We start from the raw sequence: 70,477 nt of genomic DNA on the forward strand, positions 1-70,477 counted from the left end.
TAGGTAAAATTCTTATAAAAATATTTCATGTATTTTGTTCGAATAATAATATATTGTGTAATTTCAAACAGATATGCCTCCTAAACGCAAAAGAACACGTGAGCCATCCCCACCACTTAGCGAATCCCCCTGTGCTTCACCTGCCAACAATGGTGGGCCACCGTCAACAGAACCAGAACAAGGTATTTTTTCAATGTATATCTTTCAAATAAGATTAATTTAATTAAAATATATTCTAAGCCATTTGTATATATAGCTGTTGTAAACCAGCGCCGAGTTAGAGGCATTACGAGGGGTGTCTGCATAGAAAAAGTAAGGAAAGTGGGTAAAATTAAAGTTGATATATCTGATGATCACACCGGTGGCTCTGGGGATTCGGCAGCTTGGCTTGCTTCTTATGTTGGTACACTTACTCGCACGTATGCACCGATGGCTACATCATCCTGGGCTAAAGTTCCCCAAGATGTGAAAGACCACATCAAAAATCGTTGTCTGGTAATAAGTTACTTTGTATAACATTTTTACTTAAATGCGAATGTTTGAAATTATACTAATTGTTTATAATTCTTTGAAGGACGAGTTTGAACTAAATTTTGGTCGGCGGGAGGATCGACTAACGATTGAAGAACTCATGTCGAATGCATTTCGGAGGTACAAAGGTCGATGCCATGCACACTACCAGAAGTTCAGTACTACGATAGAGGCGCGTCAAAATCCATTCCAAGCAATGCCACCAAACGAATGGGAGAAAGTTTGTGATCTGTTTGAAGATCCTGCTTATCAGGTAATTTCGCTACCATCTTTTTTTTAATAATATATAATAGATGTATTAAATAAAAATTATAATTCTTTTTTTTAGAAACGGAGTACAGTGAACAAAACAAATAGATCAAATTTAACGATACACCATCACGCGGGTTCTCGATCTTTTCATCGCTTGGCAAAAAAAATGGTTAGTTCTTATTGTCTCCAATAAATCTTAATATATACACTTTTTTCGTATAAATTATGATATTAATTTTCATTTTGCAGCAAGAAGAAAATCCTACTGATTATGATCTGACCCAATTGTATGCTAAAGCACATAAAAATCGTGATGGTGTTTGGAGCAATCCTGAAGCAGAGGCAAATTATGTAAGTTTAAGTTTATTTAATTTCATTGTCTAAATATATTTTTGTTACATATACTAATTTTATTGTTTTTCTTTTTCCAGGACAAGATGATATCTCTTAAAGACACTGTTGCGGATCCATCTGATGAATCATCTGTCAACGATGCTCAAATCTTTTCTCAAGTTCTTGGATCACGTTCTGGATATTTGAGGGGCTTAGGACGTTGCGTGAAGCCATCCTCAACATCTTCATCATCTTCTAAAGCCAGATCGAATGACGACAACACTAAAAAATTAGAGGAAGCTGCACTTGAGATAGAACGATTGAGATCGAAGGAAAAAGAGTTGTTGACCCGATTAGATCAAGCAGCAGATTTAGAAGCAAGATTATAAGAGAGGCTACAATTAAATAACCAAAAAATGTTTGAACAATTTCAATTAATGATGTCCCAAAACCCTATACCACCACCACCACCACAATCATAATTCATTTGTTTTTTTTTTAATAGCCTTTTATATTTACGATGTTTGTAAACATTTGAACAATTGATGTATATAGATTACAATTTGTATTAGTATCAATTTCATTTTGTTTGATCAATGCCGTTTGAATGGTAAATTACCATTTATGCATACATTCGAACAAAAACATATCCATTCGAACCAATAAATTCCCATTCGAACAAAAATATACCCATTCGAACTTACCGGAAAATACAATCCATGCGTTCGTTCGAACAACTAAATACTCGTTCGAATAAATTCATTTCTAAAAGTCCGTTCGAACAGAAGATTTCTGTAAATAGATTATTTGTTCGAACAGTTAATATTTTTCTTCGAACAAACTTGGTCAGATATGGTTATTGGTTCGAATTAACATTTCATGTTGTTCGAACAAAAATATTTCCGTTCGAACTAGATTCTGAGACGACATTCTTTTGTCTCAGAAAAAATTTCCCGTTCGAACGGTTTCGACCGGTTCCGCCCAATTTCGTCCCTAAAAATACTTTTCGGAGATGAAAATCAATTTTCGTCTCCGAAAACTTTCTGAGACAGCCTTTTTGAGACAAAATAGAGACGAAATTTTTTCGTCTCCCAAAACTTTTAGGGACGAAATTTCCATTTTTTGAGACAAAATTTTTTGTCTCAAAAAATCATATCTCTTGTAGTGCAGTTACCTTATTCACTTTTACAAAACATCTCATCCATCCCATCTTACTTAATTATTATAATTTTTTCAAATTTTCATATAAAATAAAATAAACAATTCAACTTTTTTAAATCTCAATACAAAATAATATTAAAATAATATATTTTAATAATATTTTATTCAACTTTTAACTTTAATATCAATTTACCTCATCTTAACTCTGAAAACAGACGAGGTTTATCTTTTACCTATCTTATGTTTGTATTTTTAATTTTTTTTTTTAATAAGTCACGTAATACTATCACGTCAACGAGATAAAATGAACAGTATAACTAGAGTGGCATATATAGTAACATTTCTCTTTAATTACTATTATTGTGAAGCATGATTTAAGGAGATCTGGCGGTGGCTTAAGCCATAGCTAACTTTAGATCACGTCCCACATGATCAATGGTCATCATGAAATTTCTTCACGAAAGTTGGGACATCATGATGATGGATAGAACTTCCCGATCATGGTTGGGATATGGCAGTAGTTCTATCATCTTAAGCTAGCTTGATTGCAGGGTTTTAACTTTTAACAATATTAATCATGAGGTACGTTGTAGCCTAATTATAATAATCCAAATATATATGGGTACTTCGAGATTATTAGTTCGTGCGTTTATTTATTTATTTATGATTCTGATGGGTCATATGAGATCGTGTACGTGTTCAAGGTTTATTCCTCAAGAATGAAATACATATACCCTCATTTTGAAGAAGTTGCATACAAGGTTGTGCGACTACTTATCATATATATGATTACTTTATAGAGTGGGTTTCAAGGTAGAATGGTTTTTTTTTTTTCCCCTTCATTTGGTTTGAGGGGTATATATATATATACTATAAGAAAAATTCGTATTTGTGATTAATCTTTTGCAATAAAAAGATCATTTGCGACTCATTTTAATTGAAAATAATCATTTCGTTAGAAATAATTCGTCACAAATAAGCAGTTTTCTTGTAGATATTCATTTTCTTTTCTCTTTAATTATCTGTTGTTTTCATATATTTTTTTTTTCAAGGATAAGTAATGCTACTAGATATAATCTTAGAATATACAAACCTTGTGCACTTCTTTTGAAAAAAAAAAAAAAAAAAAGTAGGGTAACCACCATTAAAAATATAATTTTTTATATATGAGTGTTAGATTTATATATTTTTTTAAAAGGAGTGTACGAAATTTACACATTATAGGACTATAATTATCATTTTTCTTACTTCCTTATTCATCTAGATACTTCTAACGTTTTAAAAATAGCCGAGATAATGAGAAATCTCAATAATGCTATTACGATATCAGTCTCATTCTATCTTTATTGCAAAAATGACTTTCGTATAAGGTCAAATGAATGAATCCTAAAGCTTGTATGAGAACTTGTTTAACCACTAATCTATCTATGAAAAGATATTTTCGGAAATGTAAATGAACAAAACGTAGTATACTTCTATTTGTCGGTCCATAATATCCATTGATTAAAGATTTATACTTACGCTACCTCCATATCATCATTTAGGAAATAAACAAACATCATAGAAAAATTACAAACATATTGTAATGATATCAGGAACACCATGCAGGAGAATGCATGAGTACTCTAGGCCTATTTTAAAAGATACAAAATTAAATGAAATTGAGACAATGGTCCGATGATCTCTTCTCGATGATTTGCAATTGGAAGGAGCACTTGTCTATGAAGTTTTCAGTTGGTTTGGGTACAAGAGCATCCAAACCATGCATGTGGGAGTTGGGTACCTAAAAAAGATGAGTAGTTGAATTAAGGTTTGTTGCCAACTCAGGGTTGGGTAATTTTGGAAGAATTTGTGGCTTAGTGAGCTTTGTTTTTGTACGTTCATCCACCTCAAATCACTCCTCTTCCTCTTCCATAATCTAGGATTAAATTATCTGAACTTTGTAATAAAATTTGTTAAGAGTATCCAACCCCATGTTTACTTCTATTATTAATCCGTGCATTTTTAGTTTTGTAATTGATAGATTCATATAGGTTATTCATGAACTTGATGAGAAAGTTCAAGATCAGTTTAAAATGATTATTAGTTCCTTTTTTTGCTGAAAAAAAGCTTGTTACATTTCTTTATGTTTGATATAAATGAACTAAAGTCAAATTCATTGTCAAGAATAAAAGAAAGAGATAAGGTTAAAAAGAGATAAAAAGATGAAAGAGTGGACCACTACTCTTCAGGTTTCAGAATATGAAGATGGGCTAAAGGTGGAGAAGAAAGGTGTAGGTAGTCATATCCATGTTTGGGCAATATTGAACATGGTGGGGGTAGAGCGAGGGGAAGGGTTGTACGATTGAGAGCGGGTGGGCACTCCTATCCCTTGATAGCCCACCCGAGTGGCTCGTGGTGAGAGGTTTGGAACCCTATATCGTCCTCAGTTGCATCTCTGGTAGCAGCATATTGTTGACCGTAAAATGATAAAATAACTACTCATTTATAATTTCTCTACAACCTTTTGAAAAAATATTTTTTTTTTAAATATTTATTTGAATTTTGATTTTGATTTGATGTGTTTGAAATTTAAAAAAATATTATTTTTATTGATACGTTGTAAATGAATTGTAGATAAATTGTAAGGCTATCATCTCTGATCTTCGTCACTATAACTACCATAATTTGGACATCGCATTCGCTCAATCAAAGTGGATGAATACCTTCTTGACTCCTAAGTCAAAGAGGGAGCTTATGCACCTCTTTCTAAGAGATACGATTCGATATCTAAATCGGATGAAGGAGAGCGAAGGGGCGATCATCTACAATTCTCTAAGGAACCACATCTTTACACTATCTTATGACTCTTCTTTCCAGATCTCTACAGAGACAACATCTTCAACTTCTTTCCAAACATATTTTTTCCATTGTATTGAAAGTTGTGTAAGATCATGAGAAATTGTACAATTACCAAATATAGTAAATTTGCAACATGAATTTCGTCTCTTTGTTTATATTTTATGTGCTTTATTTATTATTTACTTCATGGATTAGCATCCGAGTACCGTATCAACGTCCAGGCTATCATCATGGGCTATTTAACTGTATTATTGAGCTTCAACCACGTCAAAAAATTGCATCAACAATCATGATTCATGATCACTAACATACAAATTGTTGAAGATCAAAATACAATTTGAGATTTAACCTTTTGTGCTACTATTATGAATTTATCAACAAACCATCTCTTGGGTTACCATCAAAGCATGATGAAATGTCGATGACATTTTAGATGAGATGGGAGAAAGATCTTCTCAACCATTTTTCTTTTTTAAAAAAAAAAATCAAGATCTAAGTTTTAAAAGAGATAAATGCAAAGTGAGCTTTTAATAATTAATTATAGTTGTGCTTACAATTTTTTTAATAATATCAAATATAATTACTTTAAAAAACATTTGTTTTGATATGATATATAAAAAAAGTATTGCTATTTGAAGGGTTTTATTCTGCATATTATCTATGTGACATAATTTACCTTGATTTATCTCAATTATCTCCTTTTTTTTTTTCCTCTCTCTCGATCATTATGATCGATAAAATACATTCATTTCTGTGTGGATTATTTGCATGCTCCCTTCCAAATGTTTTAAAATTCTTCCTTTTGCTCTCCGAAAGCTCTTGAAAAAATGATTGCATTGGCTGTTGGCTGGCCCCCTGTTTATTCGACCCTCTCACCAACCTCACCCAAAACCAAAACAAAAAAAAGAAAAAAGACAAAAAAATCAATCAAATCATTATTATCTTGGTGAGGTAGAGTGTTGTAAAGTTTACTGATGTAAATGTTTGATTAATTTAGTTTTCTTTTGAAGGGTCAATTATATCTAGTTAAAGCTACGTCCCTCCATATCATATATGTCAATTTCATTTACTATATTGTATCTTAATCCGTATGACACTTTCATAAATTGTTTTAAATTAAATTAAATTAATATATATATATATATATAATCGGTATTAATTTATCTTTATATATGTTTTCACTTTCGTTTATATTGTTGTTTTTAAAAGAAATGATATGAAATTTTGATTTACAATTCGGGATGTATTAACTTATTAAGTAAACTTTCTTGAGTGTAATTAAGAATAAAATGATAAATATTTAATATTATATTTATTTTTATAAGAAATAATTTATAATTTTTAGAGTATGTAAATCTCACTTATTTTTTTTGAAAAAAGTAAGTAAATCTAAAATTTACATGAAAAAATTTACATTTTACTGGTGAGTCCAAGTTTTTTTAAAGGAGCTGCTCGAGACTTATACACTAGATCACTAAGTTGCAGTTTGGATTGTAAATTAAGATAAGATGAGTTGCGATGAAAGTTAAATAAAATATTGTTAAAATTTTATTTTTTTTAATATTATTATTACATTTTTAGATTTAAAAATTTTGAATTATTTATTATATTTTATATAAAAATTTTAAAAAATTATAATAATGAAATAAAACCAAACTATTTTATTTTCTAAACCGGTGCTAAAATATACGGAAGTCTGAACATTACCCTCTTTTTATATAAAATTTATTTATAAATATTAAATAATTCAATTTAAAATCAAGGAATCGATGCTCGTAATGATCATGTGTCCGAAGGACGAAATGAGAACGTCGTAAACGCAACAGCCTGCTGTTTTGTCCATCTGCGTTAAGCTCAAGCTCCATCATAGGATTAAGTGCCTTTCTTGTTGCTCTCAACTCTGCAGCCTGCCAGGATCCCTCCCTCCTTCTCTCTTTCTCTCTCTATCCTCCTTTATTCGTCTTTACTCTTCGTCATCTCTTTACCTTTTCCTCCTTTTATGCATATATCTCCTCTCTCTCCGACAAAAAAGTCCTCGGAATATTTACTTTGAAAAAGAGTTTTTTCTTCCTTTCGAAACCGTTGCTGCAGAAATTCAGAATGCTTTCGCGGGTATCGGACCAAATCCTGAACTTCCATGAGCTGTTTGAGTTACTTTTGTGTGTAGCCGAGCTAACCCATATGAGTGTTCCTGGTAATTGGATCTGATAGCTGAGACTGACGCTGAAGCTGAAACTGAAACACCGATCGATTCTTGCGCAAATGCCGCCATCAGTGTTGGGTCTCTTTGGACCTCGAACAGCAGCTTCTGAGCTCTGCAAATCTCGAAACCTTTATGGGATGAAAAGCTAGTCAAATTCTCTGCTTCTACGCCATGTTTTCAGGTTCGCGTCTATTTGGCTTTGGCCATTTTGTTGGCTAGTCGATGATAATTGCTGCATGCATTTCCGCCCTGATTAGCTTTTCCTAGATCTGGACAATGGTTGTGAATCCCTCACGTTATGTGGATATTCCTTCATCTGTACATGTCGATGCTCTCATTCGGCGAGCGCTTTTATCATCTCATGCGATTGTCTTCTCTGAAGCCTCTTATTGGTTCACATTGTTGATTTTAGTCGAATGTTGTTTGAGAACACCTGTGTTTCTTATTGCATTATGTTTCAAGTAGGTTGGTTTTTGTCTGTAAGTTCGACAAACTAGTTTTTCTTTGACAAAACCTTGATTGTTGAACGAATCCAACTATCCATAATCTAGAATTGCTTCACAGTTGAGACAAAAACCCAATGAAAAATCAACGATTTAAGTGCTTTGTACTAGAATGTTTATCCGCGGACTGCATCCCAATCCAATCCTCTTTCCCCAACTTTCTGATACATTTTTTTGGTAAAGTTATAAAATGTAGAATATGAATTTGCTGTTTGTACTATACACTGGACAAACACTTGTTTTATGTGCCTCGTCATCTCTTTGTTTCTCATGCTAGTCTGCGGTGAGATGGTAATTTAGAATAACTCTTTTTTTTTCCCCTTATTTTAGACTGATATTGGAATCCTATGGGAAAAGGTTCCTTTGCTTTAATCACTAAATGTCTTTTCCTGCTGCTTTTTGGTGTTGTTTACTTTTTGCAATTACTTTTAAACTTTGGTTTTGGGTGCTGGATGTAGAGAAATGAAGAAATGGATTGCTATTGTATTAAAATTTCCCACATTTCCTTGTGGGAAATTTGAGAAGATTCCGAACTGATAATTTTTCTAGTAGGATTGTTCCAAGCTCCTGGAGCTCTTCAATGATCGTACGTACCTCGTGTAAGTGCCCATTGTTCAAAGGCAAGTTATGGTTGTCATTATTTTAACATTGAAAAAAAAAAATCTTGCCTACCTTCTGTTGTGGATTAGCGCTTCTGTTAACCTCTAGGCTCAGTTTTCCTGGCTCTTAAATTACACAGAACCATATCAAGGTCTTTATGTAAAATAGATTTTCTCTGATCTCTAAGCATATCCGGGTGTGATGAAAAAGACACAGGCAGAGCCAAAAAGTTTTCAGGAATATAATAAGATTGAAGTGGGATTCTTCTTTATCCTTCTAGTTGTTCATCAATATTTGCATTTTGCAAATAGAGTAGATCATCTTTATTAGAGGTTGCAGTAGTTATTTCCTCCCCCTCCCCTCCCACCTTTCCTTTTGTTTTGTGCAATTCCATGAATGCATGATATATGCTCAGTTTACCCTTTCAATTGTGAACTTTGCAGTACCATCTGCAAAAGTTTCATGCTTGGGTGGGAACAAGGTTCTCCCTTTTTGCTTTTTGGCTGGCTGCCTAATCTTGTTCTGTTGGTTTTTTGCTGAACCAGGAAATCATCAAGGTCTGCCGAAGTTACATATTTGTACTGGTCATCCCTTTCAGCAATCCTTCGCCAAAAAATTGCCTATGAGGATGTGCTGTACTTCAGCACTTACTTATCTTTTCATACTAATCACTCTTCTACCCCCCGCCATTGCTGACCTGAACTCAGATAAGCAAGCACTTCTTGACTTTGCTGCTGCTGTTCCCCACCGACGCAACCTCAGCTGGAACCCTACCAGCTCTGTCTGCAAATCTTGGTTTGGTGTCACTTGCACGCCAGATGGAACCCGTATTCGTGCCCTCCGGCTTCCTGGGGTTGGACTTGTGGGCCATATCCCACCAAATACCCTTGGTAAGCTTGATGCTCTCAAGATTCTGAGTCTTCGATCTAACCTTCTCACCGGTAATCTGTCCTCTGAGATTACCTCCCTCCCTTCACTGCAGTACCTCTACCTGCAACATAATAATTTCTCAGATGACATTCCTACCTCCTTTTCCCTTCAACTCAACGTACTGGATCTGTCATTTAATTCCTTTTCTGGAAGCATTCCACAAGCAATACAAAATTTAACGCAACTTACTAGTTTGAACCTCCAAAACAATAGCCTTTCTGGATCCATACCCGAACTTGATCTACCTAAACTCAAGCATTTGAACATAAGCTTCAACCACCTTAATGGCTCTGTTCCATCTTCCCTTCAAAAATTTCCAAATTCATCCTTCTTAGGAAACTCTCACTTATGCGGACTACCTCTAATAGCCTGCTCCATCTTCCCAGCACCTTCTCCAGCTCCTACTTTGTCTTCAACAATGGTTCATTCAAATCAAAGTTCTAAAAAGAAACTGTCAATGGGAGCCATAATTGCAATTGCAGTCGGAGGATTTGCGTTGCTGTTTCTGTCAGCTCTAGTTATTGTTCTCTGCTGTCTGAAGAAAAAAGGTAGTGAAAGTAATGGTGTATCGAAAGGGAAAGTTTCAAGTAGCGGGAGGAGTGAGAAGCCCAAAGAAGACTTTGGAAGTGGGGTACAGGAACCTGAAAAAAACAAGCTTGTTTTCTTTGAAGGTTGTTCTTATAATTTTGATCTTGAAGATCTATTGAGGGCTTCGGCTGAAGTGCTGGGAAAAGGTAGTTACGGCACAGCATATAAGGCTGTTTTGGAGGAGGCAACAACGGTAGTGGTAAAAAGGTTGAAGGAAGTGGTGGTCGGGAAGAGGGAGTTTGAACAGCAACTGGAAATTGTGGGTAGGGTTGGACAGCACCCAAATATTCTGCCACTCCGAGCTTATTACTACTCGAAAGATGAGAAGCTCCTTGTCTATGACCATGTCCCTGGTGGCAGCTTATATACACTATTGCATGGTATGGATATCCCCCTCTTTATTTCTTTCTGCTTTGGGGGGTTTTTAAAGATTATCTTGTTCCAAATATTATGATTAATGATTTTTAATATGGCATTGTGAAATCATGGAATTATGACTGCTGCATTTCCAAAAGAATATTCTTTCCTGTGCAGTTGGGCCAGTTCTTCCTCTATAGTGTTACTTCTCTTTGATCACAAGTTACAACTCCCATTGGAAACATGTAATTAAAATAAAGAAGAACATTATGGTCGATAAAGTTCACTTACAGGAAACAATAGCATTGAGAGAGTAGAAAATCATGAATATTTTGAAACTTCGGCAAGATATATGGCGAGGTTGTTGTCTGTTAGACTGATAGCCAGGTTTGCTTGGGACATATAATTTGATGACAGGAAACAGGGACGCTGGACGAACTCCATTGGACTGGAATGCCAGAGTGAAGATCTCCCTAGGAATTGCAAGGGGAATTGCCCACCTCCATTCTGCAGGTGGTCCGAAGTTCTCTCATGGAAACATCAAGTCCACAAATGTCCTCCTCAACCAAGATTTCGAAGGACGCATTTCCGACTACGGTTTAACCCCTCTTATGAATGTTCCCGCCACTCCTTCCCGCGGTACCGGCTATCGTGCTCCAGAGGTGATCGAATCCCGAAAGCACACCCACAAATCAGACGTGTACGGCGTCGGTGTTCTCCTCCTTGAGATGCTGACCGGAAAAGCTCCACTCCAATCGCCAGGGCGTGACGACTTGGTTGATCTTCCGAGGTGGGTCCAGTCTGTTGTTAGGGAAGAATGGACAGCGGAGGTCTTTGACGTCGAGTTGATGAGGTTTCAAAACATCGAAGAAGAAATGGTGCAGATGTTGCAGATTGCCATGGCCTGTGTGGCAAGGTTGCCCGACTTGCGACCCAGCATGGATGAAGTTGTTAGAATGATTGAAGAAATCCGGCTATCGGACTCGGAGAACCGGCCATCTTCTGAAGAGAACAAATCCAAGGGCTCAAATGGGCCGACTCCATGATTGCCTAAACCTTGGCCCAGTTTGCTTGCAGGAAGCAGCAACGTTGGACATTTTCATTTGGACGAAGTGAGGATTTCCCAAGTAGAATAAATACCTCCTCGGCCTCCATGTTTGACTCTCGGTAGTCGGTAGCGCGTGAACGTTTCCATTTGTGCTATTTTTATTTTTATTTTTTTAATTTTTTTGGGGTAAATCAGTACCTGGATTATTACGTAATTCGAGATTTTAATTTTTAATTTTTAAAAAATATTTAAATTTTAGAAAATTTGTAATTCAGTACATTTATTAATTTACTGTTAGAAAATTAAGGATAAGATTAATACGTGGTTTTGATAATCACGTGTCAACTTTTAATTAGCTAATATGGATATTAATATCTCGTATCAATTAATAAAATATAAAGATAAAAAATTATATTTATATCATGTCAAGATATAAATATTTGATTATAAATATTAATTTAAACTAATTTATTAAATTAAAGGTGCGAAACTTTCAAATCCTACTCAATCCATCTCAAAAGGGAGTCTGCACATTGTAATCCTTGGATTCGTTCTGTTCAAAAGACAACCACTTGTCTCTGTCTGATTGCTGGATGCCTAGATTTCTTCAAACATCTCAGACGACTTGGTCCCTACTAGATCGCAAGTAGTGTGGCAGTGAGGCACCTTTGCCACACAGGCCACGGCCATCTGCAGATTCTGGACTATTTCTTCTTACAAGAGCATCATCATCCGCTTTTTCATCTTCATTTTTATAATTTAACATAAAATTACATTTTTTTTTAAATTTATTTTTAAATTTTATTCATCTTCTAAAAACCTCATACATCTCATTCCTCATCCATATCTCTATTCTATTAAATAATATTTATCCATTATTTTTTTATTACATTTTTCTCTTTATTCCATTTACAATCTTAACTGTTAACTCTTTTATCTTATTATCTTTTTTCCAAATATTACTTTATACTAAATATTTAAATAATTTTGATTATCCAATACAGTATTTTTTTTTAAACCAAAATTTATATTATAAAAATAGTAATTTTTTATTTTTAGTTAGTACATTTTCTAATGTGATGGGGCATTTTTTTTTATTTAGTACTCTTTATCAGTTTCGCTAATGGGGATCCGTAGTCATATATTGATGATAAAATTTTCTGTCATTTTTTTAACGGTAATATTTTTTATCTTTTCTCCAACGATAACTTTTTTTTGTCTTCTCTCAAATGGTAACATTTTTTATCTTATATGTAACGGTAACTTTTTCCTCTATAAATACGCATATTGCTAGCATTCACATTCTCACAAATTCAAGTGTCATTTAATCTATAGAACTGAAATTCTATTGTATCTTCTGATCTCCCACTCCCTTCATTAAATGGCTCGTACCTTCTTTTGAAAATTGTTAACATACATATCCTCTGAAGATGATAGCGATATTCTTAATGAGGAGGACAATGGACAGTCATCGAGGTATTGTGGCAATTGCCAACGTTGTAAGTTTATTCAGCGTGATCATATTTAGGGGTACGAGCGCCTATTTTGCGATTATTTCACAAAAAATCTAGTATATCCCTCGAATCTATTTCGAATGAGATTTCGGATAAACCATCCCCTATTTCTCTGTATTATAAATGAGGTAGAGTCTTACGAGCCGTTCTTCGTCCAGAGAAGAGATAATGCCGAAGATTCGGTTTATCTTCTATGCAAAAAATAACCGCAGCACTTAGAATGCTAGCGTATAGGGTTACTGGAGATTTTATGAATGAACACATACGTATTGGTAAACACACCGCAATGGAGAGCCTCAAAAAATTCTTTGAGACAATAGTAAATGTTTTTTCAGATAAATATCTGCGGTCTCCAAATGCCAATGATATTGCCCGATTGCTTGTGGTTGGTAAACAATGGGGATTCTCAGGAATGTTGGGAAGCATTGATTGCATGCATTGAAAGTGAAAAAATTGTCCTGCAGCCTGGAAATGTATGTACTTCGGCCACATCTGTGAACCAACTATTATTTTAGAAGTAATTGATTTGTGAAGTTTGCACCCCTGACTGATTTTCTAATGCCGATAGGCTCGTTAGGGGGTAAGGGTGGAGAGTCATCAAGGGTCATAGGAGAGGTTCCACTTTGCCCACCATAAATGGGATCGAGTTGAGGATCTTGACTAAAGAGGTTGGTGAAGTACATATGTCTAGGGTCTTGTAAATCCATCTCTAAAATATTAATAAAATGTTAGAATAAGAAACTTTGAAATTTGGGGTTTAGTCGGGGTCGCCGGCTCAGGAACCGAATGGTGACATATTGGAAATTTGGCCACTCACCCATGACTGCAACAATCGGTTGCCAGTACTTGTTGGCCGTCCAGTTACCTAGCCATCGAGAAAATGACTAACAATTAACGCTATCCCCACATGCGGTTGTCATCATCACAACCGAGGGGGTTTAGTTTACACATTATTTCTCTATCACAACATAATACAAAACACCAATCAAACAATATGCAAATCACAATAATGCTAAATAAGAGCATCTCCATCCGATTTACTAATATATAGAATATATTAATAAGTAAAAAAATTCAGAATAGTGATGACTTTGACAGCATGCGTAAGTAAGGAGCCGAACAGTGAATGGCTACAAAACCCCACCCGAACCCCCAATTGCCTTTTGTGGAAAGTACCACAAACTGCAATATAGTCATCCGGGTGAGGATTACCCCGCCATATCAATAGGGTCCTATTAACACTTGTGACTTACCCTACACTAAAACACCATTATCACAGCCTAACAACAGCCCCCCACTCTCGAGAGATACGAAACATTGCAAATGACCCAACAATATAGAATAAATTATTCTCTAGAAAGACCCAAACTGTGACGCCCCCAAATTCCGTTTGGGATCGGACGGACATTTGAAGCGTCGAGACATGCAACACAAGGTTACCTGCCCCCGTTCATGACATATAAGATGCAATGTTCCTAACATGCATCTAACATTATGCAATATTCGCAGCGGATAATTTTTTTTTTTTAGCAATACTATGCACCAAATTGAAAATATCCCAAATGCTTAAAACATACTTCATACATACAGACCCATTGAGTAGATCACAACACTAGTCCAAAATGGTTATGATCCAAAAAATACTAAAGATGCAACTCTATTGTACAAGTAGTAATTTACGTTAACTACTATATTAACATTGACGTCGCACCATCACTTAGTCAACTGTGTCTAGTTGATCAGCTCCTGATTCTCCTTCAGGTCCTGTAACAAGATCTACCATTCGGGGGGAATGGTAGTTAGGACTACCAAAGTGAGATTTGATTACAAATCTCAGTAAGTTAACAAAAAACTTCCACACAAGCTAATGATGCATGCATGACAGTAAAAGCATAAATGCATAATCAAATTCATAAGTAATTAAAGCATAACTTGGCGTACAACATAGCATAATTGACATAACTTAAATTGAAACATAAACTGAACTTGACTTGACATGAACTTGATCTGAAACTTGACTTAACATGAAAAATACATACTCCACAGTTGTTGTGGCTCCATGTATTCTACGTGTAAATACATACTCCACAGTTATTGTGGCCTCATGTATTCTACACATACTGAATGTACTCAAGATGAAACGTCACTGGAAAACGAAAGGACTGGAGCCCTGACGTAACATAACGTGATTTGAACATAACTTGAAATACATGACCAACTTGAGATAGAAACATTTCGTAACATGACATAACATATAATAGACAACATATTTAACATGACATACTTGTAATGTACAGTAATACATGACAGAATATATTATGTAACAGATAAAAATTGATGACAGAATAAATTCTGTATAATAGACAATTACGTGATAACTTGGCATGGCATGACATATATGATAACATACATACATACATTGTAATTCCTTTACTTAGCACACATACACAGTAGACTGCTAGTAAGTTAAAAGCTAACTTACCTCGATCTCCGCGTTTCTTATCAAACTTCAAGTGCGACCACGAGAAACTGTAATTAGTGATTCTAAAAGTTAGAACTAAATCACTAAATATTTGAAATATGAAAAATACTAACTTAAAGAGTAAAATTTTCATTTTACTCTCTACATGTGGAAAAATGACCGTTTTACCTATAATTTAAGGATTTTGCATACTAACTCCAAAAGTTTCTAAAATTTACATTCCTCATGTAAATTTTGTCCTAAACTTAAATATCAACTCAGAAAAATTTAAAACAAAACACAACTATGAAGAACACACTATGGTCGAAACATCCATAGGCCATTTCCCTTTATTTTTGTTGCAATTCCTTCCAACTTCAAAACTCATGCTTAAACCAAAATTTTGCAACAAACATCTTCCAATCCTAAGTTCAAAACCATACTTAAAACATCCATTTAGAAAAAGCTAATAATCAACACCAAACTTTTTTGTAAAAAGATCCAAGCACTTGAATCACAAGTTTTGACCTTAAATCAAAACATCTCCAAGAATTTCAAAAATCAAATCTTACTTCTAACATATTCATAATATCATCCTAACATCAACAATGCTTTAAATCATCAAACTAAAGTCACCAAAATCACAAAATAACATTTGGAGTTTTTGGTTTTACACTTAGTCCAAAAACAGAAACTTTTTCCTCAACTAGTTTTGATAAATCTCTTGATCTATGACTTATAAATATATGATCTTCAAACCAAACCATTACATGGTTTAAAAAGATATCCTAGAACATATACAAGCTTCTAATTCAAGATCACATGGTTAGAAATTAACCAAAACATAAATTTAGCCAAGAATATCCACACTTTGGCTTATCTGAATATCTCTTTGCATAAAATTTCATATCTTTGAAACTAACATCAAATATCTTCAAAATAATAATATAACATGTATATAAGATATTTAGGATTCTCCAATAAAATTATCAAAGTCATTAGAATAGGTTTAGACCACCAAAGAGTTAAACCTTCTCAAAACAGAAACTGTTTTTCCTCTTCCAGTTTCTAAGTTTCTAAATCTAAGAATATCTTTCATCAAAACCTTTAATCATGCAAAAATCCTCAACCAATAGTCATATATACATGTTAACAATACTCCATAAAAATTTCGGACCAATATCTATCCATTAGCTTGGTCAAAAACTCCAAACTATAACATATTCTCCAGTTTACCTCCCAGAATGACCTTTCTATAGTTTATACAATATTTGACTGACCAAATGATCTTCAAATGGGGCAAATAAGATATCCATGTAAACTAAACTCAAAAAGGAACAACTTATATGAAGGAGACTTTATGATAAAACACTTAAAATAGCTTCGAAATTGGCGTGCAAAATACCTCCTAAAAGCTGTCCGAGAGAGAGTGTTTGATATTCTTTCAATGGAAAGTGTAAATGAAGATAATTTCTTGGGGAGAGGTGGCTAGAGATAATTATGGATGAGATATGGAAGAGATGAGGCTGGAGTTGAGAGTTGAGTGTAGTTTTCTCCTACCCAAAATATCTATAAAAGATTATCTCATAATATTATATCCAATAGTATTTACAAAAAATCAACTTAAGATATTTTTATCTAATAATATCTATAAAAATCAACTCAAAATATTTTTACCCAATAATATTCATGAAAATTACCTCAAGATATTTCTTTTTATCCAATAATATCTACAGTTTTGAACAGGCGTTTTGTCCGAAAATATGAAAAAAATGTTATTGCGCCATAAGACTTTAAATAACCCTCCGAGTCTAATGGCACAAACCATAATACATTTTGACACTTCTAACTATCTCCAATAATCAAAAATACACTTCTGATACCATAGTAAATAATAACACTAACTATATAGTTAGACAAAAACCTATACGATTAATGGATTCGTGAAAACTTATGGGGTTTTCATGAGATTCCTAAAGTTAATAGAAATTTCATAATTGAATTTCTAGCGGGCTGTTACACAAACAGTGCTATTATCTAAAATAAAATAAAATTATGTCCACATGTACAACATTGAAAGTCATGTTGAATCAATTAAATGCAAGGAGCCTAAACAAAAATGTAACTAAAATGATATCATAAATAAAATGGTATGAATAAAATAATAACAGGTATAATAAATATAGTCAATGAATTATGAGGCAAAGACAACCCCAAAGTAAGAAAAAAGTAGATTGTTATATATATAGCTATAAAATAAATGCCCAAAACAACATGACTACCCTCAATAAATCATCATTTAATTTCCCTCCCTTGGTTACACCATCCAACTGTTATATATATATATATATATATATATATATATAATATCTTGTGAATTAGCATCGGATTCAATGTCAACTCTTTTAAGTATGTAAAGAATGAACTGTAAGTTCCACTTTGAGTTCAAATAAAATATAGCAAAATAGTTTATATTGAATCCAAGTTGGTGTAGTATTGTCAAACAACATGAGAAGATTTGCCAAAAATATATACACTTCTTACTTAAAAGTGATAAAAGAAATATGGTCTTGAAGACCAAAATCCAGTGACATAGAGAAGGAGTGCTTGCACACAAACAACAATCACATATATAAAGAACAAGCTATCTCAATTCTTAGAAACAACAAGCTAAACTTTGCAACATGGACTTAGAACATCAGCTTTGTCAAAACAATATTGGTAGATATTTACAAACTTCAAATGACACCATTTAATAGAAGATAGAATTTATTAGAACCACAAAAGATTAAAAGAAGGAACTCAGTTTTTCCTATGATCCATGTTGCCGAAAATTCAATGATGGAAATACACATCATAAGCAATGAGGCCATGTTTACATCCAACAAATACCACCAAGCCATCCAGTCACCAACAACTACACTTACCAATGCATGTATTCAGGGTTCAATGCAAGAAGAAGATAATTGTAGAATTTGAAAACAGAAGATGCAAGACAAGAAGTCATTCAACATTATCATAGCCTACTCAAAAACCTGCCACCTGAACCCCCATCACCAAGGCTAACAACACATCACAAAATCAAATGGCTCATATCTTTATAATTTTACATTTCTAAATAATCAGTCATGAACTAAGGATAAAATGTACTGGTCTCATAACAAAAAGAAGAACCTACAAATTTTCCAAAGGTTCTGTCAGCAGGATATAAACTAGAGATTTTTTCTCATAAATTAGCAAAGCATGTTTCTTTAAACTAAAACAATCAAAAAATGATAATAAAATGAAGAAAAGATTATACTTGCAAAACTTGGAGAAATCCTCAACAAATCAATTCCAAAAACAGCTGAAAAAAGTGAAAAATAAACCACAGCACAACCAATAAGTGGGATCATAAATCACGTATATTGAATTCAACTATAGATCCTTATGTAGCAGCAAAAAAAGCTAGGAACAATACTAGCCCGGTGATCATGCAACAATGCAAATACTTTCTCATTTTGCTTTACTCATAATCCATTCCAATTTATGTATTGGTTTCTGATTTTACAATAAAATCAATTAACATTCAGATAACCAATTATTGGAAGTAAAATTTGCAGGTAGTGTTTAAGTTTTTTCAACTATTGGATCCAAGCATCCCCACAGCAACCAAAATTACATTTGGTAGTCAGGAAAATTAAAATATAAATGTTAGCTAAAAACCCAAACTCAAAAGAAAAATAAAAACTTTCATTCAGTCAGTTCCCTTCTTCATCTCCTATCAAATTCTCAAAAACCAAACAGATTGCATTTGTAATCAACACAATAAAAAATAATCAAATAAGAATGAAACTAAAACAAATAAACAAATAATGTAAAGCCAATCATTGTCCCCTTTCCACCATTTACTGAGCAACCAAAACAGAACAAATTGTCCCACAGCAGAGATATCAAATTGGTTGCTGGAACAAGAAAAAAAAACAAAGACCAGAGGGAGAAGACAAAGAGAGGACGAAAACAACATGACGGGAAAATGAAACAAACTAACTGAAAGAGAGATTTTCCAAGGATCTCACCCTAGATCGCAAAATGAAGAAACAAAAATTAAAACACATACATATACAAGTATATAGAAATGCATGGATAGTTCGAGAGAGAGTACCAAATAATAATCGGTCGAACATGGAGTTTAATGCATCAATCTTCAGTCCAATCTCACGATAAATCGAGAGGAAGAAAATGAGGGAAGAGAGAATAGAGAAGGAGAGAGCAATGGAAAGAAAAATAGGCAAAATTCAGAGAAGAGAGAATCACTTATAGGCGTGGAGGGCCTTTCTGACTTCTGTTGGTGTTGTGTTGTGAGGGAGGGGGGAGAAGAAGACGCGGGATGAAGGGGCAATCGTTGGGGCGAGGGAGCGATGCTGATGTATAATCGGTCCTCAAATATGGGGACCTTCTGTAGCTCTCATAAATTTCATCCCCATTTTGGGGATTGGGATGAAGTGAGAGTAAAGATGAAAATTCTAAATTTTTTCCCAAATTATAAGGATGGGGTGAGATGCAGAATGAGATGGATATACTCTAATGGTTACGTTTGTGAAGAGAAATATTTGAAAATAGTGTCAAAATTTGTTTTAAAAATAATATCATCAAGACATATTGTTAGTACATTACATCGTTTTGTTTAGAACTCTAATAAAAATTTATCTACAAACACTTTTAACCAAAAATTATTTTCCATAGAATTACCACTTTCATGAAACCCAAAAATTCGTCTCTCTAAAAAGTTTCTACACATTAACCAACTTTTTTATTAATAAAAAAAAAAATTCCTTACCTTCAAAATACCCCAATTTGCTTGATATTAGGCCTCATCCAGTTAAGAGCATTCTCATTGGTTTAGTTAAATTCATCTTCAAATTTAACCAATATCAACACTTATTTATATTTATCTATTCTATCTAAATTTAATCCCCATATTGGATTAGCTATTCATTCTCTATATAATAATAAAATATTATTAAAGTAATAATTTTTTATTTAATTTATTTTATCACATTTTGTAATTCTACCAACTGAATGTTAATAATAATTATATTCTAATTAAATTAATATTAAAAAAAGTATTATTAAATGTTAATAGTAATTATATTCTAAATGTTAAATATTAATTATATTCGAATTAATTTAATTTATTTGTTTGGAATGAAAAATTAATATTTTAATGTTTGATGAATGAATAGTGGTCTTCTATGTTTAGTCAACCACTATAACAAAAGTCTAAATTATTTTAAATTTGTCCAATCTAATATAAAAAATTTTTGAGTCAAATTATGTAAGATTTAACTAAACATTTCATTTGGCTAAGCCAATGAGGATACTCTAAAGGTTTGAGGCCAAATAATTCTTATTTCAAACTCAAAATTCTCATTTCATCATTACACCTTTCCCAAATCCTCATACAAAATATAATAAATAATTCAACTTTTTAAAATCTCAATACAACTTTTTTAAATCTCAAAATAATAATATTATTAAAAATAATATTTTAAACTCTTATCTTAAATTTAAAATTTTTATATCTAACCCAAACCTCCCTAGATACAAACACTTGGACCACAAGATTCACAACTTGCCAAAAATATGGATGCACAAAGCATATATATGCATAGAGTAGTTCTACGGAGCATCCACTGTAGCAGTGCACTCAGTGCACTCACTACGTGGATGCTACTGTAGCAATATTTTTTTTTTTTTTTTTTTTTGAAAAAGCCCAAAACGTGCGTTTTGATGGGTTTTGAAAGTCTGTTTCTTGGCATTCGAAATCACCCCGCGAAATTGGTAGCAACCTCCCTCGACAGCAACCCGCGCCAGGTACGACGTACCCAGCTCCACCAGTCGACGCCGGCTCTCTCGTCAGCGCCACCGAACGACGATCATCCGTCTGGCCAACGCCTCTGGTCCCTGCAAGCTTGTTGAACAGATTAGTAATTGTGTGCATCCAGCGACAGTGCTCTGGTGGAGGAAGGTTTCGCCGGCGCCCCTGCTCTCGCCGTTAGTTAAGAGTCTAAGGTCCATTTTTTCTTCCATATAGAACTTTGTTCTTGTGTACTGAGATAGGTCAATCTAAGGTTTAATGGGATGGATGTTCCGGGATTTAGGGCATGGAGAAAAAATCTTTTTTTTTCTGAACTTGTTGTTCTTGATGGAAAGGTGCCGATTTTGTTTATTTTTTACCTTTAGTTTGCTGTTTCCCTTGCTGTTTCCGCACGGATACTGACTGCATTTTAGCTGGTATACGGGCAATGGATTTCTGCAGCACGCACATTACATGATGGCCTGTTGTTGGATTTCTCTGTTGGGCCCCTGAAGATCACTTCCTGAACTTTCTTCAAGGGGTAGATGTGTAATGAAACCCTGGAAAAAAAAAAGGAAACTATCTGGCATAAATGAATGGCATGATGAAGTTTTAAATATGAATGGTAAATAGAATATGAACACAGAGTTCAACTCCCTGTCGAGTGAAAAATACTGCACAGAAATTTCTATTTTATGTCGAGTAAAAAACACCACACTTTTTTTATAAACATTTTATCAAAATATATACAAGTGTACATATTCTATTTTAAGAAGGAATGCTAAACTCATATTCTATTTTAAGTTGGAATGCTAAACTTAAGCCTACAATTGCTAAGCATTTAGTCGAAAAATGTGTATTTGGCAGCTGTTACATGCACATTTTCAGCCTTAAATCAGGTCTGCACAAATTGATCTTGATTTGCTTGATTTGTGGTGTGGTGTCTTACCTTATATGGCATTCACACATTCAACGGATTTCATATGAGCTGGATAAATAAATATTTGGTTCTACATCCAATATTATTTATTTCAGATTTATTTATTTATTTACACCATAAGTTTGAAAGTTTTTACAACAGATTAATGTTCAAGAGTAAATAAAACGATTCAATGCCATTTTAAGTTTTAAAAATGTGTGCTTTAATAAGGACAGATGAAGTATTCTTAGGTTCCACCCTTAATCAGTATTTTGAGAACTCTCTACAAGAGAACTTGAACTTTTTTATAAGAATATGCTCACTAAACAGATGATAATGCACAGTTTTGTAATTAAAGGCATCTTATATAGTTATTTGGCTTCAGCTAGCCTATCCCATCAAAAAGTGCTTAATATATATATATATTTAAAATTGTTCATATATATATATATTAACGGGCCATACATCAAAATGTGTGTGTGTGAGAAAGAGAAAGAGAGAGAGATGAAGGAAATTAAAGTTCAGATGGGCCATATATGTTTTTTTTGTCTTTTCTTGATTATGTTTGTGGGTTTTTTTTTGGTCTTTTCTTGATTGAATGGGATTTTTTTTTTAACAAATTTACTTGCTTTATGATAGGTAGCTGGGGTCTACTTCTACTACTTAATGTAAAGATGCCATACCCTACGTCAGACAATCCGGTAGAGTTTAACCCATTTGATGATTCATTTCAGGTTCGTTTATTTGAATTTTTAAATTCCATACATCTACATTTTATAAAGTTTAGAGTATTTTTCCTAACAATGTGTTTGTTTGAGCAGATGCCACCATATATACATTCCCCGACACCGAGTAATCCAGACCACATGAGTCAAGAAGCGCCGTCGGCGTCGACTGTGCGCACTAGTGCAGAATATGAGCAAAATGTTGGAAGTCCATTCATGATGACTGATGATAGTTTGCATGACGCCGATGGTATTAGAGTTTTGTTTGCTTAGATTTTCCGCTAATTGTATAAATGATATGAATCGCTACTAATCGCTCCATATGTTTATTTTTTTAGAAATGCTCTTCGACATAAATGAAGATATAAATGAAGATGAAGATTTAGAGGGTACCACTGTTGTTTCGGATGATGAGGTACGAGTTGAAGCACCAAGGTCGGGTATGGAATTTGACAGTGCGAAAGAGGTTAAGACCTACTACAAGCAATATGCCAAGCAAGAGGGTTTTGGTGTACGGTCATTTAGGACTAGGAGAGATGATGAAGGGAGACCGGTGTATGTGACATTTGGTTGTTCCCGTGGCGGGAAGTACCAACCTAAGGGTAACAATATCTCAAGGCCACGGCCAACAACTAAAACAGATTGTAAGGCGAGAGTAAATGCGACCTTGAATAAGAATGAGAAATGGGTATTCACCACTGTTGTAAATGCGCACAACCACATCACTTGAGCCCCAAGAAGACAAGACTTTTGCGATCTCACAAGTGTCTTGATGAATACAATCAAAGGATTCTTGAGCTTAATGATAGAGCTGGTATACGAATGAGCAAAAATTATTATTCACTTGTTGTTGATGCGGGGGGTTTTGACAATCTTCAATTTCAAGAGAAAGATTGTCGGAATTTTATTGATAAGGCGCGACATTTGAGGTTGGGCAAAGGAGGTGGTGACGCCCTTAATCAGTATTTTCAAAGAATGAGAGATCAGAATGATGGTTTCATTTCTAATATGGACGTGGATGATGATGGAAGGTTACGCAACGTGTTTTGGGCTGATGCTCGGAGTCGAGCAGCCTATGAATATTTTGGCGACGTTGTAACTTTTGATACAACGTACCTAACAAATAGGTACGGGATGCCGTTTGCCCCATTCGTTGGTGTTAACCATCATGGGCAGTCCATATTATTAGGAGCGGGGTTGCTTTCAAATGAGGACACAAATACTTTTATCTGGTTGTTTCGAATGTGGTTGGATTGCATGAATGGTAAGGCACCCAAAGCTATAATAACCGATCAAGATCGGGCAATGAAGAATGCTATTGCTTGTGTATTCCCCCAAACTCGACATAGATATTGTTTATGGCATATTATGCGCAAACTTCCAGAGAAGTTAGGATCTCATGCCAAATTCAATACGGGGTTGAAGACTGACATTCAAACTGCATTGTATGACTCACAGACCACTACAGAATTTGAGGAAAGGTGGGCATTTCTACTTGCGAACTATGATTTGGTCGGCAATAAATGGCTTCAATCCTTATATGAGGAAAGGTCTTTTTGGGTTCCAGCTTACTTGAAGAGTGTATTTTGGGCTGGTATGAGCACGACCCAACGGTCTGAAAGCATGAATGCTTTTTTCGACGGCTATGTCCATTCTGGAACAACGTTGAAAGAATTTGTCGACCAGTTTGATAACGCCCTTAGAAAGAAGGTCGAGGTAGAGACAATTGCAGACTTCAATTCTACCAACACTACTATTCCCTGCTTGTCTCATTTTAACATCGAGAAGCAATTTCAAAACTTATATACTAATGCAAAGTTCAAAGAGGTCTAAGGAGAGTTGCTTGGCCTAATGTGTTGCAATTGTTGGTTGGTAAGCACACACGGGTGCATTTTAAAATATGATGTGTTGGATGAAATATCTATTGATGACCACATTAAAACAGTCCAATACTCTGTTTACTATAACGAGGAGGAGGTGGAGGTAAAATGCACATGTGCACTGTTTGAGACGAGAGGGATTCTATGTAGGCATGCACTTCGAGTTTGTCAGTTGAAGAGAATTAATGTGTTGCCTGATGTATATGTCTTGGATCGCTGGAGAAAAGACATTAAGAGGAGATACACTTTACTTAGAAGTAGTTACGATGACCAGCGGGACAGATCAGATGCCAGGAATTATGAGCTTGTGGTTAAAAGATGTTCGCAATTGGCAACAAAAATTTCCTCTGATAATGAAAAAGTCAGTGCATTCATGCGTGTTGTTAATGACTTTGAGACAAAATGTGAAGGTTCAACACTAGAGTCGACATGCGAGCAAACGAAGGCACAACCAAAGGTGGTCTTGGAGAAGGGTAAGAAAATATTAAGCCCCATCGTGGTCCGAGGGAAAGGGAGACCTCCAAGTAAGAGGAAGGTTCCACCTGTGGAAAAGTTGGCAACAAAGAGAAAAAAACCGGTAATTATGCAATTTGAGATATGCGTGTTTTAATATTTTTGTAATTTTCACATTATAATATAGGCTTACTTTTGTTTTCGAACACAGACATGCAGGAGAATTTTGGGAGATGCAGATGCAACACAATTAAAAGACACATCGAGATCTCAAGAACCCCAAGTTGATGATGGAGTTTGTGTTAGAACGCAAAGCAGCATTCTTACACAATCAACCCAGCCGTCTAATGAGGTTAGAGCTCATGAATCCTGTTAGAGATGACTGATGATAATTTGCATGTGTATGTCGTGGCTGGCTTTAATTTTTATTACCATAAAAATGATGAAATGCTCAAGTATAAAATCCAGGTAACACGCGTGCTTAGCTTAAAAATGACGAATCAAAAATGGGCATTTAATTGTTCAACCTGTATTTGTAGCAATTAATTATTACACAATACATTAATTGCACAAATACTAATCAATTTTGCTACACCTGAATTGTGTCTAACGGGATAAAGTTTATAGTTTCAGGGGTGATAAATAAAGAAGCCTGTACATCTGGAGCATTTGAGCTGAAATCCAGAGTAATTACTGCTGAAATCTGGAGCAGATTTTGCACTGATTTGAAATGCCCAGTTTCTTGCACCTTGACTGCCACTTCCTTTTGATGAAGATGTAATTGTATAAAAATGCAATTTTTGTACACCTGAATTGTAATTCATGGTTGTAGGATTCAATGGTCAATGTAAAGTTTTGTAATTATTATTTTTTGGTAAAAAAGAACGGTTGGACATTTGATATGTAAAATGGAAATACGAATCAGGAATATGTAATTATCTACGGGTGCATTTTTGAACTTTTTTTTTGCAATTGTAGGCTGGCTGGGTTTTTCAATGCTTACTGTAAAGTATTGTAATTGTGTATTTTTGGTAAAGAGAATTGTTGGAATATAAAATCAGGTCTGCACAAATTTTATTTACATTCTTGAGCAGATGCTTGCACGGTTTGTAGTCTCAAGACTGGTAATTACAAAACAGGGATATATGATATTTATACAGCTTGCAATTAACATTACAGTACACTTCCAGAGACAAGTCCAAGAATACTCTAATACCAAAGGTGGTCTTGGACTTCCACACTACACTCTACCAACAGTTACATTCTAACAAAAACTCAGTTTCGTATTAGAGTTACCAAACTATCCAAACCAAGCCCAAATAATTACAAAAATCACAATCCAATACAAACATAATAATTTTCGATTTTCCCTACGAAGACTTGTCTCTCGCTCTCGCACTTTATCTTCCTTTTTACGAACTTTATCTTCCTTTTTACGAACCTCTTTCTCGCGCACCAATACGTCATCCAACATATTCCAAACTTGACTCTCTCTTCTACGAATGTTCTCTTGTACCAGGTGAAATATATCTGCCCAAATGAAAAATTCACATTTCCTAGTTTCAAGCTGCACACAATAAGAACATTTAATTAAAATGAAACTCACTATACTAATTTAAACAAATAACTTGCTTTACCGTCTTATAGTTTGGGCAGGCGAAAAATTTCCTTCTCGGATTTTTCGTAGTGTGCGATGTCTTTACGGATGCTTTCAAACCACACCAACAACTTAGTGTTTCCAACAAAAATTCATCAATTACAGACGATGATGATTGTGTAGAAGCCATGACTGATTAAAAAGACAATGCCCAGAAGTTCATATTAGTATAAACATGAAGTTACTAAAACGGGAATTTAATAACACATATTAGTACTAACACAGATAATTACAAAACAGGAATTTAATAACACATATTAGTACTAACACAGATTAGTAAAAACATGAATTTACTAACACCATATTACTACTAAAACAGATTAGACAAAACAGGAATTTACTAACACAGATTATTACTAAAACAGTCTAGTAAAAATAGGAATTTACTAACACAAATTAGTACTAAAACAGATTAGTAAAAATAGAAACTTACTAACACAGATTAGTACTAAAACAGTTTAGTAAAAACAGGAATTTACTAGTACAGATTAGTACTAAAACATATTAGTAAAAACAGGAATTTACTAACAAAGATTAGTAAACAGGAAACAACTCCAACTTCTCTCTCAAATGTATATGTTTTTCTCAACTTTACTGCTGAAATCATTTCCATATCAACACTTTAACTTCATGCATAGGTTATATTGTTCTGAGGGATCAGTGCACTATACAACAATTTAACTTCAACTAACTGTGGCATGTAGAATGCCAATTCGAATAAATATTCACAATGCCACTTGGAATAAATAATCAGGATGCAAGATTTTACACCATATCGCAGAAACATAGCGCAGAAACATAGCGCAGAAACATAGCTATAACACAAGAAATTTAAACAAATCACAATAGCATAGCGCAGAACCATAGATATAACACAAGAAATTTAAACAAATCACAATAGCATAGCGCAGAACCATAGTTATAACATAAGAAATTTAAACAATTCACCATAGCAAAGCGCAGAACCATAGCTATAACACAGGAAATTGACCCCAAATCATCATAACGTAGAACCATAGCTATAACACAAGAAATTTAAACAAATCACCACAATCCATAAAGCAATTAAACAAATTTAAACCTTAGAATCAGAAATTCCCTCACGCAGATCTCTTCGCCTCGGTGCTATTAGGGCTTCGGGACTGAGGGCTTCGGGAATGAGGGCTTCGGTGGACTGAGGGCTTCGGGACTGAGGGAATAAGGGGTTCGGTGGACTGAGGGAATAACGGGTTCGCTGGACTGAGGGAATAAGGGCTTCGAGACCTACGTTTGAATGGACCAACCTTTGGGACTGAGGGATGCCGCGATGGACCGACCTTCGGGACTGAGGAAAGGCCTTCGTCTTCTCTTTGGGAGGGCAGGTTATAGAGAGTGGGAGTTGCTTGGGGGGTGAGAGTGAGAGTCCAGTCCGATGGCCTTCGAAGAAGACGAAGGGACGAAGGGCTCGAGGGGCACGAAGGGCTGAGAGAGTATGGGAGATGAGTGGGGGGTGAGAACTACTCGTAGGTGAGAGGTAACTACTCAACCGGAGTCCACTCCGATGACATTCGAAGAAGACGAAGGCACTCAGGGACGAAGGGCACGGGGCTCGAGGGGCACGAATGGCTCTTAGGGCTCTTAGGGCTGAGAGAGTATGGGAGATGAGTGGGGGGGTGAGATTTCGGGACTGATGTGAGGTATTGATGGAAACCGGTTCAGTGTTTAGTGAACCCGGTCCACACGTCATGAGTGCACTGGTTTCTCCCAAACAGTGGATGCTCCGAAGACTAATTCATATGCATAATAGATGGGTGGAAATGGAATAGGAAAGAAATAAGGGGAGGTATCTGGAAAAAGCTAAAAACCGTGGGGATGGAATTGAAAAGAGGGCGGCGGAGAGCCAAGCGCATTGGACCGGAAAAATTGTTGTCCACTAGGGATTTTGCAATTAAAATAAATAAATAAAGCGGGGTAATAAGTAATAACGGCGTTGATCCTACGCCAATTAATTTTTTTTCTCAATTTTCTTTTTAAAAGAGAAAATTCTAGAACCAGCTCTTTTCGCTCTGTGTCCTTTGCCCTATAAGGCTAATCACCATCTTCCCTTTCGAATCTTGTTGCTCCCTTATCCCATCTGCAAATAATCGATTTATTTTGCCAATTTCCTTGAGAAAGTTCAAACCTTTGGTGCTTTCCCTTTTCAGGTAAGAGATGGTTGTGAACCTGAGGGTTCAGGATCTGTGAATCAATATCAAAACTTTGTGTTCTGGGTGCTTCCGATCTGTTGCTGATTTGGTTTCCTTGCTTTGTTTGTGGGTGTTCTTTAGAGTATGGCATCGAAACGGATCTTGAAGGAGCTCAAGGATTTGCAGAAAGATCCTCCTACCTCTTGCAGCGCTGGTATATATACACCTTTGCCTCTCTTCTGTTCTGAATCGATTTTCTATGTTAAACTCTGACTCCGAAACCAAAGCCATAAACTTTATCTTTAGCTTGTCTGGTTGCTCTGTAATTTTTCGGCTGGGTTGACTGCTCAAGTTCTCTGATTTTTGGGCCTTAATCGTGGGTGTTGATACAATACTGTATTTGTGCTTTGGCAAAATTTCCCTTTGATTCACTTCTTTGTTTAGGAGTTTCTCACCTTTTAAAAATGGTAGATTTTTTGCCAAGAAATTGCAGCTTGTGTGATTAACTTGGAGCATGGTTTTTAGATTTTAATTTTTTGTGTAGGTCCTGTCGCTGAGGACATGTTCCATTGGCAAGCTACCATCATGGGACCTGCTGATAGCCCTTATGCAGGAGGTGTATTTCTAGTTTCTATTCATTTCCCCCCTGATTATCCATTTAAGCCCCCAAAGGTAATCTTTTTCTACATTTAGTTTTGCCGATGGTTCATTGCATTCGTTTGCCTTTATTCTATGTCCATTTCAGCATATGACATATGGCATCGTGGCTTCAAAATTGAAGTGCGGATGTTAAGGAGGACACAATCCTGAGCTTTTTGTTAAGCTTATTCGAGTTTATTGCGCGGTCTTTGCGGAAAAGTTCTTTACCTTGAATTTTTGTTTAGCTCGTTTGATGATTAATGAATTGTCCTCCTCTGGCGAAACAGAAGTTTATTGTTAACTTCTTTTAGGAAGTTTTTCTTTCTTCCCTAAGTCGGTGTCTGTGGAAGCCATTTCTTACATCTAGATATTACTTCTGATTGGTTTTAAGACAGATGCTGTTAAAGTTTAATAAATCATAAAAGTGGGAAAAGTAAATGATTAAATTCTTTATTAAGTGTAGTACTTGTTATTGTATTATTCGTGGGTTTTTTAGAAATTGAGATCCACTGGGAGTACTCGAATTTCATATATCTCTGGGTGGAGCAGCAAAATTAGTTTGATGAAGATGCAAGGTTTAGAATCTAACCTTGACATTACTGTATGATTATAAATTTTTCATTTTCGCATGGATGATTTGTTTTAGCAATGTCATCTATGTTTTCATTGTCTTTTTAAGAAGATGTATTGGCTCCTTTTTAGTGGTTTTGTTGTTCTTGGAACATGGCCAATTCATTCAAAGACTTCATTTTTATGCCTATATACTTTGTAGCCTTGTTCCTTAGTGTTTTGTAAATCTTTTGTTTTTTATTTTGTAAGTGTTAGAACAAAAGGTCTGTTAATACTTTTAGGGGAGGTTTGTATAGTGAGTTGAGATGAGATGAGATGAAATTTAAAAATTGAATAAAAATTGTTAGAATATTTTTTAAATATTACTTTTGTTTTGGAATTTGAAAAAGTTAAATTGTTTATTGTATTTTGTATGGAAAGTTGTAATAATTAGATAAGATGAGAGGCTTTTTGTATCCAAACCTCCCCTTAAAGATCCTGCAGTTTTGAAAATTGCAATTTAGCCTATGGAAAATGTGTCTGTGTGTCAAAACTGAAATGTGGGTGTATCATTAATTCCAAGAAGTTTCAGAGAGCACAATCTTGTTGGGAGACCACTAGAATTTTGCTGATTTTGATCAGAATGTTAATTAGTTTTGCCTTATCAAATACATAATCTGTCTTGTGCAAAGCTGTTGAATCTTCTACACAAATTTTGAATGTAATATTTTCCAAGCAGTGGTACATGTGTGCTATCTGTTTGTAAAATGAATTGAAAAAATGTGGAATCATATGTATAAGAAATGTTTGGTGTTTGTATTTAATTATTCGTTGCTCTTTTTTATGGTACAAAATAAACATAAGATACTCAAGTCCCCACACTTCAAAGAAAATGATATTCCAATGTCGTCACTTCTGAGATTGATGCTGAGTGGTTAATATGAATGTTGATGTAAATGGTGGGTAGTGTAGTGTTTCACTAAGGGAATGTGTTTTTAATTCTATGCATTTTGAATGTGAAGTGCACATCCTATTATGCTTTCTATGGGGAATCATGGGTTTGGCATTTTGATCTCTTTACTCATTTTTGTTTTATTTTTTACAGTGTGAAGGCTGTGGTAGTTTTTATTGATGTGTCTGAATATTTTGTTTATCTTGTATTTGTTATTTTAGAAATCAAGAATCTTAGTAACCCTTTTCTATATTTTCAGGTTGCATTTAGGACTAAAGTGTTCCACCCAAATATCAACAGCAATGGAAGCATATGTCTGGATATACTTAAAGAACAGTGGAGCCCAGCGCTAACAATTTCTAAGGTTTCATTGAAATATTCCCACCTTTTTAAATTTTTTGGGTCTACAGCCATAGTTGGTCTGCCAGCGTTGCATAAGGTCTTTTCTGAAATGACAAATTCAAGTGACATCAATTTGCATGATCAAATTCACTGGCTACGATATCTCACTATGCTGCCAGATTTGCACATCAGTTGTGTGGGATTTATGAGTCAAAAAAAAAAAAAAAAAAACCATTTATACCTTGCAGGGAAGTTATGATAACGAAACATCATTGTTTATCCCATGTCCTAGATTGTTTGTCGTCTTTACAAACCCCATGCTTGTTTGTACAATTAAGTACAGGGTAAGTTTTTACCTAGGTTGGGTTCGGATATGGAGCTTGTGCCCATTAGACCCAAACTTACATCTGCCTAATTCTATATGGGCTGCAACCTAACTTCCTCTGTTTTAGGTGCTGTTGTCCATTTGCTCTTTGTTGACGGACCCAAACCCCGATGATCCACTTGTTCCGGAAATTGCTCACATGTACAAGACTGACCGGGCTAAGTATGAAGCCACTGCACGCAGCTGGACACAGAAGTATGCAATGGGATGATGGCGAGCTAAAAACCCTTAGCATCTAGAAGCAGTTGTGAATCCATGGATTTCATTAAGAATGAATCTCCTATTTCTTTTGTTCGAGGACTCAATGTTGGCAAGGAACATTATGGTCTTGTGAATATTATTTGAAGACATTGGAGATTGGAAAACTGTAATGTAATGTTATCATGTTGTCAAGTGAATGATCTGCTTGTTGATCTACAACTCCTATGATTGATTAAGAAAATAATGTTTTGTGGGTACGATTCCTATGACAAAAAGTTGAAATTTTTGCTCTGTAGTAGGGACTCAAGTGGGTAGGGCATTATGGAGGGACGTATGGAAACATCCCATGCCCACTCGCATGAGATTTTATTTAAAGACCAAAGCATGTTGGAACTAATTTCTCTCTTCCCCTAAAATTGGTGTACAGACAGTGCACGCAGATTGATTGTTATTTCATTTGCTAAAGTCTCACTGAAAAATGTGTATAGCCCATTAAAACTATCAAGAAATTTTGTGGAGGTACCATGGGGTGGTGTGGCCTGCGCCATTGTAGTTCCTTGTTTGGATCTCTTAAAGAGTTCTTATTTCAATGAATTTACAGTAGAAGACAGATAGACGGTAATGTATAGATGATATCTGTTGTGATTCGTGTGAATTTTCTCGATGATATTAATGATGATATTAAATGCTCTTTATGTGTTCATCTTTTGTACTCTAAGTCTTGTAATTCAGACAAAAAAAACTATGGTAGTTTTTCTTTCCATGTACTGTATAAGTAGTGTTGAAGAGGCCAACAGCTGCAATAACATTCCAAGCTTTCGGTCGCTGCTTTTTACGCTGCTTTTTAGTACGAAGTGCTTTGAATTTGGCTTCTATTCCGACCAATCTGCAATGGGATTTTTCACGTGAAAAGTAATACAGGGAATTGAGAAACTATGTCAAAGAATTACTCAAAACATGGATTAATGAACCCCCATGTGAACGATATTATGTGCTTTGACATGGGACCTGGAAATTGATTGTCCAACTAAAGCATATTTAGAAGGGGGTCCCAAGTATTTGATTGGTCACTGTAATCTGTAAGCATGTTTTATATCTGCAACAGTCCCATAAAACTAGGAGTCCCTTGTCCTGACATTTCACATGGTATAAGAGGTCACCATTCGAATTCAGAACAACTTTATTCAAATGACGGATCAAACAACTATAAAACAAATTATCTTCGAAGCATTTAACAATAATATATTCGACAAAAATGGAAATAATTTAAATGATTGATACTAAATTAGATGTTTTTATCAGTCTTAGGTCACAAGCAATATTGACAAGGGGAAGGGGGATCACTCTCTGTAACTCTAATGCATGGATGACATAAGTGCTCACATGCTTGATTATTCCTGAGGGGTGTATTTTCTTTTTTGTTTACCTTTGCGTCTCCTCCAAGCCAAAACCAACCGACTCCCTCACTTTTTCAACGTTTTCGTGGGTTTTGATTATTCATACCCATTACCATGTGCGTAGGCCCTTTCTCATTTTCTAAGCTTTCTATATTCCATTTTCGAGATAGTATGACGTAAACTAAAAGAGAGACCTTGTCAAGAAGATATCAAGAGATAATTGATTTATACAGTCAAAAATAAATATTGTAAAATATAATTTGTATGTTTTTTCTGTATGATCTCAAAATTTATATATATATATATATATATATATTTATATATATAATGATATTTATTCCTCTCCAATTGACCAGTCCAAACTCTTAAGAAACGTCAGACGACTCAGACCAGCAGCTCTTAACGTATCTGAGGGAGTGTGGGGAATACTAGGAAAAGAAGAAAAAGTAGATAACTATAAGAGAGATAATGCTGAAATTGTAGGATTAGGATGAAGGGAAATGTTTAGACTAAACACAAATCTTATACAAGAAAATTTACACATTGACTAATGTGTTTTGTCATATTGTAAAATTCTTTTTACAAGCTGTATATTATTTATATTTCTTGATTCTGTCTTATAAATTAAAATAAAAAAATAATAGGGCAGCAAACACAATGCCAACTTTGTGGGTTTATTAACTTGAGTTTAGATAAAAGTCCTTCTCGTACAGTTACACAGCACAGCCATTCAAAGTTTCAAACTGAAAAAAATCGAGGTCTACAGCCGACATTAGGATCATGTCTCTTCAACTACTTTTGCTGCCCGTGCTTAAACAACAAAATTCGAATTTATTTAATTTTTGAAATAAAATACAAATTAGTGATTTTTATATATTTTATTAATACGATTGATTACGTTATTTTTTAATATAAAATAATTATTTTAATCAATTATATAAATAATATATAAAAATAATTATATGTAACATAATTCTAATATAAAATTATAATAATTTACCCTTAAATTGTTTTGCTAAAGTTTACTACTTATTCACACTTGTATGCCTAAAATTTATAAAAAATAATATTTTTAATTTTTATTTAAGTTTCGTATATTTTTTTAAAATTAAATAAATATATAATTTATATAAAATAATATTTTATTAATAAAAATAATTATACATACTACACTCTCATATCCCACTTTTATGTAATAGGATATACTTATGATTATTGGATGATAAAAATGATAAGGTTGTTTATAAACAAAAGCATACTTATTTGAAAATAAAAATTAATAATAATATTTATTAGTCATTTTGCACTAAACGATAAGGAGTAGAGTGGGGTAGTGGGGAGGCTCCTAAAAATAGGCAATTGACCAGTTAGAAAGAAGGTTTCTGACACGTCAACTGAGGCTGCTGGAAAAACACTCCCGACATGACTCATGACTATCGCACGCACTCCCACCAAAAGCAATAAAAATATTATATATTTATTTATTCATTTACTCTCATGAAACGAGTCCTTTAAAATTGGAACCTACCTTACTTCTCCTGGTCATCTTTTTTCTCTTGAGATATGATTGTTTTCAAGATAAATATAATAAGATAAATATTTTAAAATTTATGATATTTTTAAGTTTTTAACAACACGGCTACTCCGCTTCTTGCTAGTTTATTCCCTGAAATATGCATTTTCTGTTCATTGTTTGCCTACTTTCTCGCCTCCTTCGTTGATTTTCCATTCTTCCAAACGGGTGCATCACGTCCAACTCCACCTTTTCCAGGTGGAATCAGGAAGAATTTCATTTTGGGATTAAAAACAAAAAAAAAAAAAATGGAAATAAAGTTAATTTAATATAAACAAATCCTTAACAAAATAAGTTTTAAAATCATTGGGGCTAGAGCACTCATTCCAATAATGGTGAATTGTAACTTCAACATCGCCTCAAATAATTAAAACTTTTTTTGTTCATCTAATAATTTTTTTGCTAATATTCTTAAACCCATTATCAAAGTATCTAATAGAGTACTCCTGATTGTCTGTTGTGACGTCTTTTATCTTATTTAACTATTATAATTTTTTTAAATTTTTATATGAAATAATATTTTATTTAATTTTTAATTTTAATATTAAAATATCTTCTTTCATCTCAATTTTATCTCTTAAAACAAAAGAGTGCTTAGAATTTCATGTTTGCTTACAAAACAGGAAAAAAGACAGTCCGTGCATCTATATATACCCATTTCCCCCACCCAATTTTCACTTCGTTTCCTCGCGTCTTTCTTTTTCTTCTCTCTCTTCCGAGTCGTCCCTTCACTGGCTTAGCTCTCCCTGCCACCAATCCCTCACCCAACAACACTCAGCACACTCCGCAAGGAATCTTTTTCAACCTCCTCGAAGTTTTTCTTTATTTTTCCCGCCAAAAGTCCGACACTCCTTTGTAGGAGGTCTCCTTCTTTTTACCTGTAGGTGGTGGGAAGGGTCAGAGTCTCGGACCAATTATCCTCGCTCTAAAAGATCTGCTTGTCCATCTGTCTCTGTCTCACTCTCTCACTCTCTTTTATTATAAGCGTACTCAAACGCCATCCGCTCTCCGTGCTGAATATCTCGGAAAGGCAAGAGTTTCCCACTCCGTAAGGAGTAGTTAGAATGACCTTTCTCTGCAGCACCATAATTCCACTGTCTTTTTTTCCCCCATTTTTCACTTCCATAATTCCATTTGCGCCTGGAGGCATAGAATCTCGGTCTCCTCCCTCTTTTCCCTAATTTGTGAACTAAAGCCATCACCTTTTTTCCACTCTATTGCCTCTGTCCTACCTAAACTTATCCTCCCCACCACCACTACCGATTTTGTTTGAAGATACGATCACCCCCATAAAGCTCTCTCCTTTACTTCGATCACTGTGTGTGATCGGAAAAGGAAAAGAAAAAGACCACCCACCCAATTAATTTAGGGTCGCATGCGTTTTCGTCCTACGCCTGTTTGTCGGATCTTCCATCGTGATTTTCTTAGACAATTTCCATGATAAGCGCTGATAAGAACAATAAATTCTATCACTCCATGACTTCTCAACCAACGCTTAAGCTCCTGAGGATCATCCATACCGACCCCGACGCCACGGACTCCTCCAGCGACGAGGAAGAACAGAGGATGGTACGAAGAGTTAAAAGACATGTCCGAGAGGTCCGCTTCGAGCAACCATCACTAACGAACTTCAAGCCGCAGAAACAAGAGCCTGCCAGAAAGAGAACGTTGAGATCGACGAAATCCGACACCACTCACCCGAAAAAGTTCAGAGGTGTTCGGCAGAGACCTTGGGGTCGCTGGGCTGCGGAGATCAGAGACCCAGCCCGCCGCAAACGGGTGTGGCTCGGAACTTTTGACACGGCCGAAGAGGCTGCCTCAGTCTACGACAAAGCCGCAGTGGAGCTCAAGGGTCCTAACGCCGTCACGAACTTCCCTAACCCCGACATGACGGACACTTCGGTTGGCGTTGACAGCCCCAAGGGGAGTTCAAGTTTTTCTGACGCGGATGCCTCCTCACCGACTTCGGTCCTCCGTAACGACGAACCCACGCCGTTGGAGCGTTTCTGTTACGACAACGTCGATGTCTTCGGGTTCGATATCGACGTCCCGTTGATCTTTCCGGACTCAGTGCTCTTTGGGCAGCCGGAGGAAGAAGACGTCGGTGAGTTTGACGTCGACGTGTTCTTGGTGGACGGAATTTGCTAAAAACTGATGGATACTTTAGTATTCTTAGACCAACAATTTTGGCCGGAACAGTGATGTGGCACAGCTAAATTGGTCAAAATTCAGACAAGTCAACAAAGCTAAGCGGAATGACGAAAGTACCCTCGTGTATTTATGATAAGTGCGGGGAGTTGGCACGTAGAGTTTATTCCCGTTTAGTACTTGATACGGCGATTTTGTCTCGTGTTAATAAGTTTTTGTTGTGAATGGTATATGAGTTGTAATTGGGTATATTTTTTAAAAAGAAAATTTGTAAGGAGATAAGTATTAAGTACGAAGAAGAGAGTGAAGAAGTACTTTGGGGGGAGAGAGAGAGAGAGAGAGATTTGAAGGGCAGGAAGAGTTGAAAAGCTTGATGGGATTTTTGTCCTAACGAGATTTGGATAATTTAATAATATAAAAGAAAAATAGAATAATATAAAAATGTTGGCATGCCGTTGTTCATTGAATCTTCTTGCACCAACTTAGCCGGGTCGCTGTTATGGTGACATTTTCGGTGGCTGCGCTCAACTGGATGGCATATTATTAAGGAGGGAGCTTTCAGTGTTAGACACGTGTTTTGAGAATCCAGCCCCCCTTGAACATATCGAGACGTCAGTTGCAGAGGTTGGATTTCTGTCGGATGTAACCTCTGCGTCTAGACTCCGCCAACGTTTTCAGATGATGCTTTGCTTTGGTTTTGGTACCTCGGTACCTTCGTGTGACCTTCCTTCTCTGATTGATCGTGGCGCGAGGGATTGGGATGCACTCTTTTCTAGTATTATTTATAAATTGTTTTAAAAAAATCGACACAATTTATGAGTTAGATAATATTAATATTCATCGTAAAAAGAAAAATAATGTTTACAATTCTAATGTATGCACTTTTTGTATATTTAATTTTAAAAAAAATAGATAAAAATAAAATTCACATTTAGAAAAAAAAGTGTACCTTTTTACTTCAAAGAAAATGCATGACTATTACGTAACTTTAACAATGTATATGATATTAATAGATTAATATTAATATTAAATATAATTAATTGTCAGCATGCACAATAGAGAATTTATTAATTATTAATTTCGTTTATTACTTATTCGCTTAGTTTAGAAAGAGACTCGCCATTCTTTTTAAAAATTATCATCAAATCAAATTTTCCATAGGCAATCATTTGTCCCAATATGCTCTGATTTTCTTCTTTTTTTATCTTTTTTTTATTGTCTTTTCCGGGTTAAGTATGGTGGTTTTCTCTTGCTCTCCGACATCTGGCAACCACCACGTGCCTTACCATAAGTTTTTCAAGACATCGATCCTTCTTACGAGCTAATAACGTTTATGTTATTTAATTCTTTATAATAAACATTCAAATTCTCGAAGAGTCAAATTATTTTGAACTTTTGTTTCGGTGATAAGACGTGTGAGTCTGAACAAAATAGGAGTGACTATTGGGCATGTTTTACACAACTTTGCCTTGTTAATATAAAGGTCCAAGATATTGTTGAATCGAAAACAGTGGTCACGACTCACACGAGTCATGAGTAGGAAGGACTTGGTTGGGGCCCATGGTGGGGTCTCCTTATCTTCGCGCCCACAACAAGGACGTGGCGCCGCTGGCTCGTAATAATTGACACCCCAACTCGCTGCTTCATGCTTCTGCATGCATAATGCTCATCCACAACACCTCAAACCTCTCTTTCCATCGAAATTGAAAAGTAGAGGTTTGAGAGAAAATTTAGAAAATTAAATAATAATAATAATAATAAAATGAAAGAAATGGACTACCGGCGGCTGCAAAAGTACGGGAGGAAATTCAAAGGGAATTAAAAACTTGGGGAGGGTCAAATAAATTTGGAATGGCAGAATCTTAGTGGTTGATTGGGATTTCGTGGGTCCCGGTTGGTGAACAAACAGATTTGAAAGCAAGCATTACCTAAAATTAACCCAATTATTCATCAACTCTAGGTCTTACCAAGGAATTATGCAACTTAGAATTAGGATTTTGTAAGTTTTTATCATAAGGCTAGTTAGGGTAGTGAAGTATTTTGAGAATATATTATTATTATTTTCTTATTATTATTTATAAAATATTTAAAATTATTTTATTGTTCAAATGCAATGTTAATTATTTTTATTTTTGTGTGTAAAATACATTTTTTATATTATTTAAAATATAAAATTTAATAAAAAAAATATTTTATAATTTGTACGTACTATGAAAGCATAAGAGAAAGATCGTACGCAAATATATGTCATAATGACTGATTCCTATAATTATCAGTAATTTATGTGTATTTTCAGAGGATCAGATCAAGCACGGAAACCAATCATTGCAGCACATGTGTTGTGACAGCTTGACTAAATATTTTGTGGGCAAGGCACAAGAAAAAAAGTCTTCCCACTTATCCAAGAATCGAAAGCCAAACAAAAATTAACCATTATAAGAGTTGGAACGCACTACTTAGATCTTAATTTGACTATAAACATTCAGATTTGTAAGAAAAAAAATATATAAAATATAAAATGAAAAATGAAAAAAATAAAACCTTCATAAAGAAAAACAGTGTGAATAAGATCTATTTAAATATGTTAAAATTAAAAAAAAATTATATCAAAACACATAGATTTAGATTTATCATTTAATATTCTAAAAAAAATTCAAATATTGTACGTTTTTTTAATGTGGTATTAGTATTTATTATGATGGTAATAATACTATTTTTATTTGTTTATATTATTCTAATATATCTTAACTTTAGGTTTAAACTAATATTTTTGTTTTCTAATATATCTAAATATGTAATTATTATACTTACCGGCTATCATTATCTAAAGATATTTATTAAAGTTTTTTTTTTTGTATATGCGCATCAAATTATTCATTAATTAAGTTTTCTTTTTAAAAGAGTAATGTTACTTATCATCCTAATTTTTCTCATCCTTCCATCATCCTATGATGTGATATTAGATTATTGAAAATTATTTATTATATTTCACTTGTGAACTTATTATCTAATGTCACATCATAGAATGATGAATAGCTTTTTTTTTTTTAAATAACCATATTATTTTTGTAAAAAACTTGTTTAATTCAACTAAACAAATTTACTTTACACGTACTCTTAACCTAGTATATATATATTAAAGTAAATTTTACAATTGTAACGGTGTTTCTAAAAATTCACATGGATAATAAAAAATACTGTGTGATAGATTTGATGTATCTATCTTTTTTCTACTGAAGATGACGTAACCTAGAGCCTACAATAACTTAATAGAAAGTTTCAAAATTCTTTGTTAAATTTCATTATATGTTTGCATGAGGGCATTAAATTAACATCATGAGTTGATTAATGTATGTCTAGCGTGACCAAGTGGGATTCTCTTATATATCTACCTAGATAATTAGAATCCTCTTGTACAAAACGAGAAGGCGTAACAAGAAAATAAAATTATATTATATAAACAAGAACAAACTTTAAAATATATAGCAATCCAACCCACATGAAAGAGCGCGCACTAGCTGGTTGATGATCATCATCTTCAAAAGCTATACAAATTACACACACACACATTATATATATGGAACCATGAATCTCAACAGCAGATCTTGCAACCCTACTGTGTTCCTAAAAGGAGTGGCAAGACTTGACGGCGTCCATGGCAGGGAGAGGGTGGTGGCCCTGCATGCAATGAAGAAATATTTCTGCATCTAAACAAAGATATCCATATCAACAAGTTGCTGCAACAGTACTTGCAATGGTACGTACTCCTCGTGGTTTTTTTTTTATGGAAACATTAAAATTAAAAAGTAAGTATACAAGAAGAGGGCGTGACAGAGTCATCACAATAAATGCAATGTTGATATTAAAAAAAAAATACTTTATTTATAAAAAGATTCAATAAAAATAAATTACAAACTCATGTGCATGTTTTTATATGGTATAAATATTATATTATAAAATAAATTTAACGTATCATATAAAGTCATATCAGTTTGTAATCTCTTTATAGTTATAGGATTTCTCATACATATATAAAACATAAAAAAGAAAACGAAAGCTCAAGTTTGATGATTTTTTTTTATGAAGTAAAACAAATCGATTTACAGTCGAATTGAAGAACTTGAATTACTCGGATATTGCAATTTGAAGCCTCAACCATGGTGACCTAGTTGAGGGTGTGAATGCTTGGATAGGGGTGGGTGAGCCCCACGGCCATGTTTTCCGCCATGCAGCGACTTTAGTGATATATATATGGCAGCTGATGACAACAGCTGAACCAGAATATGTATGGATATTATTATTTTGGCTTTTTTACTTTATTTTATTTTAATATATACTATTTAGAGTGAGGTCTCTTGAATTACTTGGTCCAAAAACTTGGAATCTAAGCAACTATTTTGAGAGACGTGTTGGATTTTTGCCCTAAAAAGTTTTTTATTATATATTTTTCACTCTTATAGTCAAGGCCACGTACACACTTGATCACTTTTTTGGGAGGCCGTTTACGTATGGAATTTAGATTTTTTTTTTTTTTTAAAAAAAAAAGACAAGAAAAATATGATATAAAAATGCCTCTTTCGCCTTGCAATTATTTAAAGCATGAGTTTTTTTTTTCCGAGTAATATCTAATCAAATTGAATGAAACTTCCAAATTTAAAACCTCTTTTGAATTATTTATTAACTCACCATTTATTTAAAAAATAATAAATTAATAAAAATAAATATTTAATTATTTAAATTATATCTTAAGTCTTAGGTCTTGATAGGTTCATTGGGATTTCCCAATTAGCAGTAGATGTCTGCAATCTGCATCCTCCGCAATGACCCTGCAATGTCGCACTCTTGACAATCAATGTGACTTTTGACCACTTTAATTGGTGGAAAATGACACGCAATTATTTGGAATATATGCATGTGGAATAAACACGACTTTTCAATACAGGCATGCCCAAATGTGCAAGCTCGACTTGCGATGGGGGTGATTTTTTTCGAGTAATATCTAATTAAATTGAATGAGATTTTCAAATTCAAAATCTCTTTTGAGATTTGAGTTCTTTATTAATAATAATGAGTTAAATAGATAAAATAAATTATGTAAAATTCATCTAAAATAAATTTAGATGTGTTTAGATATCAAGATGAGTTTAATATTATTTATAAAAAATTAAAAAAAGTTGTGGGTCTCCAATATAAAGATGGAGTTGAAAAAAGTTATGGGACTTATATATAATAAAGTTTTGAGTTGAAATAAGTTTAGTAATTTGAAAGTTTGATATTTGGATGTTAAGTTGAATTGAGTAGATTTAAATTTTTTATAAATAGTAACGAATTGAGTAGGTAGAGTGAGTTATATGAAATCCATCTAAAATAAATTTAGATATGTTTAGATGTTAAGATGAGTTTATTATTATTTATGAAAAATTGAAAAAATTTGTGGGTCCCACGTATAAAGATGTGTTGAGTTGAAAAATGTTGTGAGTCTTGTGTGTAAGGAGGTTTTGAGTTGAGATGAGTTTAGTAATTTGAAAGTTGGGTGTTTGGATGTTAGACTCAATTTAAAATTAGACTGAACTGAATTGATCTCACTTGAGTTTTGCAACCAAATGGAGATACTTCGTTTGGATGTTAAACTGCGCTGGAATGAGTTGAGTTCTTTATGAATAGTAGTAAGTTGAAATGATAGAGTGAATTTTGTGGAGCCCACATAAGATGAGTTTAGATGTATTTGGATATTAAAATGAGTTTAAATATATTTATAAAAAATTAAAAAAAAATTGTAAGTTTTGTGTGTAAAGAAATGTTGAGTTAAAAAATATTATGAGTCCCACGTCTAGATATATTTTAAGTTGGGTGATGTTTAGTGATTTAAAAATTAAGTAATCGAATATTAGACTTAGTTTAAAATTAGATTGAATTGAATTAATCTCAGTATCTTCCAAACTACAAAGAGGCCCTAAATATTTTTTTAAAGGTACAATACATATGAGCTTTCATTGTTATATATAAGCTTTAATTTATTTCTTAGAGGAGAATATTTATTATCTTTAGTTTGTTTAATAAATTGAAACAATGGATGAATCATGAGCTATATAGCAAAGCAAAGACTTTTTTGAAGTTATTAAATTAAGGGTATCCATAGACTTACCATTCGTTCACCACTATTTTATTACTTGTAGTGTATTTTTTTTTAATTTTCTTTAAGTATTTTTTTAATATATTTAATCATTAAGAAAAAATTTAAAAAATATATAATTTTACTGATAGTTATTTTCTTAATCATTAAGTAAAAGAAAAATTTTTAAAAATTAAAAAATTAAAGAAATAGTAAAAGAGTAGTAAAATAATAGTAAGACTATCATTATTTTAAAATTAAATATACTGTACATCGTGGTCCCTAGCTATTATTAAAACATGAGAGTATTTTTTTTTCGAGTAATATCTAATTAAATTGAATGAGATTTCCAAATTCAAAACCTCTTTTATATTATTTATTAACTCACCATTTATTTAAAAAATAATTATTTAAATTATATATTAAGTCTTAGGTCTTGATAGGTTAATCTTCGAAATTGAATTTTTTTCAAGGAAAAGTATAATTATAAGTATAATTGTACACTAATCTATATATTAATATAATGTGATTAGTCAAAAAGTAAATTTTATTAAAAACAGTATTAATTTAAATTTTAAGTATAAATAAATCAATATTAATACACAAATTAATGCGTGACTGTTTTTGAATATAGTAAAACTCTTTTCCCAATTAGGAGTAGCTGCCCGCAATCTGCCTCCTCCGTAATGACCCTGCAAATGTCGCACTCTTGACAATCGACGTGACTTTTGACCACTTTAATTGGTGGAAAATTACACGCAATTATTTGGAACATATGCTCGTGCAATAAACACGACTTTTCAATACAGGCATGCCAAAATGTGCAAGCTCGACTTGCTATGGGGATGATTTTTTCGAGTAATATCTAATTAAATTCAATGAGATTTCCAAATTCAAAATCTCTTTTAAGATTTGAGTTATTTATGAATAGTAATGTATTAAATAGATAAAATAAGTTATGTAAAATTTATTTAAAATGAGTTAAGATATGTTTAATTAGATATTAAAATGAGTTTAGTATTATTTATAAAAAATTAAAAAAAGTTGTAAATCCCACGTATAAAGATGTGTTGAATTGAAAAAAGTTGTGGATCTCATATATAAGGAAGTTTTGAGTTGAGATAAATTTAATAATTTGAAAGTTCGGTATTTGGATGTTAGGCTCAATTTAAAATTAGACTGAACTGAGTTGATTTCAATTGAGTCTTGCAACCAAATGGAGCCTTACTTCATTTGGATGTTTAACTGAGTTGGAATGAGTTGAGTTTTTTATGAATAGTAATAAGTTAAAATGATAAAATGAGTTTTGTAGAACCTACCTAAGATGAGTTTAGATATTAAAATGAGTTTAGATATATTTATAAAAAATTGTAAATTTTGTGTGTAAAGATATATTGAGTTAAAAAATATTATGAGTTCCATGTCTATATATATTTTAAGTTGGGTGATGTTTAGTAATTTAAAAGTTAAGTAATTAAATATTAAACTTAATTTAAAATTAAATTGAATTAAATTAATCTCAATATCTTCCAAACTATAAAAAGGCCCTAAATATTATTTTAAGGTACAACACATATGAGCTTTCATTGTTATATATAAGCTTTAATTTATTTCTTAGAGGAGAATATTTATTATCTTTAGTTTGTTTAATAAATTGAAACAAAGGATGAATCATGATCTATAAGCCTATATAGCAAAGCAAAGACTTTTTTTAAGTTATTAAATTAAATACACTGTGCATGGACGTCCTATCTAGCTGCTCAAGAAATTCTTCGTGGAAAGGACTTTCGGCGCTTAGAAAATATCTTGTTCTTTCCGGTAAATATTTTCTCAGTCCATTCTACTTTGTCTCATGACTGACGACGAGAGAGCTGGCTAGCTAGCACACTGTATTGTTACGTGAGAAAAAAAGGAGACATTAGATTCTCGAAGTAATGACCACGGTACGAGAATGCAGCCAAAACTGAGTGGGTGAAAGCTGTCGATCATAAAACAAAAACTGCATGGAAACAAGTGAAGAAATGAAGATCTTTTGACTTGAAATTATATATATATATATATATATATATAAAACGAAGTTTCCTAGAACCATCCCAACTCCTAAAACAATACATATATATATATATATATTTGTTGTACGTTATGGAAAAAATCAAAAGGTGCATGCATGGGAGCAAAGTTCTACTTGTTTTGATCATCTCAGTGCGTCAATCCCGCTTAAGTCTGAAGGAACTACTTTAAAATTCGATCCCAATATTCCAAGTTTGTTCTGTGCAAGAAAGGAGTCTATACGACATTTTATTCATCATTTTTTTGTTCATTTTTAATTTTTTTTCCTTATCAGCACTACGGGTTGGAAGGCCGACCGAACCTGCCTCTTGACTTTATGTCACAAAACGACAAGTGGTCATTTCAATTGAGAGTCTACCTAGGACGAGGCCGCAGACCCTGACCCTTTCAATCCAGGGATTTAATGAAAAAAATACGAAGGAAGTGCAATTGTATATTAATTTATATTTAATTTAATATAATTAATTAAAAAATTAATTTTATTAAAAATAATATTGATTAAATTTTAAATATAAATAAATTAATATTAATACATAAATTAATACACAATTTTATTTATATGTAATAAAACCCAATCATGAATACCGTTAAAAGTAGTTACCCCTTCAATTTTGAGACTCAAAAACTGGCTATGATGATCTTGAAGTTACAAGCAGAAACGCGTGCAGTTGGTACACACAATCAACGTAAATCCTGGGCGTGCATGAGCTGAGCTGTACAGCCTTAATTGGTTAACCTAACATCCATGCTATTTACAGATGATTACTTCCTGTTCAGTTAATTAAAAAAAATACAGAAACGAAAACAAAGAGAGTTCAGTACTGATGTTGTACAAAATGGAAATGCTGAAACCTATGTCTTCATATCATTCACATCCGATTATCTATCATCCATTCTCGGTTCTTGAGCACGTTGGAAGACTAGGCTGGGCTGCAATTGAAAGGGCTACTCGAAAGCTTGACAAACTAGCAAAAATAGCCCTATATATTTTCTTAGTAAAGGGCTTCTCCCTTCCTAGTCAAGAGGTAAGTATGGTGCTATGCGGCGAGGAAAACAGATTTTAGAAAAGTGGTTTAAGTAGCCCAGTTGATTAGAGGAAAGGATTGAAAATTCTTGTGTCTGTGGTTCGAATCTACATCTAGTTGCAGGTGAAGGGTCCAAAGGACACGTAGACGGGAGCGAGTTGGATTTTGAAATGAAAGTGAGAGAAAGCCAAAAAAATATGAGTGACGCTCCTACACTAATCTGATTTTTTGGCATCGCCCTATCTTGCTGGAGACAGATTTTTTAAAATAAGCGATAGATTACTCGGATTGGTTCTTGCATGCCTATGCCCAAAAGGTTGGGTGAGTTTGGTGCAAGCGTGCATCGATCGGGTGGATCTATATGCTCCGGGGTTGATGTTGAACCAATTCTTCCATTCCAAAGCCCAGAGGAAGAATAACATTCCGTGCTGCGAGGCATTGCCGATAACATCACCTAATGTACAATTGCTTAGCCTAGGAGCCAACCTAGCTAAGGAAATATCTCAAAGTAGGGGCAACTAACTGTGTAGATAGATGCTCTTTCCTCTCGTGGGAAAGCTCTTCCTTGAATTGAGACACTGCTACTTTGATTAGATGGTTAGCTTAGTAAATGTTTTTTTGTAGCTCTACGAAAATTACTTCTTCTTTTTAAAACAACTCAAAAGAATCTTTCCACTCAACTACCTATCCCCATCCCTTGTAGCTACCTATCCCTACAACTACAATATGCCATGAAAATTACTTGTAGCTACCTATCCCTACAACTACAATATGCTATGAAAGTCATATAACTATTCTACAGGTGGAAAGCGTTCTCCCTTATATTGTATTGAGTAATTCTACTCTTAATAATATTAGTATTGGTTTCATTAAAAGTCAATGTATCTTTAAATTTTGATAAATTTATTTAAAATAAATCTACATTAGATTCATTAAATGGGTATTTAAAAAATTTTGAGTTACAATATTTATTGTTCTTCTTTTAAATTTGAAGGTCTACTATTCTACATTCAAACTAATATTTTATTTTAATTTTAATATGCAATAGTTTTATTTTATTTTATTCTAAATTAGTTGGGAATCAATTATTTAAGTACTAAATTAAACTATTAATGTCCATATGGTTAGTATAATTACAAAATATGAAAAAAAAATTAAAAATATTATTATTAAAAAAATAGTATTATATTATTATTTTGATGAATCTAATTATTAATCCAATGTAGAATTATAACTATGAAGGTTTTGAATTTATGAAAAATTTATACTTTTTATCAAATTTTGAAGATGAATTTGATAAATCCAATACTAATGCTCTAAGCTGGTCTAGATGCATACACCACACACTAATGATGTGGTAAACCGGTTTATTTAAAAACGGTCTAATGCTTGAGAATTGAGTGCCCTCTCTCTCTCTCCCCCCTCCCTCATTCTTTGCTTTTCTCTCTCTCTGCAGAATCCTTCTTCTCCCCGGCCCCTCTCTCTGCATGGTAACATTCTCAATTTCTCATGGACCTAGAACTCTAGAGGAAATTATAACAGCAAAGAATTTTGGACCTTGGAGACACTCCACAAAACTGCAATATTAGAAAGCAACAAATTTCAGTAAACAAGCAATATCAAGTCAAAAATGTAGGTTTCTCTCTATTGAATTTGCCTTAGCGAAATCTTTTCTTTGTATTTTTTTTTTTAGCAACACTGTCATGGAACTCTTTTTTTTTAGAGTTAGTTGTTGCTACCTAACCCATCATCTCCATTATGATTTTTTCGCTCAAGTTCTGTATTGCAATGCTCCTGTGCATTGCATTTTGTATGTGTGTATTTGTGCTCATGCGACTCAGATTGAAAAAGCATTAACTTTTTAATTTAATTTTTTCACTCAACTCTATTTGTGCTCATGCCACTTAAGTATCAACTTTCTTCACTTAGATTGTAGAGAAATGTCGATGTTTTCTGTGTTTTATTGAAATTTTTTAGAGAGAGAAGTTGGGTATAAAAGAGGACTTTTATACCAGAGTAGCACAACAACCTGCCAAATTTGAGTTTCTTCGGTCGATCAGAGTTGTCGGCAGTGAAAGGCTGTGGTAAATGTATTTGCAACACTGGCGGAGGGGCGAATCATGGAGAGAGATGTGGGGAGGGACGATTTTGAATCAGGCATGAAAAAGTGAAAAACCACTCTTGAGACGCGGATGGGACAAGGGCACACGGAAATTGAAAGAGATAAAGTAAAATTACTGTGCAGGAAAAAAAATTAAAGCCACGTGAGCGGTGTGTGGTGTGGGCGAAAGTATGGGCTTAGGTGTAGAATTACTCTATTGTATTATATAGAAAGCAGGTAGACAAGACGTAAACTATTATGCCTACAATGAGGAAGAAAAATATATCATGATGTAAGTCCATTAATCTTTGCATCATAGATGTTGCTGTGCCTTGAGATCCTACTTGTTAGGACTGTTCATCCAACCCTACTCAACCTGTTATTTGTGAATTTCGTAAGCTACTTGGTTTGGGTATTCTGACATGACTAGTGGACAAGTATTTCTCTTATACCCATATCTACAATTTCGTCAGAGATGCTAGATCTTTGTTGCTTGAGGAAGCTAGCTCTGTACCTCTTTTGTTTTGACTCAGGATTTGAAGCAAGAAAAGAAAAACCATTGTTTGAATCCATTAACCTATCAAAACCCACCATCCCCAAATCGATTTAGAAAAACCTACCAAAATATCACGAAACTGCTTAGCTGAGGAAATGGAGCATTGGTTCATTGGCAAAAAAGAGAGACTTGAGGGGTTGGATGAAGGCGCATTTTCAAGGGTTGAGTGATAAGCTTAAACTCAAAAGGAAAACCAGACAGATTTTATTTCAAAGTTGATGTTATGTGAAGATAGAATACTTGGAGAGAGAGAGAGAGAGAGAGAGAGAGAGAGAGAGAGAGAGAGAGAGAGAGAGAGACTAATGGGCGAAGAAACTGATTGAACAATGTTATAGAGATCTAATTGGGGATGTTGTTTGCGGGAGTAAATCCACTGTACATGTTGTTGCCACATTGCTCATCTTGGTTTCCTTTACTCTTTTCGTTTATGTCTACTGCCATATATGGCCTTTTGCAGTAATTTTAGCCCTTTGGGCATTGGGGACACTGCAAGGGATAGGACTTTTGGCCCTCTAGGTGTTTTTCCCCCCTCCCCCCTCGATTACTGGGTATTAACCGACTTGACCCAAAATAATTCGAAAGTAAACGAAAGTGTTCTATTTCCATTTGTGTGCACTTTGGGTCAGGTTAACGGGCTAAATGTATAGCCCTACTAATTGTCATGGTTCCACTACATCATAAGGAGCAATTGTGAGGAATAGCCATGCCGGAATAATAATTTGATTTGCTTCATTCTTTGACTACTATGCTCCCCCCCCCCATCCTCCCCAACTAAAAAAAAGAGAAATTTGTTCTTGCTCTCCTAATTTAGGAAGACAAAAATCACTAGTTGGGTTGGTCTAACCAAGAAAGACATGGGAGTCTTTGGGCATTGTTTAGGCCGAGTTAAGTAAAGACTGGTTATGTATAAAGATTCCTCATTACATACTTTTTATATGAGAAAAGCTTGGGGACAGGTGGGTGTAAAAGAGATTTTCACAATAACCAATTATAAGGTGCCACGTAAACGCTCTAGGAAAACTTAGAAAGAACTAGCATACACCCGATCAATATGTTTCCTCCGAATCTTCCTCCCTTCCCCATTCGTTTCCTTCAAACCTGAGAACTACCCTCTTTGTCTCCATCTCCTGCCCGATCCCACACGATGAACACAAGCAACGTCGATGATGAACAAAAGGAACGACGTCCTTGCTCCCACGATGACTCACACTGGACGCCAGCAAACAGAGGTATTTCCTTAGCACTGAGCGAGTTTGCACTTGGGGAAACGACCGATTGAGTCGCAACTAGATTTTGAAAATTACAAAACTTCCTATGATCAATTTTTGTCTTTTCTTCTACTTTAAAATATAAGAGTTTAATTTTCTTTATGCAGTAGTGAATGAGGCTAATAAATTAAAGTGGATATTAATAGGTGACAAGCGATCGACTAGTTTCATGATGGCAGGCTGTGCATTTACTCAAACCAATCTAACATGCCGGATTTACATTAAACAAAATCATAAGAAAGAACAAACGTATAGTAATTCAAAGCCAATTGATTAATTGGATTGGAATAAATCTAGATAATAGATTAGTCTTTTACCTTCATCGTTCATCTTTGTCGCAGTTTTTGCATATCCTTCTATGACTTTTTTCTTCAAGTCCGAGATAGAGAAGCACTTGAAACTAGGATCTTGATCCCAACAAGCCTAGTTGGAGGACAAGTTATCAAACCCAAGAAGCTTGACTCACTCCCTCAAGAACTGTTAGGACAAGCTCTCGGATGAAAGAGATCACGAGTAATCATTAGCCATTTTCAGGCTCGGAATGTAGTCTTGGAGCATACTAGCCACGTCCTTGAACCTTCGTAGATATAGCAAAACCCTGGCTTTAAGCTCTAGGGCCTGCTTGAGCCCCAACGAGAGGGCCAAAGCTACGTCAAGAAGGCTTAGTGCTAAGGAAATCTTGCTCTGTTTTTGGGTGGCTATGAGATTACGAGTAGCGTGAGTCATAGTGGGAGGAGGGACGACGTTCCTTTGTTCATCGTTGATGGTGCTTTTGTTCGTCATGTGGGATCGAGCAAAAAATGGAGAGAAAGAGGGTGGTTCTTGGGTTCAGAGGAAACAGAGGGATGGGGACGGAGAAAGATTAAGAGGAAACATATTGATTAGGTGTTCTAAGTTTTCCAAAAGTGTCTATGTGGCAGTTTATCATTGGCTATTGTGAAAATCCGTTTTACACCATCCAATCCCAAGCTTTTCTCATATATATATATATATATATACATCTGTCTCCATCCAATCAAAGATATCCATAGAAGCCCCGGTTTCTTTTTTGAAGCGGCTTTTTGAAAGAAAAGGCCTAGCCTACATAATTTATATATAAATAGCATTACATTAGCTTTTGCTTCCTATAACTTACTTGTCCTATAACTTACTGATGCAGCAAGGGATCGTCAGACCGTACCGCTTTTTAGATGCAAATAGGTGCCCCTTTGACAGCTCCTCTTATTCCATTGGAAAAGTATAGTTATAAGTATAATTGTGTACTAATCTGTATATTAATATAATGTGATTGATCAAAAAGTAAATTTTATTAAAAATAATGTTAATTTAAATTTTAAGTATGAATAAATCAGTATTCGTATACAGATTAGTATACGACTGTATTTATATATAGCAAAACTGACAAGACTAGTCTGGGCCGCCCAACACAGTTTTAACTTTCGAGTAAGAAAGCCCAATTGAGATGTCAGGTCCAAAACCCATATGGGAAGCCCGGGAAAATTTGGGCTTGAAAAAGAATTCAGATTCCGAAATGTGGGCCTAGGCTGAACGGACTAGATGTTTTCCGAGAACAAACCGGAAACAGGTTTTGAGGAATAAATAGCGAAGGATCGCCACGTCTATCAAGGGCATCGGGGTTTCTTGAAGATAGTAACGCAGACGCGATAGCGAAGCGATTTGCTCTGAACAGCGATTACAACAGTTTCAGCCAAAAGTGTGTTCGTTTTCCGTTCGAGTGCAGGAAACTCTCTCCCACGCTGCCTTTTATCTCTTAAGGTTTCCTCTCACGACAACCTTTTTTTTCTTTTTTCCTAATTATTAGGTGTATTTCTGGGTGTGATTTTGGTGATATTTTCAACACAGGAACAATTTTGGGTTCTCTTTCTAGCATGTGGAATCCTGGGATTGTGCCTTCTTGTGTTTGTTTCTGTTTTTTTGTTTACTTGGTGTCTAATCCGCTAATTTAGTTTTACTTGCTTTGTAGCAATCATGGCAGACGATTTTCCCAATGATGTGAAGGAGGAAGTGGCGGATGTAAGTTATTGAATTTATTTCGAACTATTCTGCAACATGCTGAACAATACTATTGGTGAAACAAACCTGTTTAACTGATTTAGATGTACCTAGGCATATTTTATAAACTTTATTTAGGCAACCCTCTTGTGGCATTTATTGACATGTTGGAGAAACCCCCAAGATTGTCTGCCTGTTACAACCCACCTAAGAAAATAGTCCCGGGTTTGGTTGGTAGTTTATTGACGCGAATCACTTCACTGCTAAGTTGTTTCTCCATGACTACAGTTTTGAGTTGTATTTTTTTCCTTGAATGAATCCATGTATTGCAGATTGCCCCGTTTGATCCTACTAAAAAGAAGAAGAAGAAGAAGGTCATAATTCAGGATACTGCTGATGATTCTGTTGAGAATTTGGCTGAGCAGACAGAAAACTTGTCAGGTATCTAAAATTGAATGAATCCTATTTTTTCTGTGCAGTTCCTTAGTTTAATATAGGCAAAAGTATGCCGCTATGTGCGTAACCTAGCTAGAGGCTTAATCTTTTCCTCGCTTGCAGTTTCTGACGGGCTTGAAAGTACTTTCTCTGGTTTGAAAAAGAAAAAGAAGAAGGCAGTAAGTGTTCATGATATCTACATTGAACCTATATGTATCCGTTTGGGTGAATATATACGGCTGGGTGTGTTTTACATGTTGTCACAAAGTAAATCTTGAGTCTTGGGCTTATTGTAGGTTGAAACCAGTTCGTTCAATGATGAGAGTGGAGATGCAGGGGAAGATGTGGAAGGTAATTTTTTGCATTTGCAATATTTGAATAATCTTATGCTAATGTATTAGAACTATATATATTTTATTTCCTTTCCCTTCTAGATCATGCTGGTGAGGATGAGGAAGGAGAAGGAACTGTGCTACAGCCACGTTATCCTTGGGAAGGAAGTGATCGTGATTATGAATATGAGGAGGTATATTGTTTATTTTGATGTTACATGAGCTTTCGTTTGAAGTGCATGTTGTCCTTCTAAGTTTCTATGTTTTACATTTATTCATCAGTTTATTTTTTATTTATTAAGTTTATAGATGCCTCTTATAGGAGCATGTGTTCTCATGAGATGACTATGAATCATTCCTTTCTTTTTTAGGTTTATCGCTGGGTTTTATGTTAAAGTGTTTAGCTTGTGTTACCTAGAAGAAAGTATAAGGGAGCTCAGTATCTTTATAGTTTATGTTGGTGGCACATCAGAATGAACTTGACATTTGTTTATGAATAATTTAGATCCCACTCATGTCATTGATACTGGTGTAACTTGTTAGTGCCTAAGTTCTGCAGTGGCTTGTTCTTGCATGTTGCCAAAGTAGCTTGCTTATGTCTTTTGGTTGCCATCACTTGGATTCTGTCTGCTGTTGCTTGAAACTTATCTCCTTGGGGCCAAAAATCTCTTACTACTATTCTTTTCATTCTTCCATGCGGAATTTTCTGCTCTCCCATAATGGCAAGGCCTCACCAGTTTTTAATCTTAATTTGCTTGAACGCAGCATGTGCTTACATTTTTTATGACAACTAGTTTTGTCATGGCTGCATACTGGTTGATCTAAATTGTATGGCTTGTATCATAACCTTTATCATATTAATCTATTGGAAGATGAGGGTGTCTATTTAGCAGGCTGTTTGCAAGTCCATAATTCTTCTCTGCTTATGTATAATAGGATATTTTTTCTCTTCAGTATTTTTCAGACGATGTTGAGTCCATGTTCATATATTATCATGTCTCATTACTGAATGATTTTTTCTCTTAATGTGTTCAGCTTCTTGGTAGGGTGTTTAACATTCTTCGGGAGAATAATCCTGAGCTGGCAGGAGACAGGCGTAGGACTGTTATGAGGCCTCCCCAAGTTCTTCGTGAGGGCACAAAGAAAACTGTTTTTGTGAATTTCATGGATCTCTGCAAGACGTATGTTTGATTTCCTTTTAAGTATTAACTATTCCTCCCTATTTTAGGAACTCAAATAATTTGTGGTTACGTATTTCTGAATTTTGTTGAATTTACAGATATGCTTCTTGTTACTCATAAAAAAGGGATATGTTCTTGTTAATGGCATTTACATTTTTACTGTGTATGTTCCTAACAATCTTCTTCTTCCTTTGTTCCCAATAATATTTATGTTTGTGTGTGGTGTATATAAAAGGCCACATTCTGGAAAAATATGGCATTTACAAAATTGTTTTTATTATTTACTGTGCCAAGAACACAGTATATGCTCTCCTCAGACACATCTTGACCTTGCTCTAATAATATGCTGCATGGGGAGATTGTTGGCTTTGACTCTTCTCCAATATTTTTCATTTTTCCAGTGTGAATAATTGCCTTACTGGATTTTGACTTGTGTCTATCCAAAGAATTTCTTTAGAACTGTTGGTTTTTCCCAATGCGTTTTGTGTAAAATTTTTGGCTTTTAACTCTTTGGCCTTTTGTCTTCCTTCAAAAAATAAAAAAGAATGCATCGGCAGCCAGACCACGTGATGGCTTTTTTGCTGGCTGAACTGGGGACAAGCGGATCACTAGATGGGCAGCAAAGACTAGTTGTGAAGGGAAGATTTGCTCCCAAGAATTTCGAAGGAATCCTGCGTCGATATATCAGTAAGCATCTCGTGTAGTTGTTTTCTCTGTTATAAACAGTTGGTGTAACTGTTGGTACTGGAGACTGTTATTCTTGCTGCCTTGCTAAGTTGGTATGTACATGGACTGCAATGAGTCTAAAAAAATATGACTGTTAAAATATGATTTAACAGTCTGTCCTTTATATATCCACTGCGTCACACAATACACACAAATTAGAACAGAACACACTCTCATCTTGTCTTGACAAGGTGAAGGAGCTGTCTGTCTCAGGAGATGCCATCCTTTTAGTTTATGCCACCTAACCAATATCTGTTGTTTTTATATTTTATAGCGTTTTGAATTCTTGTTGATGCCAATCCTCTTTTCAGATGAGTATGTTATATGCCTTGGGTGCAAAAGTCCAGACACTATACTTTCAAAGGAGAATCGTCTCTTCTTTCTCCGATGTGAGAAGGTAACTGCTTATCCAATTCTCTCTCTCTCTCTCTCTCTGAAAAAAAAAAAATTCAAAATTACTGATAGCTTTTCTCTAGGAGTGAATAAGAATCTTACTATTAATTATTAATTATTATACTGCAAAGTACTCATGAGGCGGCCTGTGATTATCTGAATATTTGCCTACTTTCTCAGATTGTCTTATACATGATTGAACATGGACTATCCTTTTTCAATTATCCTGTCTTTTATTGGCCACTGGAGAAATCCTTTAAAGGGTCCATATCCTTTGCTGGTGATGTTATTGTTATTTTTATTTCTCTCTTTGCAGTGTGGTTCTGGACGATCTGTTGCTCCCATTAAAGCTGGTTTTGTTGCTCGTGTTGGCCGTAGGACAGCAGGGGCATGATCTGATCCGTTGCCCTTTTTCTAGTTGGTGACTTTGTTGAGTGCCAGTGAGCCAGGTTGTTGAGTTTTGTGTTTGCTGATCTTTATTTTAAGTTGTAGTCAATAATTGTATCTTTTTGTATGTGATTGGGACGGGAAGATGAGTTCTTTTACTGTTTGGTGATATTAGTTTCTACTTCAACCCTCTCACATGGTAACTCTCTCTCTCTCTCTCTCTCTCTCTCTCTCTCTCTCTCTCTCTCTCTCTCTCTCTCTCTCTCTCTCTCTCTCTCTATACTAGACTCCAAATGAAGAAAGATATTCCTTCATCGTAGTATTAATGAATAGATTTGTACTTTATATACAAGTGAAGAATAAGCGGGAAAAATAAATTTAAAATTGACTAAACTAACTAACTAAACTTTCTCTAATACCCTTCCTGCTTGTAATGCCCAGCTTGAAAAATAGAGAAGAAAACAAAGGAAAGCCAAGTGGCTCTGTGAAACAATCGGCAAGTTGGTGGGATGAAACATGAAATGGTCTAATAATTTCAGCTTGAATCTTGTCACAGATGAAATGACAATCGATCTTTATATGTTTTTGCTTTCATGGAAAAAGGGGTTGGTGGCAATGTGAATAGCAACCTTCTTGTTATAATACAATGCAGCAACTTGAGAATGGGGGACCTGTAAGTCATGAAGTAAGGAAATAAGTCTTAATTACAATTTACTTCACAAACAGTAGTGGCCATAGATCTATACTCTACCTTGGTTGAGGATCTAGAAATTGTTGGTTGTTTCTTTGACTTCCATGAAACAAGAGAACTATCAAGAAAGATACAAAAATCAGTAATAGATCTTCTTGTATCACTACATGTAGCCAAATCAAAGTCAGCAAAAGCAGTTAATAAAGAGTGGAATTAGGAGGAAAATGCAACCCTTGACTAGGTAGAGTCTTGATGTATTGTAGTTAGGGGTGTCAAATTGTGTTAACGGATTGTGTCAAAATATGCATATTATACTATATAAGTTAATCTTAATCCGATCTATTAAGCTTATCGTGTCAAAATCTCAAATTCTAATACGACCTATTAACATAACGGGTAGTGTCGTGTTAACCCATTTTGAACTATTAATGAATATTACGAAATAAGTTAACACGATACAATATGACCCGTTTCAAAATGTTTATGTAAATCGATTGAATAGACCCGAAATTAACTTATTTGACCTGATTAAATTTAGTATAATTTTATATAAATATTAAAATCACAATATTTATAAAAATTATAAAAATAATTACAAGTCTAAAATTACAATCCAAATAATAAAAATATCGAAATTAAAATTCTAACAATTTTACTTTTAAGTATAAGAGTATAATTGTAATTTTAACTTTTTTAACGTGTCATAGTAGGTTATAATGGGTCAAAACGGGTTGACCCGTTATCAACCCATTAAGCAATCGTGTTTTAATGGGTCAATCCATTTTGACCTGAACACATTAAGACTAAACTCTAATCTGCTATTATCGTATCGTATTTGTGTTGGGTTAAAGGGTCGTATAACATATTGTCACCCCTAATTATAGTACTCGATAAGCAGGATGTAAATGAGGCTGTCTAGGAGAATTCATGAATTGACCGAGTGTATGAGCAACAAGGTGATATCTGGTTTGGTTATGATAAGGTAAAGTAGCCCAACCACCAAACGTCTATAGGCTGTAGGATCATCTACAAAAGGCCCCTTAGATTGAGAAAGTTTGAGATTTTGTTCCATGGGAGTCTTGACAGGCTTGGAACCCAAATAACCATCGTCTGATAAAATGTCTAAAGCATATTTTCTCTAAGAAAGAGAAAGTCCAGTGTTGTTTCTAGCAACTTTCAATCCCAAAAAGTATTTTAAAGATCCAAGATCTTTAAGTTTAAACTTTTGATCAATAAATGTCTTGAAAGAATTGACAGATTCTATACCATTGCTTGCAATGAAAATATCATCAACATACACCAACAAAGCAATGAAATCAAAACCACGAGATCGAGTAAAGAGAGTAATCAGCCTTTGATTGCATAAAACCATGTTCAATGATGGTAGAAGAGAATTTAACAAACCATTGTCTTGAGGGCTATTTCAAGCCATATAATGACTTATTGAGCTGACATACTCTAGTATCACCTTTATTACCAAATCCTGAAGGTATATAGACTTCTTCTAACAAGTCGCCAAGGAGAAAAACATTATTGACATCTAATTGAATTATATACCATCTTTTAACTGCTGCTATAGTTAAAAGACATTTCACTGTAACCATTTTAACAACTGGACAGAAAGTGTCAAAGTAATCAACACTTTCCTATTGTGTGAAGCCCTTCGCAACCAATCTCACCTTATACCTCTTAAGAGATCTATCAGATCTAAGCTTCACTTTATAGACCCATTTGCATCCAATTGTCTGCTTTCTAGGTGGAAGAGTGGTTAAAGTCCATGTATTGTTATATTCCAAAGCTACAAATTCCTAAGTGTTGAACCCAAGATTTCAAGTTTCATGTGATTATAAATCTACACATGGATTTTGATGATAACAAATGAATTCAAAGAATAAAGGAGTTTCAAGCTCAAGTTATTCACACAATGGAATCAAGCACATCAAAGAACCAAGCATGAGCAAGAAGGAAACAAGTTCACATTAAAGTCATAGAGTAATATTGTAAATCTCTTAAAATTCGAAATTAGGATTAATGCTCAAAATTAATATTTTATCATAAAGCATTAAAATACATTTTCCACATGTGCATGAATATTTTTGAAAATTTTGAAAGATGATTGATTGTCATCTTTTGCATGTGCATGCCTTGATTAAAGGGTTGAACTTTGAAAATATTAAAGATGATTGATTGTCATCTTTCACATGTGCATGTTTTATTTGAATATTTTCAAAAGTGATTGATACTTTTTTAGACTTATACAAAAGGTAGATGATTTTGTTTGAAAAATTTGAAAAGTAAAGTGTGCTCATTTTGTCATATACAAAAAGTAAAAGATTAGGTTTGAATTTTTTGAAAAGGAAAGTGTGCTCATTTTGTCATATGCCAAAAGTAAAAGATTAGGTTTGATTTTTTTTGAAAAAGTGAATGATGTTGTCTTTGACAATTGAAAAAGAAGAACCTTTTATTTGAATTTTTTGAAAAAGTGAATGATGTTGTCTTTGACATGTGAATCTTTTTAAATTTGAATTTTTTAAATTTGAATATGAAGTCTCATATGCCTATAAATAGATCATTTGAGAGCTTCACATTCACAACACCAAGAGCATACAACATTCATTCAAAGCTCTCATTCTTTCTTCTCTAAGTATTGAGCCTTAATCCTTGTTCATTTTGAGAGATATAGTTTGCGCTGTATTGTTCTTATTTCACTCATTGAGGAGTGTTTTCTGATAACCTACCCACTATCAGCTCTTGTATCAGAAAAAGGGTGTATATAACCCTTGTGTGTGTAGAAAGTATTTTACATGGGAAATAGTTGAATCACCACGTGTAAGGTGATTACAAGTGTAGAGGGTGTTCTACACGGATCCTTTGTAGCGGTGTTGTTCAAAGGTGTAATAGGTTTCTATCTCCACCTGAAGGAGGTTGAATAGTGAATTTGGGAATCCTCAAGGGGTAGCTTGAGGCAAGGACGTAGGCAGTGAGGCCGAACCTCGTTAACATACTGAGTTTGCTTCTCTTTTACCCTTACTCTTTATATTTATTGTTATTTCATATTTTGTTTATATTTTATATTATATATTTGATTTATAATTGTTATTTTTTTTAAATGCAACTCAATTCACCCCCCCTCTTGTGTTAGTCATCTGGGCAACACTAAGCCATAACAAGTCTCCAAATGAGGAAACTTAACAACTTCGTGATAATATTGAGGTTCAAATTGGTGGAAATGGCTAAGGCAAATGCTTTGTGGTTATGAACAAATGAGAATATGAAATTAAATTGGAAGGAGGATATTACTTACCTGATAAAGGACCAGAAATATTGATTGGAGAAGAAGAAGAGCAATCCTGTGAATATGCCAAATGGCAATGGTAATCCTGCAAAAAACCAAGTGGCATGTGTACTCTAGAAGATTATCTGGTTGAAGGATTAGAAGGAATGAGAATATTATCAAATTGATTAGGTTTAGGAGAAACAGGTGGAGTGTGTTCAGAAATATCAGGAATGGGTTAAGGAAGAATAAGAGAAGACGCAGTGGGAATATGAGTGAGATTTTTAGACATTGATTGAAAAGGAAAGATTTGTTCATAAAAAACAACATCTCAAGAGACAAAAATTGAATGAGAATCAAGATCATAGAGTTTATGTCCTTTAGTTTCAAGAGGATAGCCAAGAAAATACATCTATGAGCTCGGGGAGCAAATTTGGATCTGTTATGAGCAAGAGTGGAAGCATAGCAAAGTGATCCAAATACTTTGAGATGGTAATATAAAGGTGGTTTGTTGAAGATCAATTCATATGGAGTCTTATTGGCCAACCAAGTAGAAGGAATTCTGTTGATCAAATACACTACAATAAGGATACAATCAGACCAAAAAAATTAAAGAAAGATTTTAAAAAGGAGAGCATGAGCATCATTAAGAATGTGCTGATGCTTCCTTTCAACAACTGAATTTTGTTGAGGAGTAGCTACACATGATAGCTGATGCAAGATTCCTTCAGTTGGGAAAAAAAATGATGCATAGCAAACTCATTGCCATTGCCAGTACGAATGATCTTAATTCTGGAACTGAATTGATTTTCAACCATAGCATTAAAATGTTGTATTAGGACTCGAGGATCAGATTTGGATTTTAATAAGTAAACCCAAATGCTAAAAGAGTAGTCATCTACTATGGTTAGAAAATACTTAAAACCATCTATGGATTGAGACTGAAATGGCTCCCAAATATCACAATGTATAAGTTCAAAAGGACAAGTAGAAGTATTCTGACTATTAGAAGGAAAAGTTAATCTCTTGTGTTGAGTAAGAGGACAAGCATCACAATGTGTAAGATTGTTATTGGGAATAGGAGAAACTATATGAGATAACAATTTCATTCTAAAAAAGGAGGGATGACCCAACCTTTTATGCCAAACATCAAAACTACTATGACTAGAAGAATTAATAGAATGTGAAATAGAAGCAAGATTGAGAGACATCTTTTGAGTCAACAGGATGATCTGGTTGCTGTAGTGAGTATAATCCTTCCTTGACTTTACCGTTCCCAATCATTCTCCAATGGATGAGGTCTTGAATAAAGCAAGCACCACACAAAAAAATTATAGAACAGGAAGAAGAATTGGTGAGCTTACTGACAGATAGAAGATTAAAATGAAAGGAAGGTACACATAGCACATTGTTTAAGACATGAGATGGTGACAAATGAATGGAACCAAATGAGTGACTAGGGCAGAAATTCCATTAGGCAATTTGACAAACAGATTATGAACAGGTTGAGAAGAAGTTAATAGGGAAATAAAATGGAAAATAAGATCCGTAGCACCAGTGTCAGTGATCCAATCATCAGAACCAATAGATGAATTATGAATTTCTTTGATGGAAAACATAGAATGTTGAGAAGGCAAGGTGGAAGAAAATTTACCCGAGAGGTGTTGAAGAGAAGAAGAGGATGTTACATTGGCTATTTGTGATGGAGAAGCATGAGATTCAGAATTGAGAAGAGCAAGAAGCTGTTGGCACTGTTGTGGTGTGAGAGGCGAGGTAGAACTGGAGTCAGATGAGGTAACTTGATGAGATGAAGATGAAGGTTTGGCTTTGGATCGATATCTAGGAGGATATCTATGCAGCTTGAAGCATTTATCAACAGTGTGTCCTGGAATGGCACAATGGGAGCAAACAGGTTTCTCTCGACGATTATACTTGCATTTGGAGTTTTAACACAAGAAGAAAGAGCAGCAGACTGAATGTTTGGGAGTAAAACCGATCCAATCTCATGTTGACGTTCTTCTTGAAGAACAAGGGAGAAAACTTTGTTAATAGGAGGAAGTGGTTTAATAAGAAGGATCTGGCCACAAACGTGAGAGTAGGAATCATTGAGTCCCATCAACAAACGCATCACGTACTTCTGTTGTTGCAAATCTACCAAGGTACGTAAGCCTCCACATGAACAAACAGGTAATGGCCTATAGTTAATCAACTCATCCCATAGGCCTTTCATTTGAGTGAAATAAGAGCTCACAGAGAGGTCATCTTGTGTGAGAGAAGCAATGGCTTTCTGTAGTTGAGAAATTCGTGGTCCATTACTTTGAGAAAATCTTTCTCTAAGATTAGACCACATTTCCATGGCTAACTCTACATATATCACTCTGGCAGCATTCTCTTTAGACAGGGGATTGAGGAGCCAGGATAGGACCATATCATTGCATCTTGTCTAAGAAGAAAACATAGAAGAGGTGTTCGAAGCTGGAGAAATGGAACCATCAATGAAACCAACCTTGTTTTTGGCAGTCAAAGCCATGGGCATGGATCTACGCCATGTATGGTAGTTGTCACCTGTAAGAACTTGAGTGAACAACAGAGACCCTGGACTATCTCCATGATGACGAAAGTAAGGGTTTGAAGCATCTCCGAGAAAAGTCGAAGAAGAAAATACTACTGATACCATATTAAGACTACTAATACCATATTATGACTAGAGTCCAAATGAATAAAGATATTCCTTCAGTGTATTATTAATGAATAGATTTATCGTTTATATACAAGTAAAGAATAAATGGGAAAAATACATTTAAAAAACAAACTAAACTCTCTCTCTCTCTCTCTCTCTCTCTCTCTCTCTCTCTTTCTCTCACCTCATTTCATTGTAAAGAATAGTTCATGGTTGATGGTTGAGCACAAATTTTATTCTTTAAACCGGATGCGGTGAAGTTCAAATAAGAAAACCAACCTATGTATTTGGGGCCTGAAGGGATCATCCTGCCAAAAAGAAAAATAAAGAAAAAAGAATTCCTTTGGTTTGAGAACTTGGGGGAAAATGAGTTGGTTTTCCATTCCATGCAGATGCGCGGGGTACTTTCGAAGTACTTTTGGGGAATGACAAGGAACAAGTCGTTTTGAATGATGTTTGATTATCTTTTGATTACGAAATATGCAAGAGAGCAGCACCCTCTGCTAAACACAATCCAAAGTGCATTTGATGGCAGCTGTTGCTTCAAGTAGAAAGGCAACGAGCTCTGAGGGAGTGGAGAAAAAGGGGCTATGATCACTCTCCAAAGCGAAGACTTTGGACGGAGGCCATCTTTTGATCATAGCATCTTGTTGCTCTGGCTTCAGAACTCGATCCTGCATTGTCTTGATGTATACGCGCGGCACTCCATCAACATCTGGTCCACCTGCAAAACGAGCTCCTCCTACCGCTCGCATTGGTCCCGGCCGCAGCAGCATTGATGCTAAAATGGCGTCCTGATCATGGAGGTCATATTGTTATGTTTATGTGATATATTTTAAGTGGTTTTATGTCACAATTTAAATGGACGGTTACTTAAAATGTGTCACATTAACATATGTGATTGAAGATGATAAAATTTAAAATGAAGAAGACGTACGAGGGAAAGAGTGTTGGGGGAGAATGTACAGAGAGACCTTAGAAATATAGCCGAACAGGAAAATTAATTACTGCTCACCTCTTTAGGGCTCAGATTATACAAAAGTTGGCGTTGAAATTGCACCTTCATTATGATACCGGTCGGAGGCTGATTGGTGCCCAACTTATATTCTTTCTCATAAACATAATTTGGTAAATCTGGACGACCCTGCAAATTTACCACTATTAAAGATAACGATGAATATGCAGGTTGCGTTTCTATATTAACCGATCTTAATATTGTATCCACTTCTTCAATATCTAGAAATTAGGGTCAAGTACTAAAAGGTTTTTTACACATATTTTTTGGGTCCTAAAGGTATGAATTTTATCATATCTCTCATTGGATTTTCAGTTTTTTTTTTTTTTCAATAAAACCCTCTGTTTGTGGCATGCTAGAGGGCAAAGAGTTGGAAATCTAGCCATATGCTTCCTGCTGCATATATACCTGTCGCCATGTCTACCGGGGGAAGCACGAGGAACTTCTACATAGGGTATAACATAAAAGATCAAGAAGAAGAAAAGAAGAAAGAAAAATCACATCTTTGATATCTTGATCCGTAGAGAGACCATGCTGTAACATGCAGGCTGCGACGTAGATGGCCATGTGAATTTTGGGAGCGAACCTGTGAATTGCGTCCGTCAGGCTCAAACCTCCCGAACTATGTCCCACCAATATCACCTGCAGGCAATAAACAAACACAATATATATATATATATATATATTTAGAAGAGACGGTTCATTCTGCAAAATCAGTAGTGTATTTATGTACGTACCTTTTCATCTTGGGGCAATTTGGATAAAAAATCAGCAAGTGGCTGATCATAGTCGTGCAAAGTGAGAACAGTATTGGAATGAGAAGGATGAATACCGGCGCCTTTAAGATCGAGGCAAGTAACCCGGTTGCCGGATGTCTCCATGAGAGACCGGACCTTGTACCAGCACCAGGCTCCATGGCCTAGACCGTGCACTAAAACGAAGTGCAGCCCCCGATTAGTCGCTGTTTCGCTCATCTTTTTTCGGGTTTCTTTTTCTTTCTCCTATGATAGGTGAATGGAAGGTATTAAATTATTAATTGCAAGAGCTAGGAGCTCCTCTTTGGGACGTGGTGCGTCAAACAAGGCTTTACACCGTCCAATGGGAGACTCAATTGGATTCACGTTTTCATCTTGTCGTTTTTCCCTTCTTGGTATAGGTCTCTCTCTATGAAATGAGAAGATCTGTACGGATTCAAAGGTTGGTAGTGTGTCACACCCATTGTGGTGAGACAATATGAAAATAGAATTATATGATAAGAAATGGTTTAGTTATAAAAATATTTCATAAAAATAAACTTAGAAATGATGTAAAGTGATATAATATATAAAATCGTAAAACTATTTTTATTATAAAATAGATTTTAACGTATCGTCATAAATTTGTCCTCCCCTTCTTTTTATACGATAGAATTCATGACTCAAAATTATTTATAGCCGACTAACATGTGGAATTGGAATCCAGGTTTATTCGGATCATCTCCCCCCCATTTCTCCCCCAATTTCTACCAACTTGGCAAATGACTAGTTCTTTTGGCAAGAAATGAAACTCCCTTGATCACCGTCCCCCCTCCCCCCAATTAACTTTTATAATTTTCTCTACACTCCTAGAGCTGAAAAATCCCTGTTCCATTCAAACCATATCCAATTCACCCCTATTGTCCTTATGAGAATCAGAACTCCTTAAAAAAAAAAAATAAAGAACAGGTGGTCTTGTTTGAGTTGGAACTGCCCTCTACTCTTGATTAGGTTGGGGTCATCGTAGCAAGCAGCTGATTTTGGTTTCTTCCATGGCTCTGGTGGAAACAACTCTGATGTTTTACCAGAAAGGAGATGGGTACATATTGATAAATTCTGCGCCAGAATCTGATTATTTCTCAGTCAACAATTATGCAGTTCTACTAAGGAACAGTTAGGAGTGAGGGCCCGAGTGAATCATCTTTTCAGCCTTAAGTTTGTTCTGAATGAATTGATGTTGAGTTGGAAAAATGTGCTATGGTCTTGACCAAAGAAAATAAAGAACAAAAAAAAATGTTCAATGGTAAACAAGGGAGTGCCTGGACTCAACCATCCAGTTCAGACTTGGGTTTCACAACAAAAAGAAGTCAACAAATAATAAAGACCACCAATGGGAAAGATAATGGCCCAGCTCATACATGTCTGTCAACAGAACTTCATGAAATTATGTGAAAGAAAATCGTCATAAACAAGTTACTGTGCTGCAGGCCCCCAGAGAAAGCTACAAACAAGCAACAGAAACTAAAACATTATTCATACGGAATCTACCCCGTTTGCTCGCCAAACTCAGAAGAATTGCCATACAAAGTTCCAGTAAGATTCTGCACCAAAATCACTGCGCTTCAGGTTCAGGTTTCTCTAGAAATGTCTTCTTCAACCAGTTGAAAGGCTGTTACATATTGGGATGAAATTAAAACAAAGTACGGTCAAATTAAGCCCACTGAAAAGAAAATGTGATTATAAACTAACAAGAGAACTAAGGTAAAAATTATCCAATGCATATATGAACTGTAGAGGATCCAATGCAGATATGAGTTGATAGAGGAAAATAAATGTTCTCACAAGAAATAGGACAAGATTACCCTTAAAAGTATCAAGAACAACTAGTGTCCTTGCACATGGATTAAGAAGTAAGAGGAACAAGATCCAGCTAATTTCTCTCTTAACTGACTTGTAGTTACCCCAACGCTTCCAAGTTTCTCTTACATACATTTTTATGTATATATGTATGTATGAAAATCATTAGGCTAGAATTGCCAAATGCATGTCACCAAGGTCAAACAAAAAAGATGCTGCAGTAAACCATGATGACACAGTGCTAATATTGTACATATGCCATTCAAAACGACACCTGTGAGAATCATTTAATCGCGCTGAAATACAAAGACACTTTTCTAAGCACTGGTTTGAGGAGAAAATTTGGAAAAAGACCAGTTACCCCCATCGTATAACATTTATTCAAAAGAAGCTAAGTATAAGATCCATAACTCTCAAGCTCTAATTCAAATATCAGTCCCAACACACTTATAACATCACCATCTAAAGAAAGAAAACGACTTTCACAAGCTCATTAATTAAACTAATATCTCATATAAACCTATATGTAATAATTAAGATTTTAAATTTGACGCAGATTGTTCGTAAAGTAGTTCGTCCAATTGAAATAGTAGCATTAAAATTATTCCAAAAGACTGAACGTCTAAAGACCCAGAAACAAGAATCGAAATCGAGAATACAAATAGAAGTCTATAAAAAAAAAAAAAAATACCGATATTCTTTTGTTGGTTCGATTCAAATTACCAATCGCATCCAATAACGTAGAAATCTAAGGTGTAAAATCGGCGCAATCTTGAACCAAACAAGATCACCAGAACTCGATGAATATTTTTGTTTCATGGCCTGGAAACAATAATCGTGGGAGAGAAGATATACAGAAGGCCAAAATTAGAAAAGTAAAAAGAAAAGGAGGAAGAGGGGATATACGGAACCTGGACAAGCCAAAGAGCAGAGGTGGCGCCGGCGACACCCCACAGGGCGGCAGACTGGATATCGGAAGGCTGGAGCCGAAGTTTAGGATTAAGAAACTTCAAGATGCCTCCCGACCTCGATGCGATTCCACCAGCCATTGTTTCAGAATTTTCTCAATCGAACTCAAACCCTATCTCTCTCCTCTCTCTCTCTCTCTCTCTCTCTGTCTCTCTCTCTGTGTATATATACGAGAAAGAAATGCGCTTTTACCATAAACAAAAACCAAAGACAAATATTAGAGTTGTTAATAGATTATAGATATGTAAAAGATAATTTTGATAAATGTAAAATAAATTTAAATATTGATTATTTTATTTACATAAATTTTTATATTAGAATAGTTATTTTTTCATTATACAATAATAAAATAATATAAAATAAATTTAACTTTAGTTATTAACATTAAATCTCTACATTAGATTATCTATTTATTTATTCTATAGTAATGAGTAAGTAATAATTTAAAAAATATTTAATTTTTTAATTATTAATTTATTTTATTTGATCATATTTTAATTATTAATTTATTTTTTTATCATATTTTACTATTTAATTTAAAAAAACTCACGTGAATATTATGGAAGTAGATGAAAAGAAGCGCTAGTTATAAAAAAATAATAAAATAAACATTTGATATGTACAGTACTTATAAAATTTGGTTTTTGATTTGGATTTACTGTATTTAAAAGCTACTGTAGCTAAGATTTGGCTAATTTGATGTGATATTTTTTTATGTCCTATTAGCTATTTGAAGATAGTTTTTGATGTTTAGATATTTCAATAAGGATGCTATAAGTGGAGGTAAATTTATTTATAAATTAATATGATTCAAATTTATTATAAAACAGATCTAATAAATTACATAAAAATATGTTAGGTTGTGAGTTTATTCTTTATATAATATTTGTCCATATTAATTTTTGGGTAGTGATAGGGTTACCACTCTATTACTACCTGTGACGCCTCCAAATTTCGTTTGGGATCGGACGGACATTTGAAGCGTCAAGACATGCAACACAAGGTTACATGCCCCCGTTCATGACATATAAGATGCAATGTTCCTAACATGCATATAACATTATGCAATATTCGCAGCGGATAATTTTTTTTTTCTTTAGCAATACTATGCACCAAATTGAAAATATCCCAAATACTTAAAATATACTTCATACATAAAGATCCATTGAGTAGATCACAACATTAGTCCAAAATGGTTATGATTCAAAAATTACTAAAGATGCAACTCTATTGTACAAGTAGTAATTTACATTAACTACTATATTAACATTGACGTCGCACCGTCGCTTAGTCAACTGTGTCTAGTTGATCAGCTCCTGATTCTCCTTCAGGTCCTGTAACAAGATCTACCATTCGGGGGGAATGGTAGTTGGGACTACCAAAGTGAGATTTGATTACAAATCTCAGTAAGTTAACAAAAAACTTCCACATAAGCTAATGATGCATGCATGACAGTAAAAGCATAAATGCATAATCAAATTCATAAGTAATTAAAGCATAACTTGGCGTACAATATAGCATAATTGACATAACTTAAATTGAAACATGAACTGAACTTGACTTGACATGACATGAACTTGATCTGAAACTTGACTTAACATGAAAAATACATACTCCACAGTTGTTGTGGCCCCATGTATTCTACGTGTAAATACATACTCCACAATTGTTGTGGCCCCATGTATTCTACACAAACTTGACTTAACATGAAAAATACATACTCCACAGTTGTTGTGGCCCCATGTATTCTACGTGTAAATACATACTCTACAGTTGTTGTGGCCCCATGTATTCTACACAAACTTGACTTAACATGAAAAATACATACTCCACAGTTATTGTGGCCCCATGTATTCTACGTGTAAATACATACTCCACAGTTGTTGTGGCCCCATGTATTCTACACATCACAATGCAGTTAAATACATACTCCACAGTTGTTGTGGCCCCATGTATTATACACAAACTGAATGTACTCAAGATGAAACGTGACTGGAAAACGTAAGGACTGGAGCCCTGACGTAACATAACGTGATTTGAACATAACTTGAAATACATGACCAACTTGAGATAAAAATATTTCGTAACATGGCATAACATATAATAGACAACATATTTAACATGACATATTTGTAATGTACAGTAATACATGACAGAATATATTATGTAACAGATAAAAATTGATGACAGAATAAATTCTGTATAATAGATAATTACGTGATAACTTGGCATGACATGACATATATGATAACATACATATATACACTGTAGTTCCTTTACTTAGCATACATACACAGTAGATTGCTAGTAAGTTAAAAGCTAACTTACCTCGATCTCCGCGTTTCTTATAAAACTTCAAGTGCGACCACGAGGAACTGTAATTAGTGATTCTAAAAGTTAGAACTAAATCACTAAATATTTGAAATATGGAAAATACAAACTTAAAGAGTAAAATTTTCATTTTACTCTCTACATGTGGGGAAATGACCGTTTTACCCATAACTTAAGGATTTTGCATACTAATTCCAAAAGTTTCTAAAATTTACATTCCTCATGTAAATTTTGTCCTAAACTTAAATATCAATTCAGAAAAATTTAAAACAAAACACAACTATGAAGAACACACTATGGCCAAAACATCCATAGGCCATTTCCCTTGATTTTTGTTGCAATTACTTCCAACTTCAAAACTCATGCTTAAACCAAAATTTTGCAACAAACATCTTCCAATCCTAAGTTCAAAACCATACTTAAAACATCCATTTAGAAAAAACTAATAATCAACACCAAATTTTTTTGTAAAAAGATCTAAGTACTTGAATCACAAGTTTTGACCTTAAATCAAAACATCTCCAAGAATTTCAAAAATCAAATCTTACTTCTAACATATTCATAATATCATCCTAACATCAACCATGCTTTAAATCATCAAACTAAAGTCACCAAAATCACAAAATAACATTTGGAGTTTTTGGTTTTACACTTAGTCCAAAAACAGAAACTTTTTCCTCAACTAGTTTTGATAAATCTCTTGATCTATGACTTATAAATATATGATCTTTAAACCAAACCATTACATGGTTTAAAAAGATGTCCTAAACATATATAAGCTTCTAATTCAAGATCACATGGTTAGAAATTAACCAAAACATAAATTTAGCCAAGAATATCCACACTTTGGCTTATCTGAATATCTCTTTGCATAAAATTTCAAATATTTGAAACTAACATCAAATATCTTCAAAATAATAATATAACATGTATATAAGATGTTTAAGATCCTCCAATAAAATTATCAAAGTCATTAGAATAGGTTTAGACCACCAAAGAGTTAAACTTTCTCAAAACAGAAACTGTTTTTCCTCTTCCAGTTTCTAAGTTCCTAAATTTAATAAAATATTTCATCAAAACCTTTAATCATGCAAAAATCCTCAACCAATAGTCATATATACATGTTAACAATACTCCATAAAAATTTCGGACCAATATCTATCCATTAGCTTGGTCAAAAA

The 70,477-nt window shown here is 34.5% G+C and overlaps 8 protein-coding genes across 11 annotated transcripts; 6 read left to right on the top strand and 2 right to left on the bottom strand.

Moving 5' to 3' along the window:
• The first annotated feature begins 6,906 nt into the window (after nt 1-6,906).
• On the top strand, nt 6,907-11,621 carry LOC122294465 (probable inactive receptor kinase At5g58300). 4 transcript variants are annotated; one of them, XM_043103221.1, is made up of 4 exons: nt 6,907-7,502; nt 8,283-8,444; nt 8,970-10,322; nt 10,717-11,621. In XM_043103221.1, exons 2-4 carry the CDS (start codon nt 8,405-8,407, stop codon nt 11,343-11,345), a joined length of 2,022 nt encoding a protein of 673 aa, XP_042959155.1. In that variant the 5' UTR covers nt 6,907-7,502; nt 8,283-8,404; the 3' UTR covers nt 11,346-11,621. The 4 variants fall into 4 exon arrangements, with proteins under 4 accessions (XP_042959155.1, XP_042959156.1, XP_042959157.1 ...); XM_043103222.1 differs by having other exon boundaries at nt 8,377-8,444; XM_043103223.1 differs by lacking the exon at nt 8,283-8,444.
• An 11,133-nt stretch (nt 11,622-22,754) lies between these two features.
• On the top strand, nt 22,755-23,535 carry LOC122293523 (protein FAR-RED ELONGATED HYPOCOTYL 3-like). The gene is made up of 3 exons (XM_043102090.1): nt 22,755-22,814; nt 22,902-23,055; nt 23,144-23,535. Exons 1-3 carry the CDS (start codon nt 22,755-22,757, stop codon nt 23,533-23,535), a joined length of 606 nt encoding a protein of 201 aa, XP_042958024.1.
• Nucleotides 23,536-23,627: 92 nt separating this feature from the next.
• Nucleotides 23,628-25,514, top strand: LOC122293524 (protein FAR-RED IMPAIRED RESPONSE 1-like). The gene is made up of 3 exons (XM_043102091.1): nt 23,628-24,632; nt 24,858-25,262; nt 25,350-25,514. Exons 1-3 carry the CDS (start codon nt 23,628-23,630, stop codon nt 25,512-25,514), a joined length of 1,575 nt encoding a protein of 524 aa, XP_042958025.1.
• Nucleotides 25,515-26,213: 699 nt separating this feature from the next.
• Nucleotides 26,214-27,037, bottom strand: LOC122293267 (uncharacterized protein At4g04775-like). The gene is made up of 2 exons (XM_043101789.1): nt 26,776-27,037; nt 26,214-26,705 (listed from the first exon to the last, which is right to left on the bottom strand). Exons 1-2 carry the CDS (start codon nt 26,923-26,925, stop codon nt 26,439-26,441), a joined length of 417 nt encoding a protein of 138 aa, XP_042957723.1. The 5' UTR covers nt 26,926-27,037; the 3' UTR covers nt 26,214-26,438.
• Nucleotides 27,038-28,792: 1,755 nt separating this feature from the next.
• LOC122294384 (ubiquitin-conjugating enzyme E2-17 kDa) lies at nt 28,793-32,285 on the top strand. The gene is made up of 5 exons (XM_043103077.1): nt 28,793-28,978; nt 29,102-29,174; nt 29,505-29,632; nt 31,360-31,464; nt 31,895-32,285. Exons 2-5 carry the CDS (start codon nt 29,105-29,107, stop codon nt 32,036-32,038), a joined length of 447 nt encoding a protein of 148 aa, XP_042959011.1. The 5' UTR covers nt 28,793-28,978; nt 29,102-29,104; the 3' UTR covers nt 32,039-32,285.
• A 3,382-nt stretch (nt 32,286-35,667) lies between these two features.
• Nucleotides 35,668-37,608, top strand: LOC122295051 (pathogenesis-related genes transcriptional activator PTI6-like). Its single transcript, XM_043104070.1, has one exon. The coding sequence runs from the start codon at nt 36,436-36,438 to the stop codon at nt 37,144-37,146; it is 711 nt and encodes a 236-aa protein (XP_042960004.1). The 5' UTR covers nt 35,668-36,435; the 3' UTR covers nt 37,147-37,608.
• A 14,283-nt stretch (nt 37,609-51,891) lies between these two features.
• Nucleotides 51,892-55,948, top strand: LOC122295175 (eukaryotic translation initiation factor 2 subunit beta-like). The gene is made up of 10 exons (XM_043104261.1): nt 51,892-52,054; nt 52,263-52,312; nt 52,624-52,732; nt 52,850-52,905; nt 53,023-53,077; nt 53,161-53,252; nt 54,094-54,239; nt 54,784-54,926; nt 55,277-55,362; nt 55,675-55,948. Exons 2-10 carry the CDS (start codon nt 52,268-52,270, stop codon nt 55,750-55,752), a joined length of 810 nt encoding a protein of 269 aa, XP_042960195.1. The 5' UTR covers nt 51,892-52,054; nt 52,263-52,267; the 3' UTR covers nt 55,753-55,948.
• Nucleotides 55,949-62,426: 6,478 nt separating this feature from the next.
• Nucleotides 62,427-67,155, bottom strand: LOC122294895 (methylesterase 17-like). The gene is made up of 5 exons (XM_043103878.1): nt 66,908-67,155; nt 64,143-65,808; nt 63,907-64,047; nt 63,406-63,534; nt 62,427-63,184 (listed from the first exon to the last, which is right to left on the bottom strand). The coding sequence occupies exons 2-5, from the start codon at nt 64,377-64,379 to the stop codon at nt 62,894-62,896; spliced, it is 798 nt and encodes a 265-aa protein (XP_042959812.1). The 5' UTR covers nt 64,380-65,808; nt 66,908-67,155; the 3' UTR covers nt 62,427-62,893.
• Nucleotides 67,156-70,477: the final 3,322 nt, after the last annotated feature.

This window comes from Carya illinoinensis, chromosome 14 (genome assembly GCF_018687715.1).
Source record: "Carya illinoinensis cultivar Pawnee chromosome 14, C.illinoinensisPawnee_v1, whole genome shotgun sequence".
Taxonomy (NCBI): domain Eukaryota; kingdom Viridiplantae; phylum Streptophyta; class Magnoliopsida; order Fagales; family Juglandaceae; genus Carya; species Carya illinoinensis.

What these genes read in the sequence shown, in the direction of transcription:
- LOC122294465 (XM_043103221.1), top strand. Translation starts at nt 8,405, where the DNA reads ATGATCGTACGTACCTCGTGTAAGTGCCCATTGTTCAAAG. An exon ending in TAAGTGCCCATTGTTCAAAG is followed by an intron (nt 8,445 to 8,969) that starts GCAAGTTATGGT and finishes TTGCTGAACCAG; the next exon opens with GAAATCATCAAGGTCTGCCG. An exon ending in CTTATATACACTATTGCATG is followed by an intron (nt 10,323 to 10,716) that starts GTATGGATATCC and finishes ATTTGATGACAG; the next exon opens with GAAACAGGGACGCTGGACGA.
- LOC122293523 (XM_043102090.1), top strand. Translation starts at nt 22,755, where the DNA reads ATGCCATACCCTACGTCAGACAATCCGGTAGAGTTTAACCCATTTGAT. An exon ending in CATTTGATGATTCATTTCAG is followed by an intron (nt 22,815 to 22,901) that starts GTTCGTTTATTT and finishes TTGTTTGAGCAG; the next exon opens with ATGCCACCATATATACATTC. An exon ending in TAGTTTGCATGACGCCGATG is followed by an intron (nt 23,056 to 23,143) that starts GTATTAGAGTTT and finishes TTATTTTTTTAG; the next exon opens with AAATGCTCTTCGACATAAAT.
- LOC122293524 (XM_043102091.1), top strand. Translation starts at nt 23,628, where the DNA reads ATGAGCAAAAATTATTATTCACTTGTTGTTGATGCGGGGGGTTTTGAC. An exon ending in CTAATGCAAAGTTCAAAGAG is followed by an intron (nt 24,633 to 24,857) that starts GTCTAAGGAGAG and finishes CGAGTTTGTCAG; the next exon opens with TTGAAGAGAATTAATGTGTT. An exon ending in CAACAAAGAGAAAAAAACCG is followed by an intron (nt 25,263 to 25,349) that starts GTAATTATGCAA and finishes TTTCGAACACAG; the next exon opens with ACATGCAGGAGAATTTTGGG.
- LOC122293267 (XM_043101789.1), bottom strand. Translation starts at nt 26,925, where the DNA reads ATGGCTTCTACACAATCATCATCGTCTGTAATTGATGAATTTTTGTTG. An exon ending in CCTGCCCAAACTATAAGACG is followed by an intron (nt 26,706 to 26,775) that starts GTAAAGCAAGTT and finishes TATTGTGTGCAG; the next exon opens with CTTGAAACTAGGAAATGTGA.
- LOC122294384 (XM_043103077.1), top strand. Translation starts at nt 29,105, where the DNA reads ATGGCATCGAAACGGATCTTGAAGGAGCTCAAGGATTTGCAGAAAGAT. An exon ending in ATCCATTTAAGCCCCCAAAG is followed by an intron (nt 29,633 to 31,359) that starts GTAATCTTTTTC and finishes CTATATTTTCAG; the next exon opens with GTTGCATTTAGGACTAAAGT. An exon ending in CAGCGCTAACAATTTCTAAG is followed by an intron (nt 31,465 to 31,894) that starts GTTTCATTGAAA and finishes CCTCTGTTTTAG; the next exon opens with GTGCTGTTGTCCATTTGCTC.
- LOC122295051 (XM_043104070.1), top strand. Translation starts at nt 36,436, where the DNA reads ATGATAAGCGCTGATAAGAACAATAAATTCTATCACTCCATGACTTCT.
- LOC122295175 (XM_043104261.1), top strand. Translation starts at nt 52,268, where the DNA reads ATGGCAGACGATTTTCCCAATGATGTGAAGGAGGAAGTGGCGGAT. An exon ending in GCAGACAGAAAACTTGTCAG is followed by an intron (nt 52,733 to 52,849) that starts GTATCTAAAATT and finishes CCTCGCTTGCAG; the next exon opens with TTTCTGACGGGCTTGAAAGT. An exon ending in AATCCTGCGTCGATATATCA is followed by an intron (nt 54,927 to 55,276) that starts GTAAGCATCTCG and finishes TCCTCTTTTCAG; the next exon opens with ATGAGTATGTTATATGCCTT.
- LOC122294895 (XM_043103878.1), bottom strand. Translation starts at nt 64,379, where the DNA reads ATGAGCGAAACAGCGACTAATCGGGGGCTGCACTTCGTTTTAGTGCAC. An exon ending in AATTGCCCCAAGATGAAAAG is followed by an intron (nt 64,048 to 64,142) that starts GTACGTACATAA and finishes TATTGCCTGCAG; the next exon opens with GTGATATTGGTGGGACATAG. An exon ending in CGGATCAAGATATCAAAGAT is followed by an intron (nt 63,535 to 63,906) that starts GTGATTTTTCTT and finishes GTAAATTTGCAG; the next exon opens with GGTCGTCCAGATTTACCAAA.